Raw genomic sequence first — 60,948 nt, 5'->3', positions numbered from 1 at the left:
CAGTAAAATAATAGTTTCTCTGTTGCTTTTGATCTTTCCCCCAAGCTTTTCTTTGATCTTTCCCCCAGTTTTTCTCATCATTACTTTCACCCATTTCCTCCCATGTTGACTGTATGACTGTAACTTGTTGCTTGTATCCTAAGATTTTTATTAATATTGCTTCTTCATTGCTTATTTGACCCCTATGACAATAATTAAGTGTTGTACCACATGATTCTTGACAAATGTATATTTTATTTTATATACGCTGAGAGCATATGCACCAAGACAAATTCCTTGTGTATCCAATCACACTTGGGCAATAAAAAAATTCTATTCTATTCTATTCATTGTATAGGATATTCATTTGAAACAATATATAAAGCATTTAATATGAATTGATATTTTACTGTAAATATAGGTGAATGTGGAATTTAAGGGGGCATTTAGTTATGAGAAACATAGGGATTGGAGTAGCAAGAGGGAAGGAAAGGTGACCGCAACTTCCTCCTCCTCCTCCTCCTTGTAGAGTTCATTGAGTTCATTTTTCAAGCTCATGATGTGAACCGGTGACCAAGTGGAACCCACCCCTGCTATGTTCATGTGCACAACACAGAAATCAACCGTTCCAGCTGGTGTAACCCTTAAACCATGACAACTCCAAATCTCAACCAGCAAATGCTCTGTCCTACACATTGGGAAAAAGAATTTGAACTCCAAATACGAACTGAATAATCAAATTATCACAGATAACCCCCACTCGGTTAAAGACCTTGGTATACTAATAACAAAAGATTTAACTGCCAAAGCCCACTGCAACAATATAGCCAAGAAGGCTTCAAGAGTTGTAAACCTAATCCTACCTAGCTTCTGCTCTGGCAATCTCACACTACTTACCAGAGCTTACAAAACGTTTGCCAGACCAATCCTCGAATACAACTCATCTGTTTGGAATCCATATCGCTGCTCCGAGTCTTCGGAGAGGGGCGGCATACAAATCTAATAAATAATAATAAATATAACAAAATAATCTCAGACATTGACACCCTTGAAAATGTCCAAAGATACTTCACCAGAAGAGCCCTTCACTCCTCCACAAGAATAGATGGAAGCAGAATACCCTACAAGACTATACTTTCAATCCTGGGCCTAGAAAGCCGAGAACTAAGATGCCTTAAACATGATCTAAGTATTGCCCACAAGATCATATGCTGCAACATCCTGCCTGTCGGCAACTACTTCAGCTTCAACCACAATTACGCAAGAGCACACAACAGATTTAAATGTAGTATTAATTGCTCCAAACTTGACTGTAAAAAACACGACTTCAGTAACCGAGTTGTCAAAGCATGGAACTCATTACCGGACTCCATAGTGTCATCCCCAAACCCCCAACATTTTACCCTTAGATTATCCATGGTTGACCTATCCAGATTCCTAAGAGGTCAGTAAGGGGTGAGTACAAGTGCACTAATGTGCCTTCCGTTTCCTATCCTATTGCTCTCCTATATCTCCTATACCTTTCTTCTATTCCTCTATCTCTTATTCTATTCTTTCATTGATATGTTCTATTACTATATCTTCTCTTCTATTCTTTCTTAGATATATTTTACTATGAGTATCTCGCTATAATCTTCATCATGTATTTTACCCTCATTGTGTATTGGACAAAACCAATCAGCCAATCAATAAATAAATATCATGAATTCAGCATTGAGTTTCAGGAGAATTAAAACTCTTAAGGAGCAATGGATTTTTGAACAGAGCTAGGAGTCAACTTGCTTCTTTCATCACCCCTAATGGATTTTTATTATTAATTAGATTAGTATGCTGCCCCTCTCCGCAGACTCGGAGCAGCTCACTACAACAACAAAACAATATATAACAAATCTAATAATTAAAAATCACTAAAAACCCCTTATTAAAAAGAAAACATACACACAAACATACCATACATAAACTGTATAGGCCCAGGGGAGATGTCTCAAGTCCCCCATGCCTGGCGGCAGAGGTGGGTCTTCAACATTTTACGGAAGGCGAGGAGGGTGGGGGCTGTTCGAATCTCTGGAGGGAGTTGATTCCAGAGTGCTGGGGCTGCCACAGAGAAGGCTCTTCCCCTGGGTCCCACCAAACGACATTGCAAACGACGGGACCCGGAGAAGGCCAACTCTGTGGGACCTAACCGGTTGCTGGGATTCGTGCGGCAGAAGGCAGTCCCGGAGTAATTCTGGTCCGATGCCATGAAGGGCTTTATAGATCATAAATATAAGTATAGAAATATAGAAACATAGAAGACTGACGGCAGAAAAAGACCTCATGGTCCATCCAGTCTGCCTCTATACTACTTCCTGTATTTTATCTTACCATGGATATATGTTTATCCCAGGCATGTTTAAATTCAGTTACTGTGGATTTACCAACCACGTCTGCTGGAAGTTTGTTCCAAGGATCTACCACTCTTTCAGTAAAATAATATTTTCTCATGTTGCGTTTGATCTTTCCCCCATCTAACTTTAGATTGTGTCCCCTTGTTCTTGTGTTCACTTTCCTATTAAAAACACTTCCCTCCTGAACCTTATTTAACCCCTTAACATATTGAAATGTTTCGATCATGTTCCCCCCTTTTCCTTCTGTCCTCCAGACTATACAGATTGAGTTCATTAAGTCTTTCCTGATACGTTTTATGCTTAAGACCTTCCACCATTCTTGTAGTATACATTAAGAGCAAGTCAATGGGAAAAAATTTGGAACACAAACGACAAATGAACGCTAACAACATCATACAAAGAAAACTTATATAAAATGTTTTACCATTGGCACTCACACACACACCCCTGCACGACTCAACAAACTATATCCAAACGTTTCACCACTATGTTGGAAATGCAAAAGGGAAATAGGGACCTACTACCACTTACAGTGCGACGTTTCGGTGAAATCACATTCACCATCATCAGGCTGAAGTTATAAGCTTCGTGCTGCTGTAAATATAGTTTATTTGCAACTGCCATTTGTTCCTTATATATAGTGGTGGGGGTGGAGATTTGGTTTGAATGTAGCAAATAGATTGGGTGGCTATGTTTTAATGATTTGATTGGTTGGTGGAATCACATTTAGTTAAAGGATTGACATGGTGATGATTAGGATATGTTTTTGTGTTTTAGGCTGGTTTTCAAATCTCTGGTAGGCGGGACGTGTCATCTCGTTTGTTCATGCTTAGGGGGTGTTTTTCTATCTCTATGGCCTCCATGATTATTCTTTTGTACACATTTTCTGTTTTGGAAAGTAATTTAGTTTTTCAAAGTCAATTTCATGCCCTGTTTTTTTAATGTGCTGGACGAGGGAGGAAGTTTATATATAAATATATATATCCACTAAAACTCTCATTGTATATTGGACAATATAAATAAATAAATATTATCTAATGTCTAGGGTTCCAACTCCTTGAAGGCATTGATTCTGGCTCCTGAGAAGTTATTTAAGAGATAAATATCAAGAATCCCAAGTACATATTATGGAGAGAATTGTCCAGGCAGAATTTTACATTTGACTCGGGAGGGTCTGAGATGCTGGTGAAAGGCCATTTGTCTTCAAGATGTTAAACTGTGACCAAGTGACAGCTCACCAAGCAAACTCATCTCACAGATGAGAAAAATCATTCCATTTATTCAATATTTCTGTGCATTGAAACAATATCTAACAAATGTGAGAGACATTTTCAGGCTCTTTTTGGTGGAAAGGTTTTGTACATTTAAGATGCCAAATTAGAACCAAAGAATTACCAAATAAATTCATATATCTCGTAGATAGGAGAGGTGCATTGAATAAACCAAAGTGCCATCAATTGAGGCAGATAAAATCAAGGTTTTACTTGATGTCCCTGTCCTTGTCATATCTCTTAATTGAAAAGCAGCAAACTAATACAAACAATGACATAGGGACATAATATTGGAAAGGAAAAAGCAACTGAAAGAAGAAAACCCCCCACATCTGCATTACCGTATTTCTCGGTGTATAAAACGCACCTCAAGAAAGTGTGTCAAAAACGGAGTGCATCTTATACACTGAATGCTGCATGGGGGGAGTTGGGTGGTGGCAGCAGTCTTCCTGTAGTCCTGTGGTGGTAGCTTTTCATGCAGTTTGGCGGCTGGCTGCCCCTGCAGCATAGTTCCCTCTAAGCTGAGCAGTGAGCCATGGCTCACTTAAAAATCATCATCAACTCAGAGTTTTCCAAACCTGCCCAGAAGCCGAGAGGGAAAGAGTGAGAGGGAAGGAGAGAGAGAGGAAGAGAGGAAGAGAGCGAAACAGTTAGAAAAAAGAGAGGAAGGAAAAGAGAAAGAAAAAGAATGGGAGTAAGGAAGAGAGAAAGAAAATCAAAATCTAGTTTGAAACTAGCTCAACTATTTAAGTGGCATTTTGATATTGATAGAGTTGCCCTATTATGAGCTCACTGTTATAGACACACAGTACAGTATTTTATTTTGAAATTCTCTGAGGCAAAACAGGGTGGGTTTTTTATTTGTTTGTTTGTTTGTTTGTTTGTTTGTTCGTTCGTTCATTCATTCATTCATTCATTCAATCATTTAATCATTTAATCATTTAATCATTTATTTATTTATTATTTCTGTGCCGCCCATGTTTGTCTGTCTGTCTGTCTGTCTGTCTGTCTGTCTGTCTGTCTGTCTGTCTGTCTGTCTGTCTGTCTGTCTGTCTGTCTGTCTATCTATCTATCTATCTATCTATCTATCTATCTATCTATCTATCTATCTATTATTTCTGTGCCGCCCAGTCCTGAAGGGACTGCCGCTCAGACACTATACTTTTCCGGCCACCCACTGCCCTGCAGCCGCCAAAAGATGAGAATGCTGCGGAGAAAGAGGCCAGCTTTTGCTTGGAACTCTCCTCTGCCTTGACAATTACAGCACAAAAAACCATCCCGTCCTTCCCACACTTGGTATTTTCTGCACTGGGCCAGCTTGGTAGCCCGGAAGGAAGCACAACTCGGGCTCTTTTCTTTGGGGTTCAGAAACCAGGAGAGGCGAGTTGCTAACAAGCAGCTCTTTTGCTCAGTCGGCGAGGGTTTCCTGGTAATTCCAGACCAACTTTTTTTCATCTTCCTCTTCATCGCCACTTAGTGACGCTGCATTGCTAATATTTTGTTGCAACACGGCTTCCTCTTGTGGCTTTTTCTTTCAGTTTTTTTTTCATTTTATCGCTCGCCTGTTTTCAACTAATTTCTGGTTGCACTGTGAGGAAGGGAGGGAAGTACTGAGAAAGAGAAAGAGGAAATGGGAGATGGAGAGGGGAGAGAAAGAGAGGAAAAGGAGAGATGAGAGAGAAAAGAGAGAGAAAAAGAGAAAGAAAGGGGAGGGGAAAAAGAGAGAGATGGGAGAGAGAAATAGAGAGAGAGAGAAAGAGGAAAGGGGAGATGGAGAGGGGAGAGAAAGAGAAAGAGAGGAAAAGGAGAGATGAGAGAGAAAAGAGAGAGAAAAGGAGAAAGAAAGGGGAGGGGAGGGGGGAAAGAGAGAGATGGGAGAGAGAAATAGGGAGAGAGAGAAAGAGGAGAGTGTCTGGAGGGGAGAGAGAGTAAGTCTGTGGAGGAGAGAGCCAATCTATCTGCTGCCACCGACTAACCAGCGACTCATCTCGGGATGCCTGCATGATGGATGGGGAAAAGGAAGATTTGCCTGGGAGGATTTGCAGGTTGGAAGAAGTCCTCACAAGGGTTCCTGGTTGTCAGCGACTTTGCTGCTGCTGTTCTAAAATGATCTAGTATTTTTTCAAAAAAAGGTTTACAGTTGCATCTTTCTCCTCCTCTTCTTCTTCTGCCTTGTGTGGGCAGAGTTTGCCTCCCTCTGCTTTGTGTGAACAGCCAATCCTGTGTCTATGTGGCAAGCAGGCTGAACTCCCTTGCTTTACATTTGAGTGGAACAGGCGAGATAAAGGCGTGGGGTTTGGATCTACTCGCCATGGGTTTAAGGCTAGTGGACTTCAACTCCCATTTTTGAGCTAGCGTGACTGGTGGAGGAATTCTGGGAGTTGAAGTCCACAAGTCTTGAAGCTTCCAGATTTGAAGTTTGTAAAAACTGTACACGGTTTTTAAAAGTGTGCATGGTTGTAAAAGGTATTCTGCTACACTGGCATTTTATTAAACAGTATAATACTATGCCATTTGGTTCAGAATACTTTTTTCCTTGTGTTCCTCCTCTAAAATCTAGGTGCGTCTTATACACTGGTGCGCCTTATACAGTGAAAAATACGGTATAGAGCTTTTTCCAACAAGATACAAATTGATCTCATATAAACATATAAACATAGAAGACTGATGGCAGAAAAAGACCTCATGATCCATCTAGTCTGCCCTTATACTATTTTCTGTATTTTATATTAGGATGGAGCTATGTTTATCCCAGGCATGTTTAAATTCAGTTACTGTGGATTTATCTACCACGTCTGTTGGAAATTTGTTCCAAGGATCTACTACTCTTTCTGTAAAATAATATTTTTCCACATTGCTTTTGATCTTTCCCCCAACTAACTTCAGATTGTGTCCCCTTGTTCTTGTGTTCACTTTCCTATTAAAAACACTTCCCTCCTGAACCTTATTTAACCCTTTAACATATTTAAATGTTTCGATCATGTCCCCCCTTTTCCTTCTGTCCTCCAGACTCTACAGATTGAGTTCATGAAGTCTTTCCTGATACGTTTTATGCTTAAGATCTTCCGCCATTCTTGTAGCCCGTCTTTGGACCGGTTCAATTTTGTCAATATCTTTTTGTAGGTGAGGTCTCCAGAATCTCAAATTACGATGGCAGTTTAGGCAGCAATTTATTTTTAATCAGTAAGCTATGGGGTTTTAAATGGGGCTACATTGCTCAGTGATGATAGTCTCTGCACTCCCACTTTCTATCATTAACCGGATGTCACAGTTGCTAAACATGGCAACTCTTCAACTTCTTTCTGATGTCCTTCCCTTTTCCCTCCATACCCATTACTCAAAATCTTATTCAAAGATTTAAACAAATGAACAGGATTTTGGGTCAGGTTATAGAACTTTGATTTACCTGGAGTTATATTGTGTTGTTTAAGTTTTCCCTTTTTTTTTGAGCAATGTGTGCAAGCATACATCTACATCTACATCTACATGTAGGAGCGTACATAAGTGCACTGGTGTGCCTTTCGTCCCGTGTCCAATTGTCTTTCCTTTCTCTCACTTATCATATATATTTTCTTTCTTTCATATATCCTCTCCTCTAAGTTCACTGCTTTTGAAAGAGAAGGGAAAACGTCCTCAGCCAAGCACAGGTCTGGTAGAAAGTCGAAGTTGTCTGAGAGAGACCGTCGGACTCTAAAGCGAATGGTTAGAGTGGATCGCAAACCACAGCTCCTAAAATCACCACAGAGCTCAATAGACACGTACAGAATCCAGTTTCCACAAAAACTGTTCGAAGGGAGCTTCACAAATCTGGATTCAAAATCTGGATTTTCAAGGTGTTTCCATTTTTCTGTCCACCCCCTGTGTCTTAGATGAGACTGCTCTTGAAGAGTAATTGAAAGCGTCAACTGGGCCATGACACTGATGAGCCAATAGTCAGCCATTTTGTACTTTTCAGCCATTGTTATATTTCGAATGGTCTTCCGTGCTCCTTCTGAGAAAAATGTTTACATACAAAGCTGAAGTGACAGGTTGGGCGTGTAAAGCTCTCCTGTTGCTCTGCCATTTAACAAGCTGCAGTTGTGGTGCTGCAGGAAGCATAGGCAATGGATAGAAGAAATTAATCACTGATCTATGTTATCTTTTCCTGCCTTCACGAGATATACCAGAACTCAAAAATGCAGGATGAACTGATAAGAAATGCCTGCTAGATGTCTTTTCTTTGATAGTCACTAAATTGAAATGACTTTTTTTTTTTGCGAGTTTAGGAAAGATTATCTGGTCCTTTTATTTGGGATTCCCAAAGTGAAAAAATAAAATGGATTTGAACAACACTAAGGGCAATTTAGGAAATAACTTGTTTTATATTTATATTTATAGAAACATAGAAGACTGACGGCAGAAAAAGACCTCATGGTCCATCTAGTCTGCCATTATACTATTTTCTGATTTTATCTTAAGATGGATCTATGTTTATCCCAGGCATGTTTAAATTCAGTTACCGTGGATTTACCAACCTTGGAAGTTTGTTCCAAGGATCTGCTACTCTTTCAGTAAAATAATATTTTCTCACGTTGCTTTTGATCTTTCCGCCAACTAACTTTAGATTGTGTACCCTTGTTCTTGTGTTCACTTTCCTATTAAAAACACTTCCCCCCTTTTCCTTCTGTCCTCCAGACTATACAGATTGAGTTCATTAAGTCTTTCCTGATAAGTTTTATTCTTAAGACCTTCCACCATTCTTGTAGCCCGTCTTTGGACCCGTTCAATTTTGTCAATATCTTTTTGTAGGTGAGGTTTCCAGAACTGAACACAGTACTCCAAATGTGGTCTCACCAGTGCTCTATATAAGGGGATCACAATCTCCCTCTTCCTGCTTGTTATACCTATAGCTATGAAGCCAAGCATCCTACTTGCTTTTCCTACTGCCAAACTTTAATTCCAAACTTTAAACTTTATTCCAAATTTTAAGCATAGCACATCTAATAAAAAGATTTTTAAACTGTACATTACCCTGTGAACCAAATCTCAATTCACGACCTTAAAACTCCTATCGTTTTTGGTATTATGGAATCTTCAAGTACTTCCTCATCCTGTGTGTGTGATTATACTTTAAATTGCAAAAATCAGATATGCATTTGACGCAAGTTGTTTTTTTGCTGCTAAGAAAGCTTGCAGCTAGGATGTTCATCTCAATTCCTCTTTCTCTGAAGAAGGGACCTACTGCATCAAGTGGAGGCCAAGGGGAGTGATTGAAAAAGATCTCATCCTTATATTCCAAAAAAGACCTGCTGGTCCTGTTTGGAGATTCTTAGCATCATTAGGGAGCGCTTTGTTTTTTGTAACTGTTATTTTCAAAGGACACCTTTTGAGACGATTGGCCATTGGCTTATGCATTTTGTATCAACATCTTTCAGTGCAAATTGGATGCTCTGGGGTGGAGCTCCAAATTTTGCTACCGGAACTGCATTCCTGACTGTTCCCGAAGGAGCTCATCACTGATTCAAGGGCACCTATTACTTCTGGTAATATTTTTTTTATTTTATTCCTTTCTTTTATGTCATTTCTTCAATTAGTCCTGCAGTACATGACTGCTTAGCCAACAGTTTTGAGTCCTCTAATCTTCTTGGCACCAGATGTCGAGAAACTACAACATTCTACTTGATGTGAGTGACAGCTTGTCTGTTATGGGTTTCCGTAAGTTATGCATTACTTTATTGTTTATAGAAGAGACCCTCTTCTTATAATCGTTGTTGTTGTTGTTATAGGACCTAGTCCTGATAATATGATAATTATGGAGGAATGATTGAATCTGCACTTCTTTCTTTTCTTCTAATAGGAACTTCCATTAGAAAATCAGAGATTATTGCTGCATTACAAAAACCTCTTGGTGGATTTCAGTGTGAAGTACTAGAGCAAAGTATTCTGAGCATCCAGCACTTCTATCAATTATTTAGATTGCGCACAAAAATATGTATACTCTTGTTATAACACTCTTAATCATCTGCTGTATTGGAATCCCATTAAATGGAATTGTGATCTGGCTACTTGGCTTCCAGATTAAGAGGAACCCTTTCACTGTGTTGATTCTTAATTTGGCTATTGCTGACTATGGACTTCTTTCATTTTTGGCTATATATTGTATTTGTCATTTTATACCTTTAGTGCTAACAAGTTTTAACTATTCTGTCGTATCTACTTTCTTCGGCATCACAAATTGGCTCATTCACATAATGTATATCAATGGTATCTTTCTTCTGACAGCCATCAGCATTGATCGGTGTGTGTGTGTCCTTTTCCCAATCTGGCATCGCTGTTCCCGGCCAAAATGTTTGTCCTCTGCTGTCTGTGCTTTCTTCTGGATCGTCTCTTTCCTCCTGGAAGGAATTCCAAACATTCTGAATTATGTATTTGTTTATGGTTACTCCTTCCGTCTCTCTTTAATTGTGACTTCTGTTCTTTGCCTCCCACTGATCACAGCCTCTACTGTGATCCTATTCATCAAAATTTGTCTGAAACCTAGACAGATGAAACGTGGACGACTGTTAGTGATGATCTTAATTACTCTTCTCTGTTTCTTTATTTTTAATCTGCCATTAAATATTTACGGCTTCTATGCTTCTTATTTTTACGGAGGCTATTATTTCCAACATTGCATACTTCTGGGGGCTTCCCTAAACAGCAGTGTTAACCCAATAATCTATTATCTGGTGGGGAGAAAGAAACGAGCTCAGACCAGACAGAGCATCAAGGTCATTTTTCAAAGAGTCTTCCGGGAAGATGAAGCTCCTGAAAGCCCAGAGAATGCTACAAACAGAGTTTCAACCTCTCTGTAAAAGCATAATTTTAACTTGTCTCCAATGCTGGATGTCACTCGGCTGCAAAAATGTCTTTCTTGATACAAAAATAAAATATAAACATTTTTTGTGTGCCTCAAAAGTATGTTTTCAGGATAATCAATATAGAAAATGAACAAGCTTTTATTTAAAGATCTTAAACATTTAAATATAACTATTTATATAAATAGATAGTAATGTTGGGAAATCACAATTATGTTACAGAATGGTATAAACTGGACTTGATGAATTAAATTTAAAATTGGTAAATATATATTTGTACCACCAGAGAGAAAGAGAAATCTCAATGAAAAATGAATGAAATGAATTAGTGTGTGGAAATTTTGGAATTTGAATAAGTACTATTACCTTCTTCATGCCATCACTCTACTAAACAAATAATTCCCTCAACACTGTCAGACTTTCTACTAAATTTGCACTTCTGTTCTACTAGTTTTTCTCATCATTCCTTTCACCCATTTCCTCCCATGTTGACTGTATGACTGTAACTTGTTGCTTATATCCTAAGATTTTTATTAATATTGCTTCTTCATTGCTTATTTGACCCCTATGACGATCATTAAGTGTTGTACCACATGATTCTTGACAAATGTATATTTTATTTTATGTACGCTGAGAGCATATGCACCAAGACAAATTCCTTGTGTGTCCAATCACGCTTGGCTAATAAAAAAAATTCTTTTCTATTCTATTCTATTCTATTCTATTCACTGTATAGGATATTCATTTGAAACAATATATAAAGCATTTAATATGAAATGATATTTTACTGTAAATATAGGTAAATGTGGAATTTAAGGGGGCATTTAGTTATGAGAAACATAGGGATGGGAGAAGCAAGAGAAAAGGAAAGGTGATTACAACTTTCTCCTCCTCCTCCTCCTTGTAGTGTTCATTGAGTTCATTTTTCAAGCTCATGATGTGAACCGGTGACCAAGTGGAACCCACCCCTGCTCTGTTCCTGTGCACAACACAGAAATCAACCGTTCCAGCTGGTGTAACCCTTAAACCATGGCAACTCCAAATCTCAACCAGCAAATGCTCTGTCCTACACTTTGGGAAAAAGAATTTGAACTCCAAATACGAACTGAATAATCAAATTATCACAGATAACCCCCACTCGGTTAAAGACCTTGGTATACTAATAACAAAAGATTTAAGTGTCAAAGCCCACTGCAACAATATAGTCAAGAAGGCTTCAAGAGTTGTAAACCTAATCCTACGTAGCTTCTGCTCTGGCAATCTCACACTGCTTACCAGAGCTTACAAAACGTTTGCCAGACCAATCCTCGAATACAACTCATCTTTTTGGAACCCATATCGCCGCTCCGTGTCTTCGGGGAGGGGCGGCATGCAAATCTAATAAATAATAATAAATATAACAAAATAATCTCAGACATTGACACCCTTGAAAATGTCCAAAGATACTTCACCAGAAGAGCCCTTCACTCCTCCACTCGAAATAGAAGACCCTACGAGACTAGACTTTCAATCCTGGGTCTAGAAAGCTTAGAACTAAGATGCTTTAAACATGATCTACGTATTGCCCACAAGATCATATGCTGCAACATCCTGCCTGTCGGCGACTACTTCAGCTTCAGCCAAAACTGCACAAGAGCACACAACAGATTTAAATTTAGTATTAACAAATCCAAACTTGACTGTAAAAAATACTACTTCAGTAACTGTGTTGTCAAAGCGTGGAACTCATTACCAGACTCCATAGTGTCATCCCCAAACCCCCAACACTTTACACTCAGATTATCCATGGTTAACCTATCCAGATTCCTAAGGGGTCAGTAAGGGGCGAGTACAAGTGCACTAGCGTGAGTTCCGTCCGCTGTCCTATTGCTCTCCTACATCTCCTATACCTTTCTTCTATTCCTATAGCTCTTCTTCTATTCTTTCATTGATATGTTCTATTCCTATATCTTCTCTTCTATTCTTTCTTAGATATATTTTACTATGAGTATCTCCTCTATAACCTTCATCATGTATTTTACTATGTGTATACCCAGTAAAACCCTCATTGTGTATTGGACAAAACCAACCAACCAATCAATCAATCAATAAATAAATAAATATCATGAATTCAGCATTGAGTTTCAGGAGAATTAAAACTCTTAAGGAGCAATGGATTTTTGAACAGAGCTAGGAGTCAACTTGCTTCGTTCATAAAACCCCTAATGGATCATGTAAGGATTTTGTTTTAATCTACAAATATGCTTCAAAAATTAGCAAGTCTGCTAATAATAATAATAATAATAATAATAATAATAATAATAATAATTATTATTATTATTATTATTATTATTAATATTAATATTATTAATATTATTATTATTATTATTATTAATATTATTATTTAGATTTGTATGCTGCCCCTCTCCGCGATCTAATAATTAAAAATCACTAAAAACCCCTTATTAGAAAGAAAATATACACACAAACATACTATACATAAACTGTAGAGGCCGGGGGAGACGTCTCAGGCTCCTAAGCCTGGTGGCAGAGGTGGGTTTTAAGTAGTTTACAAAAGACAGGGAGGGTGGGGGCAATTCTAATCTCCGGGGGGAGTTGGTTCCAGAGGGTCGGGGCCGCCACAGAGAAGGCTCTTCCCCTGGGTCCCGCCAGACGACATTGCTTCGTCGACGGGTCCCGGAGAAGGCCAACTCTATGGGACCTAATCAGTCACTGGGATTCGTATGGTAGAAGGCGGTTCCGGAGGTATTCTGGTCCGATGCCATGAAGGACTTTATAGGTCACAAATATATGTATAAATTAGGAGCAAGTCCATGGGAAAAAATTTGGAACACAAACTACAAATTAACGCTAGCAACATCATACAAAGAAAACTTATATAAAACGTTTTACCACTGGCACACACACACCTAGCACGACTCAACAAACTATATCCAAAAGTTTCACCACTATGTTGGAAATGCAAAAGGGAAATAGGGACCTACTACCACTTACAGTGGACTTGCCCACTTGCTAAAAAAAATTGGCGCAAAATGAAAAGCTATCTAGAGCACATTGTGGCACAGACATTCCTTTTAAAACCTGAACATTTGCTTCTTGGAATTGCAAGGCAGAAATTTAAAAATGAAGATAATATTGTAAAGGCAGCAAGATACCTATATGCACAAAATTGGAAAACAGAAAGAGACCCCACAACTTCGGAGAGGGGCGGCATACAAATCCAAGTAATAAATAAATAATAAAAGCAACACTAATTCAAAATACTGTACATGTAAAGAGCTGGAGACTCTATGGGTTTGCATGCAAACTACAGAGGGTTCTGTCATTAGATTTGGGGTGATCTATAGGCCTCCAGGGCAATCTGAGGATTATGACAAAAAGATGGTGGATGAAATTACCCAAATGGCAGTAAAGGGAGATATTGTGGTTATGGGTGATTTCAACATGCCTGTTGTTGACTGGAATATCCCCAGTGCCCTTACATGAAAAAGTAAGAATATAGTAGAGGCCCTTACAGGAGCAGCTCTGGCACAGCTGGTTAAGACACCAACTAGAGGGGAGAATATTCTAGATTTAGTTTTTACGAATGGGAACCAGGTTTCAGAGGTTAAGGTGGGAGAAAACTTAGGTTGTAGTGACCACCTAAGTTTGTGGTTTGATGTAAAAACTAATTGTGAGCAATCCTATACTACAACCAAAGTATTGGATTTCAGAAAAACAAATTTCAATAAAATGGGTGAATATTTAAATAATGAATTAAAGGGCAGGGATAAAATGGCAGGAGCAAGTGCCCAGTGGACTGTATTAAAGAAGGCCATCTTAAAACCCTGTGGACTGTATGTAAGGCAAATAACTAAGGGTAAAAGGAAGAAGAAACCGCTATGGTTTAGCAATGATGTAAGGGCTATAGTCAATGAAAAAAAGGCTGCCTATAGGAGATATAAAGAGTCTGGAAGTATAGCTGACAGAGAGGTATATAAATGAGACAGAAGGAGGCGAAACAGATAATATATGCTGCTAAAGCCTCAAAAGAGGAAGAAATTGCCAAATCTGTGAAGAAAGTGAATAAAACCTTTTTCAGATATATATTAGTGATAGGAAGAAGAAAAACTGCAGCATCACAAAGCTTAGTACTGGAGATAATACATACATTGATGGGAATAAGGAGGTCGCTGACCATTTGAATAGCTACTTCTCTTCAGTTTTCTCAGAAGTCAGCTTACAATATAATACTATGGGTGGATGTAGCATTGCTTCCAGCTGTAGGGATTCAGCTCCAGTGATCTTAGAAGCCGATGTCTTAGAAGAACTTGAACGATAAAAGACAAATAAGGTATTGGGTCCTGATGGCATCCACCCCAGAATTCTTAAAGAACTCAGATCTGTCATTGCTACCCCCCTGACTGATTTGTTTAACCAATCCCTGTTAACAGGAGATGTTCCTGAGGATTGGAGAATGGCCAGTGTTGTGCCTATCCACAAGAAGGGCAGTAGAGAAGAAGCTGGTAACTACAGGCCAATTAGCTTGACATCAGTTATAGTTAAAATGATGGAGACTCTACTCAAAAAGAGGAAAAATCAGCACCTAAAAACAATAACTTATTGGACCCAAACCAGAATGGCTTTACTGAAGGCAAATCATGTCAGACTAATCTCATTGATTTCTTTGACTATGTCACAAAGGTGTTGGATGAAGGTGGTGCCATGGATATTGCCTATCTGGACTTCAGCAAAGCCTTTGATACTGTTCCACATAAAGAGCTGATAGATAAATTAGTGAAGATTGGACTTAATCCCTGGATAGTTCAGTGGATTTTCAGTTGGCTGAAGCGTAGATATCAGAGGGTTGTTATTAATGGCGAGTATTCTAAGCAGAGCCTTGTTACAAGCGGTGTGCCAAAAGGGTCTGTTTTGGGTCCTATTCTTTTTAATATGTTTGTGAGTGACATAGGAGAAGGTTTGGTAGGGAAGGTTTGCCTATTTGCCAATGACTCTAAAGTGTGCAATAGGGTTGATATTCCTGGAGGCGTCTATAATATGGCAAATGATTTAGCTTTACTAGATAAGTGGTCAAAGCAATGGAAACCGCAGTTTAATGTTTCCAAATGTAAAATAACATTTGGAATACTGTGTTCAGTTGCGGAGACCTCATCTACAAAAAGATAGTGATAAAATTGAACAGGTCCAAAGATGGGCTACAAAAATGGTGGAAGGTCTTAATCATAAAACTTATCAGGAAAGATTTCATGAATTCAATCTGTATAGTCTGGAGGACAGAAGGAAAAGGGGGGACATGATCGAAACATTTCAATGCGTTAAAGGGTTAAATAAGGTTCAGGAGGGAAGTGTTTTTAATAGGAAAGTGAACACAAGAACAAGGGGGCACAATCTGAGGTTAGTTGGGGGAAAGATTAGAAGTATTGTGAGAAAATATTATTTTACTGAAAGAGTAGTAGATGCTTGGAACAAACTTCCAGCAGACGTGGTTGGTAAATCCCCATAACTGAATTTAAACATGCCTGGGATAAACATAGATCCATCCTAAAATAAAATACAAGAAATGGTATAAGGGCAGACTAGATGGACCATGCGATCTTTTTCTGCCGTCAATCTTCTATGTTTCTATGTTTCTATTATTGTTGCTGTTGTTAAATGAGCTACATATGACAATATAATTATGGAGGAATGATTGAATTTGCTCTTCTTTCTTTTCTTCTAATAGGAACATCCATTCAAGAAGCAGAGATTATTGCTGCATTACAAAAGTCCCTTTGTGGATTCCAGTGTGAAGTATGAGAGCAGAGTATTCTGAATATACATCACTTCTACCAATTATGGAGATTGAGGTCAAACCTGTGCCTTTTTTTATTATATTTATATTAATCTCAATCATCTGCTGTATTGACGTCCCACTAAATGGAATTGTAATCTGGCTACTTGGCTTCCGGATTAAGAGGAACCCTTTCACTGTGTTGATTCTTAATTTGGCTATTGCTGACTTTGGTTTTCTTTTATTTTTGGCTATATCTTGCATATATTATTTTATAGTCCGTATGTCACAAGGAATTACTTTGTTTACCAATTTTTGGATTCACATAGGTTGGCTCACTCGCATCATGTATATCAATAGTCTCTTTCTTCTGACAGCCATCAGCATTGACCGGTGTGTGTGTGTCCTCTTCCCAATCTGGCATCGCTGTTCCCGGCCAAAACGTTTGTCCTCTGCTGTCTGTGCCTTCCTCTGGATCCTCTCTGTCCTCCTGGAAGGAATTCAAAACATTCTGAATTATGTATTTTATTACGATGACTTTTTAAATATCTCTTTAATTGTGACTTACGTGCTTTGCCTTCCATTGATCACAGCTTCTACTGTAATCCTATTCGTCAAAATTTGTATTAAACCTAAACAGATGAAACGTGGACGATTGTTAGTGATGATCTTAATTATTCTTCTCTGTTTCCTTATTTTTAATCTTCCATTAAATATTTACGGGTTCTCTATTGCTTATGATAGATATTTTTACCGAAGTTTTTCCTTCAATTGGTACATGAATTTGGGTGCTTCCCTAAACAGCAGTGTTAACCCAATAATCTATTATTTGGTTGGGAGAAAGAAACAAGCTCAGACAAGAGAGAGCATCAAGGTCGTTTTTCAAAGAGTCTTCAGGGAAGATGAAGCTCCTGAAAGCACAGAGAATGCTACAAACAGAGTTTCAACCTCTCTGTAAAAGCATAATTTTAACTTGTCTCCAATGCTGGATGTTGCTCGGCTGCAAAAATGTCTTTCCTGATCCAAAAATAAAATATAAACATATTTTGTGTGCCTCAAAAAAAGTATGTCTTCATGATAATCAATATAGAAAATGAACAAACTTTTATTTAAAGATATTAAACATTTAAATATAACTATTTATACAAATAGATAGTAATTTTGGGAAATCACAATTATGTTGCAGAATAAACTGGACTTGTTGAATTAATATTAAAATTGGTAAACATATATTGTACCACCAGAGAGAAAGATAAATCGCAACCAAAAAATGGAAATAAATGAGTTAGTGTGTGGACATTTTGGAATTTGAATAATTACTATTACCTTCTTCCCTATATAGGATATTAATTTGAAACAATATATAAAGCACTTAATATGAATTGATATTTTACTGTAAATACAGGTAAATGTGGAATTTAAGGGGGCATTTAGTTATGAGAAACATAGGGATAGGAGTAGCTTACCAGAGGTTACAAAACGTTTGCCAGACCAATCCTCAAATACAATTCATCTGTTTGAAACCCATATTGCCACTCCAAGTCTTCGGAGAGGGGCGGCATACAAATCTAATAAATATTAATATATATAACAAAATAATCTCAGACATTGACACCCTTGAAAATGTCCAAAGATACTTCACCAGAAGAGCCCTTCACTCCTCCACTCGAAACAGAATACCCTACAAGACTAGACTTTCAATCCTGGGCCTAGAAAGCTTAGAACTAAGACGCCTTAAATATGATCTAAGTATTGCCCACAAGATCATATGCTGCAACATCCTGCCTGTCGGCGACTACTTCCGCTTCAACCACAATTACGCAAGAGCATACAACAGATTTAAATTTAGTATTAACTGCTCCAAACTTGACTGTAAAAAATACAACTTCAGTAACCGAGTTGTCAAAGCGTGGAACTCATTACCGGACTCCATAGTGTCATCCCCAAAGCCCCAACACTTTACCCTTACATTATCCATGATTGACCTATCCAGATTCCTAAGAGGTCAGTAAGGGGCGAATACAAGTGCACTAGCGTGCCTTCCGTTCCCTTGCTTCTATTGCTCTCCTATATCTCCTATACCTTTCTTCTATTCCTCTATCTCTTCTTCTATTCTTTCATTGATATGTTCTATTCCTATATCTTCTCTTCTATTCTTTCTTAGATATATTTTACTATGAGTATCTCCTCTATAACCTTCATTATGTATTTTACCCTCATTGTGTATTGGACAAAACCAATCAATCAATCAATAAATAAATAAATATCGTAAATTCAGCATTGAGTTTCAGGAGAATTAATGGATTTTTGAACAGGAGTCAACTTGCTTCTTTCATAAAACCCCTAATGGATCATGTCAGGATTTTATCTTAATCTACAAATATGCTTCAAAAATTAGCAAGTCTGCTAATTATTATTATTATTATTATTATTATTATTATTATTATTATTATTATTTTTAATTAGATTAGTATGCCGCCCCTCTCCGTAGACTCGGGGCGGCTCACTACAACAACAAAACAATATATAACAAATGTAATAATTAAAAATCACTAAAAAACCCTTATTAAAAAGAAAACATACACACAAATATACCATACATAAACTGTATAGGCCCGGGCGAGACTTCTCAGGTCCCCCATGCCTGGCGATACAGGTGGGTCTTAAGCAATTTATGAAAGACAGGGAGGGTGGGGGCAATTCTAATCTCCAGGGGGAGTTGGTTCTAGAGGGTCAGGGCCTCCACAGAGAAGGCTCTTCCCCTGGGTCCCGCCAGACGACATTGCTTTGTCGACGGGACCCGGAGAAGGCCAACTCTGTGAGACCTAACCGGTCGCTGGGATTCGTGCGGCAGAAGGCGGTCCCGGAGTAATTCTGGTCCGATGCCATGAAGGGCTTTATAGATCATAAATATAAGTATAGAAATATAGAAACATAGAAGACTGATGGCAGAAAAAGACCTCATGGTCCATCCAGTCTGCCCCTATACTACTTCCTGTATTTTATCTTACCATGGATATATGTTTATCCCAGGCATGTTTAAATTCAGTTACTGTGGGTTTACCAACCACGTCTGCTGGAAGTTTGTTCCAAGGATCTACTACTCTTTCAGTAAAATAATATTTTCTCATGTTGCCTTTGATCTTTCCCCCATCTAACTTTAGATTGTGTCCCCTTGTTCTTGTGTTCACTTTCCTATTAAAAACATTTCCCTCCTGAACCTTATTTAACCCTTTAACATATTTAAATGTTTCGATCATGTCCCCCCTTTTCCTTCTGTCCTCCAGACTATACAGATTGAGTTCATCAAGTCTTTCCTGATACGTTTTATGCTTAAGACCTTCCACCATTCTTGTAGTATACATTAAGAGCAAGTCCATGGGAAAAAATATGGAACACAAACGACAAATTAACACTAGCAACATCATACAAAGAAAACCTATATAAAATGTTTTACCATTGGCACACACACATCCCCCGGCACGACTCAACAAACTGTATCCAAATGTTTCACCACTATGTAGGAAATGCAAAAGGGAAATAGGGACCTACTACCACTTACAGTGGACTTGCCCACTTGCTAAAAAAATTGTGGCGCAAAATGAAAAGCTATCTAGAGCAAATTGTGGCACAGACATTCCTTTTAAAACCTGAACATTTGCTTCTTGGAATTGCAAGGCAGAAATTTAAAAATGAAGACAATATTGTAAAGGCAGCAAGATTCCTATATGCGCAAAAGTGGAAAACAGAAACAGGCCCCACAACTTTAAACTTCATAATTAAGGTCCTTGAGTGCACGGAAATAACCAAAATAACTTTGGAATTACAGGATAAAGATAAATCTGAATTTTACAAAATATGGGAAAATTGGTAAAATGGCTCAAACAGAAAAAATATATAAAAAACCTAAAAGGAAAATAAAACTAGACACTCCCGCCGTACCCAAATAAAATGAAAATATAGAAACATTGCACCATAAATCAATGTAACATAAGCCCCCCCAAAATGATTTGTACCTTCCTCAGAAATAACCAAATATCCAATATAGTATACAGAACTAAAGAAAATAAATACACATTTCCACATACTAGATAAAAAAATACATAATATTAGGTCGCTTAATAGAGATAGTCAACAATATGGTTGACAAATTATGTCTTTTATACAACAAATAAATATAAGAAAACTATCTATCTATCTGCATATATCGAACATCATTGAAATTGAACGCTCTATATGTTCTATATATTTATCTAGTTTCCTTCATTTTTCTTCCTTTTTTTCTCTGTATGTTTTGTTTAGATTGATTTTACATGTAGAAACTTAGTGAAGATTATTATTATTATTTTTTTTAAAAGAGCAAGTCCATGAAACTTGCAAATTTCGCTGCAGAAACTATTGAACAAGTTCACCCTTGTTTTAGATATCAGCAGAACGGATTGCCTTAGTTTAGGACAATGAAAATATTATCTAAATAATAGTTTAGTTAGTTTAGTTTTATTGGATTTATATGCCGCCCCTCTCCGAAAACTCGGTGCGGCTAACAACAATCATGAAAATATACATTAAAATCCAATACTAAAAACAAATTAAAACCCCTTAATATATAAAAACCAAACATACATACAAACATACCATGTATACAGTTGTAATAATAATAAACTTCACATCCAAACTGAGCTGCTTTTCAGCCAGATTTTGTTTTTTAGGTTGTTCCTTCTTCCAAATTAAGTTCCCATATTTAAGGGGACACAATCTGAAGTTAGTTGGGGGAAAGATCAAAGGCAACATGAGAAAGTATTATTTTACTGAAAGAGTAGTAGATCCTTGGAACAAACTTCCAGCAGACGTGGTTGGTAAATCCACAGTAACCGAATTTAAACATGCCTGGGATAAACATATATCCATTGTAAGATAAAATACAGGAAATAGTAAAAGGGCAGACTAGATGGACCATGGGGTCTTTTTCTGCCGTCAGTCTTCTATGTTTCTATGTTTCTAAGTACTTTTTCCGGAAATCAGGCGTGTGAAAATTTTAATTTGTAAAATCCAGCAAGTCCTCTGAGGTTGTTTTTCTACATAACTTTGTGGCTTGGGCCACATAAATTCTCTATTCCAATTGCTTCAATTGACAGACAACAGTAACCTCATCTCAGAACTGCTTGTCTCTCCTGGAGATTCTTCCTATCTTCAACAGGTACGTCTTGAGTAAAGGTAGCACTTGAATGGTGATAATTGTTATTTTCAAATACCTTTTCAGTTCTTTAGTTCAGAATAGGATTTGTGGGATTATTAAGATGGTATAGTTAACACCACAGAACTCTATGGCTAAATGTAAAATCTCACTCCCAGCTTTTCATTTAATTTATTTAGTTATTTGGGTTGTGAGTATTTATTTATTTATTGTTAGAGTTGAAAGGGACTATGCAGGTCATCAAGTCCATTATACCCTCTAAACAGAAGAGGTGTGCAAATCATGAAAGGGCTTCTCAATTGCTAAGAAGCTTTGAACAAAGCATGTCCTGAAAGCTGAACAGTGCAATTAAGCTTCTATCACATGATTTAAAAAATAGACACATTTTGTGGATAGTGGAAGCAGCTATCCTGCTAAGGGGATATATATTTTTTGATTGATTTTATTGTATTTTAAAATGTTTCATTGTTCTGAATTGTCAGCTAGATCCTAGTTTAATAAATTATAATTTATTGACCAGATATTCAGATTGGATTTGGTGAGTTTAGATATCTATCCTGTTCTTCCCAAGAATCTGGGACGGAGAGATGTGATAGTTTGATGGTGTTAAAGGAATTGTCACAATGTGCAGGTTTTCCTAAGTAAATCTGCCTTTTGCAATTGACTGATGGTGATTTTGTCAATGCCAATGTTGTTTTAAGGAAAGCTTCAAATGTTTTGGGATTGCATTGAAGGGCACCTATTACTTCTGGTAATAACTTTTTAATTTTATTACTTTTTTTCTGTCATTTTTTCCGTTAGTTCTGCAGTTGCTGGACATTATTGCTTAGACAACATTTTTGAGTCATATAATCTATTTGGCTCCAGATGTCGAGAAACTCCAACATTCTACTTGATGGGAGTGACAACTTGTCCGTTATGGGTTTCTGTAAGTTATGCATCACTTTATTGTTTATAGAACAATTGATGTTCTATTGATGGTATTATTGTTGTTTGTTTGTTTGTTTAACTTTTATGCTGCCCCTACTTCGTTGTTGTTATTATTAAATGAGCTATGCATGATTATATGATAATTAAAGAGGAATGATTAAATGCATTCTTCTTTCTTTTCTTCTTATAGGAACTTCCATTCAAAAATCAGAGATTATTGCTGCATTACAAAAGTATCTTGGTGGATTTCAGTGTGAAGTACTAGAGCAGAGTATTCAGAACTTCTATCAATTATTTACATTGAGCAAAAATATGATTGATCTTCTTACCATATTATCAATCATCTGCTGTATTGGAGTCCCATTAAATGGAATTGTTATCTGGCTACTTGGCTTCCAGATTAAGAGGACCCCTTTCACTGTGTTGATTCTTAATTTGGCTATTGCTGACTTTGGATTTCTTTTATTTTTGGCTATAGTTTGCATTCATCAATTTATAGCCTATATGTTACAGATAAATATCCCTTTTACCTTTGTATTCATTAATGTCATAAGTGGGCTCATGGGCTTCACGTATATCAATAGTCTATTTCTTCTGACAGCCATCAGCATTGACCGGTGTGTGTGTGTCTTCTTTCCAATCTGGCATCGCTGTTCCCGGCCAAAACCTCTGTCCTCTGCTGTCTGTACCTTCCTCTGGATCAGCTCTTTCCTCCTGGAAGGAATTGCAAGCATTCTGAATTATGCTTATTATAATAATCACTCCTTCCATGTCTCTTTAATTGTGGCTTCTATTCTTTGCCTTCCATTGATCACAGCCTCTACTGTGATCCTATTCATAAAACTTTGTCTTAAACCTAAACAGATGAAACGTAGACGAATGTTAGTGATGATCTTAATTACTCTTCTCTGTTTCCTTATTTTTAATCTTCCATTAAATATTTACGGGTTCTATGTTTCTTATCTTTATAATGATCATTCTAAGCAAAGTACTTCCTTCGCTTTGTATATAGTTTTGGGTGGTTCCCTAAACAGCAGTGTTAACCCAATAATCTATTATCTGGTTGGGAGAAAGAAACGAGCTCAGACCAGACAGAGCATCAAGGTCGTTTTTCAAAGAGTCTTCAGGGAAGATGAAGCTCCTGAAAGCACAGAGAATGCTACAAACAGAGTTTCAACCTCTCTGTAAAAGCATAATTTTAACTTGTCTCCAATGCTGGATGTTGCTTGGCTTCAAAAATGTTTTTACTGCTCCAAAAATAAAATATAAACATTTTTTGTGTGCCTCAAAAGTCTGTTTTCATGATAATCAATATAGAAAATGAACAAGCTTTTGATATTAAACATTTAAATATAACTATTTATACAAATAGACAGTAATTTTGGGAAATCACAATTATATTACAGAATGGTATAAACTGGACTTGTTGAATTAATATTAAAATGGGTAAACATACATTGTACCACCAGAGGGAAAGATAAATTGCAACAAAAAAATGAGTTAGTGTGTGGAAATTTTGGAATTTTAATAATTACTATTACCTTCTTCACTATATAGGATATTAATTTGAAACAATATATAAAGCAGTTCATATGAATTGATATTTTTCTGTAGATATGGGTAAATATGGAATTTTAGGATAGCATTTAGCTATGAAAAAAAAAAGGATCGGAGTAGTGAGAGGGAAGGAATGGAGACCACAACTTTCTTCTCCTCCTCTTCCTCCTCCTTCCGGGGTGCTGTGAACCGGTGATGAAGTGGAATCCACCCCTGCTATGTTCCTGTGCACAACAAAGAAATCGACTATGCCAGCTGGTGTAACCAGGGGTGGGCTGAGCCCGGACAGGGTGGAACACAATGGTTACCGAAAATGGAGCTCCATCCCAGAGCACCCAATTTGCACTGAAAGATGAAAGAAAATGCAGGGTATCCTGCATAAGCCACACCCACAGTGTGGTAGTAAAAACGTTGGTAGCTCTTCATTGGGTGTAAACCTTAAGCCATAAAAGATCATAAATTCGGGAACATCATAAATGGATCATTCAGTTTCAGGAAAATCAAAACAGTTTAAAGGAGCTAGGAGTTGTTGTGGTTGGCTCTGGCCCAGCTCCTGCCCCAAGGACTGTGGATGTGGGGGAGACATCCACATACCGCAGGCCTGTTTTGCTCCTGGTGGAATCTGCTGATGAAGGCTCCTCTGACCAAGAAGACATGAGTGACAGGAAGGAGGAGAGTGTGGCAGACAGCTCAGAAGGAGATCAATTATCTAGCTCCTCCTTGGATTCGGAACAAGAGTTAATGATACAGCCACGCATGCGGAGATTGATGCATAGGCAGCAACAACTGAGAGATTATTATCAAAGAAAATGAGGCCACCTGTGGTTGGGTGGGGCTGTGGTCATTAGTGAGGCTGCTATAAATAGCAGCCTGTGGGTTTGGCCATTGTGGAGGATTATCTGATCCTTGTGTTTCCTGCCTGTCTTGCTGACTTTGACCTTAGTGTGCTGATTTTTCCCTGCTTTGAAACTAAACCAGAGCAAAGTGTGTTTCACTTTGTGAAAGAAGAAGGACTGTGAATTGCCTCACAGCTGCAAGCTAAGTATCACAGAACTGATAAGGGACTTGTACAAATTACCAGTTTGTTTGGAGACGAGTGCTCTTTGCTATACAAAAAGAGGGCGTAGTTTAAATGAATTTTCATTATAAAGAACATTGTTTTGAATTCTCAAACGTGTCTGAAATTTGTACCTGTGAATTTTGGGGAGGATTCTACCAGAGAGCCCAACAGAACAGGAGTCAACTTGCTTCTTTCATACGACCCCTGTTGGATCAAGTCAGGATTTTATCTCAATCTACAAATAGGTTTCAAGAATTAGCAAATCAGATGCTGCTGTTTCTTTCTTTCTTTTTTCTTTTTTATATCAGCATATCTTGTCTTTAATGTTATTTTTAAATACAATTCAGAGCTAAAGAGAGGGAAAAAACAAACAAACTACGAGGCCCAGTTAAATTTTACATAACATCTAGAACGAAAAAGGAATGCATTCTACAAACACGGAATGTACAATGAAAAATTGTATATACAAGTCCGTTTCAATATTCTGTCAATTGTGACAGGAAATTAGGAAACAGTTTGGATATCGGAGGCTTCCAAAGTACACGGAAATGTGTACCTTCTTAATTAATAATGCTTGAGACACCTCCTAATCTTCTTTCTTTTAAAATATTTTTATTAATTTTCCAATTTTAAAAAGAAATATATATAGACATCTCCCTATTTTCTTGTTGCTATGGTTGATTTTTTGTTCCTTAGCCATGCCATCATGTTGCCTTACAGTCTTCTCCTCCCTTATATAGTTTAGTTTAGTTATAGTTTATTAGATTTATTAGTCTCAAAATGGGTGAACAGTGCAGTCAGGCGGTAGGGAAAGCAAGTAGGATGCTTGGCTGCATAGCTAGAGGTATAACAAGCAGGAAGAGGGAGATTATGATCCCGCTATATAGAATGCTGGTGAGACCACAATTGGAATACTGTGTTCAGTTCTGGAGACCTCACCTACAAAAAGATATTGACAAAATTGAAAGGGGCCAAAGACGGGCTACAAGAATGGTGGAAGGTCTTAAGCATAAAACGTATCAGGAAAGACTTAATGAACTCAATCTGTATAGTCTGGAGGACAGAAGGAAAAGGGGGGTATTCTGTTTCGAGTGGAGGAGTGAAGGGCTCTTCTGGTGAAGTATCTTTGGACATTTTCAAGGGTGTTAATGTCTGAGATGCGATATGGGTTCCAAACAGATGAGCTGTATTCGAGGATGGCTCTGGCGAAGGTTTTGTAAGCTCTGGTGAGTAATGAGAGATTGCCAGCTTCCTTCCCATTACCAGCTACCTTCCCAAGCTGCAGTGAGGACTAAGCGCATGTGTGGGGATGAGGAGATTGTGCACAAGTGCAAGAACCACATCGGTGGGGGTGCACTTTTGTAGGGGGAGGAAATGGGTGTGGGCATGTGTCTGCCTGCTAGCACATGCACCCACACCCTTTTGGCATGTGAACCAAAAAAGGTTAGCCATCACTGCCCTATATGTTATGTGATAAAGACAGCAACTAAGTTTTTCCCATTCTGCTTTCTTCCTGCAGTTCTTCAACAGGACAGAAAATATCTCTCTCTCTCCTTCCTTCCCTCCCTCCCCCTCTCCAGTCTCTTTGTCTCTCACAAGCAACGGACGGACGACGGACGGATGGACGGACGGACGGACGGACGGACGGACAGACAGACAGACAGACAGACAGACAGACAGACAGTCTTCTTTTGAAAATCAAGTGTGTGAACAGTTCAACTCAGTCAATTCTTAGAAGACTATTAAGCAAGTTCTCCGAGGTTGTTTTTCTACATAACTTTGTGGCTTGGGCTGTATAAATTCTGTGCTCCAGTTGTCATTGCTTCAATTGACAGGACAACAGGAACCTCATCTGATTCTTAGATTTTGATAGAGAGCTGCTTGTGTCCCCTGGAGATTCTTCCTATCCTCAACAGTTATGTCAAGAGTAAAGGTAGCCCTTGAATGGTGATAACTTTTATTTTCAAATACATTTTCAGTTCTTTATTTATTATATTTATTTATTTATTTATTATTATTTTTATTTATTTATTTTGTCCAATACAGAATGAGGGTTTTAGTGGGTATATATCTATATACACATAGTAAAATACATGATGAAGGTTATAGAGGAGATACTCATAGTAAAATATACCGTATTTTCCGGCGTATAAGACGACTGGGCGTATAAGACGACCCCCTAACTTTTCCAGTTAAAATATAGAATTTGAGATATACTCGCCGTATAAGGCTACCCCTCTTCTGTACATCATAGACCTGACTGAGTCTAGGTCTATGATGTACTTGCATTGAGAAAAAAATCATTTCTGAACATGATAACACAATATTTTAATTACTAATGATGAAGATCTTATTGTTAAAATTATGAATGAATTATTTAGAGAGAGAGAGCCAAGTGGGAGCACTCTTCTGTCTATCTCTCCATATGTCTCTGTCTATCTGTCTTGTCTGCCTCTCATATTTCTCCTCACCACAATTAAGTTTATTATTATAACTCATCATAATTTGTCAACACAAAAAGGTGAACCTGGCTATTTTCCTTTCTCCTACCATCTATTCTGCAGGTATCTTTCAGTCTAACATGCAGCATGCTGACACCTATGTGAGAATCTATTATGGAATGAGAATCTGTATGTGATATCATGATATCGCAATCCAAACAGCCCATCCATTTTTTCCTCTTTCCGCACTTGTCTTTATCCTCTTGCAATGTCACTTAAACAGATTTTAACTTGTCGGGTTTACCATTAGTGACCCTGCCAATTTTCAGTACTGTGCAGTGTGCTATGATACAGAGCAGGGTGAATAATATGACCTCAGCTTTTAAAGTTATTTTAAAATGTTGCCTAAGAAATATGAAAAGATGATTCTTTTTGGAGGAAAAGTACATTTTCAATGGTTAAACATAAGAACAAATACAAACAGGCAGAAATAAATGCATCCAGTTTAACATTCAATCATTTCCCTGGCTCTTTTTATTGAAATGAACAAGTTCATACATTCAATTTTGCAACCACTAATAATGTTGGTCAAGTAGGTACAAAAATACCTGGGGAAAAGATCAAAGTCTTTCTCTCTCCCCCTCTCTCTCCCTCTCTTTCTTTCTTGCTATCTCTCTTTCTCTCTTTTTTTTTTGCTTTCTCTCTTTCTCTCCCCCCCTCTCTCCTTCTCTTACTATCTCTTTCTCTCTCTTTCTGTCTCCCCTCTCTCCCTCTCTCTCTCCCTCTCTTGCCATCTCTTTCTCTCCCTCTCTCTTTCTCTCTCCCCCTCTTTTGCTCTCTCTTTCTTTCTTTCCCCCCTCTCTCCCTCTCTCTTTCTCTCTCCCTCTGTTGCTATCTCCCCTCTATCTTTCTCTCCCTCTCTTGCCATCTCTTTCTCTCCCTCTCTCTTTCTCTCTCTCCCTCTCTTGCTATCTCTTTCTCTCTTTCTTTCCCCCCTCTCTCCCTCTCTCTTTCTCTCTCTCCCTCTGTTGCTTTCCCCCCTCTTTCTCCCTCTCCCTCTCTTGCTATCTCTTTCTTTCTCTTTCTGCCCCCTCTCCCTCTCTCTTTCTCCTTCTCTTTCTCCCTCTGTTGCTATCCCCCCTCTCTCTTTCTCTCTGTCCCTCTGTTGCTAACCCCCCCTCTCTCTCCCTCTCTTGCTATCTCTTTCTTTCTCTTTCTGCCCCCTCTCCCTCTCTCTTTCTCCTTCTCTTTCTCCCTCTGTTGCTATCCCCCCTCTCTCTTTCTCTCTGTCCCTCTGTTGCTAACCCCCCTCTCTCTCCCTCTCTTGCTATCTCTTTCTTTCTCTTTCTGCCCCCTCTCCCTCTCTCTTTCTCCTTCTCTTTCTCCCTCTGTTGCTATCCCCCCTCTCTCTTTCTCTCTGTCCCTCTGTTGCTAACCCCCCCTCTCTCTCCCTCTCTTGCTATCTCTTTCTCTCCCCCCCTCTCTCACGGAACTGAGGCACGGACGGCGGCGTGTGGGCGAGCCTGCGCTTTGCGCAGGCTCGCCCAGCTGGGAGGCGGTGTTCGCGCCCCCCCAGCTGAAACTGACGTCCGGCCGGAGCGATTCTTCCCCGGCCGGACAGGCAGCGTTTGAGCGAGCCTGTGCTCCGTTCAGGCTCGCCCAGCTGGGAGGCGGTGTTCGCGCCCCCCCAGCTGAAACTGACGTCCGGTCGGGGCGATTCTTCCCCGGCCGGACAGGCAGTGTGTGAGCGAGCCTGCGCTCCGTTCAGGCTCGCCCAGCTGGGAGGCGGTGTTCGCGCCCCCCCCAGCTGAAACTGACGTCCGGCCGGGGCGATTCTTCCCCGGCCGGACAGGCACGCTTGTGCTGCCGAAGGCAGCGTGTGGGCGAGTCTGAGCGGAGCGCAGGCTCGCCCAGCTGGGAGGCGGTGTTCTCGCCCCCCCCCCAGGCTGAAACTGACGTCCGGCCAGGGCGATTCTTCCCCGGCCAGACAGGCACGCTTGTGCTGCCGAAGGCAGCGTGTGGGCGAGTCTGAGCGGAGCGCAGGCTCGCCCAGCTGGAAGGCGGTGTTCTGGCCCCCCCCAGCTGAAACTGACGTCCGGCTGGGGCGATTCTTCCCCGGCCGGACAGGCACGCTTGTGCTGCCGAAGGCAGCGTGTGGGCGAGTCTGAGCGGAGCGCAGGCTCGCCCAGCTGGGAGGCGGTGTTCTGGCCCCCCCCCCAGCTGAAACTGATGTCCGGCCGGGGCGATTCTTCCCCGGCCGGACAGGCACGCTTGTGCTGCCGAAGGCAGCGTGTGGGCAAGTCTGAGCAGAGCGCAGGCTCGCCCAGCTGGGAGGCGGTGTTCTCGGCCCCCCCCCAGCTGAAACTGACGTCCGGCAGGGGCGATTCTTCCCCGGCCGGACAGGCACGCTTGTGCTGCCAAAGGCAGCGTGTGGGCGAGTCTGAGCGGAGCGCAGGCTCGCCCAGCTGGGAGGCGGTGTTCTGCCCCCCCCCCCCAGCTGAAACTGACGTCCGGCTGGGGCGATTCTTCCCCGGCCGGACAGGCACGCTTGTGCTGCCAAAGGCAGCGTGTGGGCGAGCCTGAGCGCAGCGCAGGCTCGCCCAGCTGGGAGGCGGTGTTCTTGCCCCTCCCAGCGATCGCAAATATCGGCGCCACTGTCCTATATCCGGCGTACAAGACGACCCCCCACTTTGGAAAAGATTTTCAGGGGTTAAAAAGTCGTCTTATACGCCGGAAAATACGGTATTTAAGAAATAATAGAAAAGAAGGTATAGTAATAGAACATATCAATGAAAGAATAGAAGAAGAGATATAGGAATAGAAGAAAGGTATAGGAGATATAGGAGAGCAATAGGACAGGGGACAGAAGGCACTCTAGTGCACTTGTAATCGCCCCTTACCTCTTAGGAATCTGGATAGGTCAACCGTAGATAATCTAAGGGTAAAATGTTGGGGGTTTGGGGATGACACTATGGAGTCCAGTAATGAGTTCCATGCTTTGACAACTCGGTTACTTAGTCATATTTTTTACAGTCAAGTTTGGAGCAGTTAATATTAAGTTTAAATCTGTTGTGTGGTCTTGTGTTGTTGTGGTTGAAGCTGAAGTAGTCGCCGACAGGCAGGACGTTGCAGCATATGATCTTGTTCAGAATAGGACTTGGGTGATTATTAAGAGGGTCTCAGTTAACACCCCAGACCTCTGTGGCTAAAGGTAAAATCTCACTCCCATTTGGTATTCATTTTTTAATTTAATCTATATAGTTATTTGGGCTGGGTTGCAAGAAGGTGATTGATGCAAAGTCACCATCTGATTTTGGTGTATGAGGTGGACAAAGTATTGAGTGATAAAATGGGCTGAACTGGACAAATTGACAACAGAATTGAAAGGACAAAATGAGTCCAATTATTATAAAGTTTGGATGAACTGGATGAGAAAAATAAGAGAAAAACAGTGTGACAGTGTGGAAAAGACTAAGAATCAGGACAATGGAAAGATATGATATATTGTAAATAGATATGTGAATTGCAAAGTATAAAATCTGGATGTAGATTTGTGAAAAAAATGTGATGATGTCTTTTATTTTCGGCTATAATTTGCATTTGTCTCTTTATACCCTCTATATTACTATTTGTCTCTTTATACACGCTATATTACTAATAAAAACCCCTTTTACCTTTGTATTCATTAGCGTCATACGTGGGCTCATTGGCATCATGTATATAACTAGTCTCTTTCTTCTGACAGCCATCTCTCACAAACAATGGACAGACGGACAGACAGACTGACTGACAGACAGATAGACAGACAGACAGTCTTCTTTTGAAAATCAAGTATGTGAACTGTTCAACTTCTACAATTCTTAGAAGACTATTAAGCAAGTTCTCCAAGGTTGTTTTTCTACATAACTTTGTGGCTTGGGCTGTATAAACTCTGTGCTCCCGTTGTCATTGCTTCAATTGACAGAACAACAGGAACCTCATCTGATTCTTTGATTTTGATAGAGAGCTGCTTGTCCCCCCTGGAAATTCTTCCTATTCTCAACAGGTATGTCAAGAGTAAAGGTAGCCCTTGAATGGTGATAAATTTTATTTTCAAATACATTTTCAGTTCTTTCTTTCTTTATTTATTTTGTCCAATACACAATGAGGGTTTTAGTGGGTATATATCTATATACACATAGTAAAATACATGATGAAGTTTATAGAGGAGATACTCATAGTAAAATATATCTAAGAAATAATAGAAAAGAAGGTATAGTAATAGAACATATCAATGAAAGAATAGAAGAAGAGATATAGGAATAGAAGAAAGGTATAGGAGATATAGGAGAGCAATAGGACAGGGGACGGAAGGCACTCTAGTGCACTTGTACTCGCCCCTTACTGACCTCTTAGGAATCTGGATAGGTCAACCGTAGATAATCTAAGGGTAAAGTGTTGGGGGTTTGTGGATGACACTATGGAGTCCAGTAATGAGTTCCACGCTTTGACAACTTGGTTACTGAAGTCACATTTTTTACAGTCAAGTTTGTAGCGGTTAATATTAAGTTTAAATCTGTTGTGTGCTCTTGTGTTGTTGTCATTGAAGCTGAAGTAGTTGCCGACAGGCAGGACGTTGCAGCATATGATCTTGTTCAGAATAGGACTTGGGGTATTATTAAGAGGGTCTCAAAGAACACCCCAGACCTCTGTGGCTAAAGGTAAAATCTCACTCCCAGTTTGTTATTCATTTTTTAATTTAATCTATATAGTTATTTGGGTTGGGTTGCAAGAAGGTGACTGGTACAATGTCACCATCTGATTTGGTGTCTGAGGTGTAAAATGTATTGAGTGATAAAATGTGCTGAAATGGACAAATTGACAACAGAATTGAAAGGACAAAATGACTCCAATTATTATAAAGTTTGGATGAACTGGATGAGAAAAATAAGAGAAAAACAGTGTGACAGTGTGGAAAAGACTAAGAATCAGGACAATGGAAAGATATGATATATTGTAAATAGATATGTGAATTGCAAAGTATAAAATCTGGATGTAGATTTGTGAAAAAATGTGATGATGTCTAAAGATAAAAAACAATAACACAATAACACAATAAAAAGAACTCCCAGTCCCCAGTTTCTAGGCAATACCTTAACTGACCATCAAACCAAACTGGTTATCTCTAGCTCTCACACAATTAGAATTAGTCATTATTTTATTTATTAATTTATTTATTGGATTTGTATGCCGCCCCTCTACGCAGACTCGGGGCAGCTAACAACAGTAATAAAACAGCATATAATAATAATCCAATACTAAAAACAGTTAAAAACCCATTATTATAAAAACCAAACATGCATACAAACATACCATGCATAAAATTGTACATGCCTAGGGGGAAAGAGGATCTCAATTCCCCCATGCCTGGCGGCAGACATGGGTTTCAAGCAGTTTACAAAAGGCAAGTTGGGTGGGGGCAATTCTAATCTCTGGGGGGAGTTGGTTCGAGAGGGCCGGGGCCGCCACAGAGAATGCTCTTCTCCTGGGTCCCGCCAAGTGACATTGTTTAGTTGACGGGACCCGGAGAAGGCCCACTCTGTGGGACCTAACTGGTTGTTGGGATTCATGCAGCAGAAGGCGGTCCCTGAGATAATCTGGTCCGGTGCCATGAAGGGCTTTATAGGTCATAACCAACACTTTGAATTGTGACCGGAAACTGATCGGCAACTAATGCAGACTGCGTAGTATTGGTGTAAAATGGGCATATTTGGGAAAGCCCATGATTGCTCTCGCAGCAATCTCTTCGGATTTTGATTAAGAGTTTATTACCAAAATTCTTGCAAGAAGCAAGAATTCAATCCTGCAAGTCTAACGAAGCTCATTTGCTAGATCGTTTCTCAACAGATTAGAGTAGACTAATTCTCCATCCCCTTCACCACAAATGCATTCTTATTGTGCATAAAATCCATTTTCACCTCAGAAACAATGTAAATAAATGGAGGCCTCCACAGATTTAGGCAGGAAGAGCTTCAGTTAGCAGTGAACGTTCATCCAGTTTTTGATGTGTTTCCTCTACAGATTCTGTCATCATTTATATTCCTCTGTGCTTCAGCTGAGACAAAATGACTGGAATGTCCCACAGAGTAGCCTAATACCCTCTGGAATCAGGCTGCTTGAGTCGTTGCTATAAACTGAATGGAAAAGGAGTGAACATCTTGAAAGGGCTTCTCAGTTGCTAAGAAGCTTTGAAGAAATCGTTTATTTATTTATTTACTTATTTATTTATTCATTCATTCATTCATTCGATTGATTGATTGATTGATTGATTTGTATGCCGCCCCTCTCCACAGACTCGGGGCGGCTAAATCATGTCCTGAAAGCTGAACGGTGCAATTAAGCTTCTCCCACACAATTTTTAAAAAAATAGACACATTTTGTAGATAGTGGAAGCAACTATACTTCTAAGGGGATATATATATATATGGGTGTGGCCAGCTGATGAGGCCTAATAAGGCCGAAATAGATCTATCCTGGTCTCCCTTAATTTTAGCCAGCTAGAATTCTAATTTAATAAATTATAGTTATAATCATTTGCCCAGATGTTCAGATTGGATTTGGTGAGTTTAGATATCTATCCAGTTCTTCCCAAGAACCTGGGACAGACAGATGTGATGGTTTGATGGTGTTAAAGGAATTGTCACAATGTGCAGGTTTTCCTAAGTAAACTTGTCTTTTGCAATTGACTGTTGGTGAGCTTGTCAATGCTGATGGTGATAAAATGAAGCTTTAAATGTTTTGGAACTACATTCAAGGGCACTTATTACTTCTGGTAAGAACTTCACTATATAATTACTTTCTTTTCTGTCATTTCTTCCATTAGTCCTGCAATTGCTGGACATGATTGCTTAGCCAACAGTTTTGAGACCTCTAATCTACTTGGTGCCAGATGTTGAGAAACTCCAACATTCTACTTGATGCGAGTGACAACTTGTCCATTATGAGTTTCTGTAAGTTATGCCTGACTTTATTGTTTATAGAAGAGACCCTCTTCATCTATTGATGTTATTATTGTTGTTGTTTGTTTGTTTCCTTATTTATTTATTTATTTATTTGTTTGTTTGTTTGTTTGATTGATTGATTGTTTGATTGACTTTTGTGCCACCCCTCTTCATTGTTGTTGTTATTAAATGAGCTAGGCATGATAATATAATTATGGAGGAATGATTAAGTGCATTCTTCTTTCTTTTCTTCTTATAGGAACTTCGATTCAAATATCAGAGATTATTGCTGCATTACAAAAGTCTCTTGGTGGATTTCAGTGTGAAGTACTAGAGCAGAGTATTCAGCACTTCTATCAATTATTTAGATTTAGCAAAAGTATGATTGTTCTTTTTATCACAATCTTTATCAGCTGCTGCATTGGAATTCCATTAAATGGAATTGTTATCTGGCTACTTGGCTTCCAGATTAAGAGGAACCCTTTCACTGTATTGATTCTTAATTTAGCTATTGCTGACTTTGGATTTCTTTTAATTTTGGCTATAGTTTGCATTTGTTTCTTTATACCCTCTATGTTAATAGTAAAATCCCTTTTTACCTTTGTATTAATGAACATCATGGGTGGGCTCATTGGCTTCACGTATATCAATAGTCTCTTTCTTCTGACAGCCATCAGCATTGACCGGTGTGTGTGTGTCCTCTTCCCAATCTGGCATCGCTGTTCCCGGCCAAAACATTTGTCCTCTGCTGTCTGTACCTTCCTCTGGATCTGCTCTTTCCTCCTGGAAGGAATTGCAAACATTCTGAAATATGTATTTGATTATAGTTACTTCTTCCATGTCTCTTTAATTGTGGCTTCTGTTCTTTGCCTTCCATTGATCACAGCCTCTACTGTGATCCTATTCATCAAAATTTGTCTGAAACCTAAACAGATGAAACGTCGACGACTGTTAGTGATGATCTTAATTACTCTTCTCTGTTTCCTTATTTTTAATCTGCCATTAAATATTTACGGCTTCTATGCTTCTTATTTTTACGAAAGCTTTTCTTTCCAAAGTGTGTACTTAAATGTGTGCATGAATTTGGGTGCTTCCCTAAATAGCAGTGTTAACCCAATAATCTATTATCTGGTTGGGAGAAAGAAACAAGTTCAGACCAGACAGAGCATCAAGGTCGTTTTTCAAAGAGTCTTCAGGGAAGATGAACCTCCTGAAAGCACAGATAATGCTACAAACAGAGTTTCAACCCCTCTGTAAAAGCATAATTTTAACTTGTCTCCAATGCTGGATGTTGCTTGGCTTCAAAAATGTTTTTTACTGATCCAAAAATAAAATATAAACATCTTTTGTGTGCCTCAAAAAAGTATGTTTTCCTGATAATCAATATAGAAAATGAACAAGCTTTTATTTTAAAGATCTTAACCATTAAAATTTAACTATTTATAGATATGCACACAAATCTAATAAATAATATTTATACAAATGGATGGTAATTTTGGGAAATCACAATTATATTATAGAATGGTATAAACTGGACTTGTTGAATTAATATTAAAATTGGCAAGCATATATTGTACCACCAGAGGGAAAGATAAATCGCAAAAAAAATAATAATGAATGAAATGAGTTAGTGTGTTGAAATTTTGGAATTTGAATAATTACAAGTACTCAGAACCATTCCAGAAAGAAATTATAATGATGGGACCATAACTAAAACTATGGAGATTCTTAATAATTCAGGTCAAAGATGTCCTAAAACTGCTTTTTTTTCCCCCAAGAGGCAACTGACCTTTTGTTTTTTCTTTGAGCATGTTTCGCTTCTCACCCCAAAAAGCTTCTTTTGCTCTGAAAAAGCACTTTTGGGGCATGACTAAAACTGTTTTTCAATTAAAGTCCCCTATACAGACTAATGTATGTAGCCCCCATTTACTATTAAACTTTTATATACTGCCAGGGGAATAACTGCTACTAGAACAACAGTATATAGTGTTCTGTCGGGCTCTCTAATAGACTCCTCCCAAAAATTCACAGGTACAAATTTCAGACACACACACACGTTTGGAAATTCAAAACAATGTTCGTTATAATGAAAATTCACTTAAACCAAGCCCTCTTTTGGTATAGCAAAGAGCCCTCGTCTCCAAACAAACTGGTAATTTGTACAAGTCCTTTATCAGTTCTGTGATACTTAGCTTGCAGCTGTGAGGCAATTCACAGTCCTTCTTCTTTCACAAAGTGAAACACACTTTGCCCTGGTTTAGTTTCAAAGCGGGGAAAAATCAGCACACAAAAGGTCAAAGTCAGTAAAGCAGTCACGAAACACAACGATCAGATAATCCTCCACAATGGCCAAACCCACAGGCTGCTATTTATAGCAGCCTCACTAATCACCACAGTCCCACCCAACCACAGGTGGCCTCATTTTCTTTGATAATAATCTCTCAGTTGTTGTTGCCTATGCATCGCTCTCCTCATGCATGGCTATATCATTAACTCTTGTTCTGAATCCAAGGAGGAGCTAGATAATTGATCTCCTTCTGAGCTGTCTGCCACACTCTCCTCCTCCCTGTCACTCATGTCTTCTTGGTCAGAGGAGCCTTCATCATCAGATTCCACCGGGGGGGCAAAACAGGCCTGCAGCATGTGGATGTCTCCAGAGCTAACCACAACATATAGGGGTATTTATTTGTGTCTACCCTTTTTTGTTAGATAAGAATTCTTTGTTAGATAAGAAAATTTTATAGATGTATATTGTTAGGCATTGATGTTGTGTGTTTATTGATGTATGTTTTATTTTAAGGTGGAGAAAAATATATACCCCTAAAAAACTCGTGGCCGACTGTTATTTATTATCTTAATTACTCTTCTCTCTTTTTTCTTTCCTTATTCTTACTCTACTGTTACATATCTATGTGTTCATTATTTTCTTTTCTGAATTTTTTTCTTTGACACAACTTCCTGGATTGGACAACTACTTAATTCTGGTACTTCTCTAAATAGCAGTGTTAACCCAATAATATATTATCTGGTTAGGAGAAAGAAATTGATTGGAGATTATGACTCAGGGAAGTTTCAAACTTTACTTTATATTGGGTGTAATTCCAGATCCTGGTGAGAGTTGGAATTGCATCAAATCCTTGCCAATTTGATATGTTCCTAATAAACAGACTTTAATGGTCTTTATTTCTGGTGACATATTACGTGAAAGCTTGACAAACTAGCACTCAACACTTGTATAACTCTTCAGTGTCAGAGTTATTTTTGAACTTGTGTTGGAAACATGGAGGGATACCAGCCACTGGACAGCTTTCTTAATAAAGACATTACAGCAGGAGTTCTTTCTTCAGAAGATTCTTTTACTCTTCAGTAGTGTCAAAAACTATTAACTCTATACTATACTAAACACCTAACCGAATTATCAGATGACACTTTCACACACCAACCAACCAACCAACCAACCAACCAACCAACCAGGAGGAGGAGAAGCCGCAGCCGCTACAGTGACCACTGCAGGAGAATCACGCCCCAAGGCAGGAGGTGGAGGAGGAGAGGGGGCAGATCGGGCAGGCGGGGGGCAGCACCATGAGGCCAGGGATGTGAGGGGGCCAGAAACACCGTGGGGAGGCAGGGGCAGCTACGGCTCCCTTTCCTTCCACCCATGTCTACTGCCGGTACCTCCCCACCCCTCCACGTGCTGGAAGGGGGATGGGGAGTGCGTGCCCATGGAAAAGGGTGCACGGGGGAGAATTTTGGGGAGCAGTGAACAGTGCTTGAAAGCTTCAACTGGACCAGCTAGACTCCCTAGGGCAGTGATAGTGAACCTTTTTTTCCTTGGGTGCCAAAAGAGTGTGTATGCATGCTATTGTGCATGCATGAGTGCCCACAGACATTCAATGCCTGCAGAGGGTGAAAACAGCTTCCCCCACCCCCCAGAGGTCCTCTGGAGGCCAGAAATGGCCTGTTTCCCAACTTCTGTTGGGCCCAGTAGGCTCGTGTTTTGCCCTCCCCAGGCTCCAAAGGCTTCTCTGGAGGTGGGGAAGTGTAAAAGTGCCATCCCCCATCCTCCCCGGAGGCTCTCTAGAAGCCAAAAACACCCTCCCAGAGTCTCTGTGCGAGCCAAAAATCAGCAGGCCAACACACACATAAAACATTACAGCAGGAGTTCTTTCTTCAGAAGATTCTTTTACTCTTCAGTAGTGTCAAAAACTATTAACTCTATACTATACTAAACAACAAACTATCAGATGACAGTTTCACACACCAACTAACCAAGCAACCACTAGACCACTAAACCACAATAAACCAAAAACCAGACAGTTGGAGCTGAGCTAGGGCAATGGCTCGCGTGCCAGCAGATATGACTCCATGTGCCACCTGTGGCATCTGTGCCATAGGTTTGCCATCACTGCCCCAGGGAGTTGGGTGGCATAAAAATTAAACAAACAAACAAACAAATGATAATGATGAGTCAGAATAGTCAGCCATTTTGTACTTTTCAGCCAGTATAATATTTCAGCAGTGGAAGTGAAGTGCCGGTGCGTGGAGGCTCTTAGGGCCTGGATGGGTGTCAACAAACTCAAACTCAACCCAGACAAGATGGAGTGGCTGTGGGTTTTGCCTCCCAAGGACAATCCCATCTGACCGTCCATTACCCTGGGGGGCAATCACTAACCCCCTCAGAGAGGGTCCGCAACTTGGGCATCCTCCTCGATCCACAGCTCACATTAGAGAAACATCTTTCAGCTGTGGCGAGGGGGGCGTTCGCCCAGGTTCGCCTGGTGCACCAGTTGCGACCCTATTTGGACCGGGAGTCACTGCTCACAGTCACTCATGCCATCATCACCTCGAGGGTCGACTACTGTAACTCTCTCTACATGGGGCTACCTTTGAAAAGTGTTCGGAAACTTCAGATCGTGCAGAATGCAGCTGTGAGAGCAATCATGGGCTTTCCCAAATATGCCCATGTCACACCAACACTCCGCAGTCTGCATTGGTTGCCAATCAGTTTCCGGTCACAATTCAAAGTGTTGGTTATGACCTATAAAGCCCTTCATGGCATCGGACCAGATTATCTCAGGGACCGCCTTCTGCTGCACGAATCCCAGCGACCAGTTAGGTCCCACAGAGTGGGTTTTCTCCGGGTGACGTCAACTAAACAATGCTGCTTGGCAGGACCCAGGGGAAGAGCCTTCTCTGTGGCGGCCCCGGCCCTCTGGAACCAACTCCCCCCAGAGATTAGAATTGCCCCCACCCTCCTTGCCTTTCGTAAGCTACTTTAAACCCACCTCTGCCGTCAGGCATGGGGGAATTGAGATACTCTTTCCCCCTAGGCCTTTACAATTTTATGCATGGTATGTTTTGTATGTATGTTTGGTTTTTATTTTAATGGGTTTTTGATTGTTTTTAGTATTGGATTATTTTGTATACTGTTTTATTATTGTTGTTAGCCGCCCCGAGTCTCCAGAGAGGGGCGGCATACAAATCCAATAAATCAAATCAATCAAATCAAATGAAATCAAATCAAATGGCCTTCCGTGCTCCTTCTGAGCAAAAAGTTCACATACAAAGCTGAAGTGACAGGTTGGGCTTCTAAAGCCATCCTGTCACTCTGCCATTTAAGGGGCTGCAGCTGTGGTGCTGCAGGAAAGACAGGCAATTGATAGATGATAGACATAACTCATCTAAGTTTGCTTTTCCTGCTTTCATGAGATATGCCATATCTCAAAAATGCTGGCTGTGTTGATAAGAAATGCCTGCTAGATGTATTTTCTATGATAGCCACTAAATTCACATGATGCTTTTTTTGCAAGCATAGGGATAAAAATACTGGGGGGGGGGTGTTATGTGGTCCTTTTATTTGGGATTCCCCAAGTAATCAGGTCTGGAAAGAATAAAATGGATTTGAACAACACCCTTGGTGTGATTTATTTAGCTACCACCTGGGAGGCAATAGACCATGCACTTTGAGGGAACACCAACCAAAACATGTGGTAAAACTGCTGTGGCACAGATGATCCACTGGAACTTGTGCCGGAACTACCATTTACCAGTGGCAAAGAACTGGTGGGATCATAAGCCCGAAAAAGTGGTCGAAAATGAGCAAGCAAAACTACTGTGGGACTTCCGACTTCAGACTGACCGAATTCTGAAGCATAACACACCAGACATTGTGATTGTGGAGAAAAAGAAAGTATGGATCATCGACATCGCAATCCCAGGAGACGGCAGAATTGAGGAGAAGCAGCTAGAGAAATTAGTGAAATACGAAGATCTAAAAATCGAGCTGCAACGACTCTGGCATAAGCCCGTGAAAGTGGTCCCAGTGGTACTTGGCACGCTGGGCGCAGGGCCAAAGGATCTCAGTGGACATTTGAAAACCATCAGAATTGACAAAATCTCCATCTGTCAAGTGCAAAAGCCGCTTTACTGGGATCGGCAAACATAATTCGCCGCTACATCACGCAGTCCTAGGTGCTTGGGAAGCGCCCGACTGGTGATGAAATACGAAATCCAGCATTGTGATCTCGTTTGCTGTGTTGTATTGAAATAATAATAATAATAATAATAATAATAATAATAATAATAATAATAATAATATCTCCAAAACCACCATAAGAGAGTTCACACAGAGTGCTAAGCCAGAGTTGATGACATTAATCTCAGTTTTCTGGTTTCACATAATATGCTGTTCTAATAATCATGGCTTGTATATGCTGTTCTAATAAGCATGTCTGGTATACATATCACAGTTACACTTTGGTTTAGTATAATATATGAACTCAGATAAGATATAACTGCTCTTCCTTTCCTTTTTATTTTTGTAACATAATAAAAACTATTTTTTGTAAAAAAAAAAGTGATCTCGAAGACACAAGAAATGTGTTCAAATTATTGTCTTTAAGTGGAACAATCAATTTCATCATCATCTTACTTTCAAATGTCATTCTCCCATCGTGGAATATATACAATTCCTTCCCTTTTTGCACAAATAAACAAATTGGCAAACTCTAGGTAAGGCACTTCTAATAATAATTATGTATGAAGAATTATGCATGAATTATGTATGAAGGTGTTGGATAACCATCCATCTGAAGTAGTGTAGGGTTTCCTGCCTAAGAAGTGGGTTGGACTAGAAGACCTCCAAGGTCCCTCCCAAGTCTGTTGTTATTGTTCTTGTTATTGTTGTCTTCTTCTTCTTCTTCTTCTTCTTCTTCTTCTTCTTCTTCTTCTTCTTCTTCTTCTTCTTCTTCTCATTATCATTATCATTAGATTCTTAAATGCTACTTTTCATTTATCATACCATAAATCACTATATGAACCAAAACTCAGTTCTTGACCTTGAAACGCCTACCGCCTTGTGATATGACAGTATCTTCAAGCACTTCCTTTGATCTGGTGTCCAATTACATTTTAAATTGCAAAATTCAACACAAGTTGTTTTTTCCCCTCGCTAAGAAGGTTTGCAGCTTTATCCATCTCAATTTCTTTTTCTCTGAAGTAGGAACCTACTGCATCAAGTGGAGACCAAGGGGAGTCATTGTAAAAGATCTCATCCTTAGATTGCAAAAAAAGATCTGCTGGTCCTGTTTGAAGATTCTTAGCATCATCAGGTAATGCTTTGGGTTTTGTAACTGTTATTTGAGGTGAGGGTTGGACTTGGGGACTATCAGGATGGGATCAACTAATTGTGAAGGATCCTATGATCAACAATGGAACTCAGTTTAGAAGCAATTATTTATCCAACCTGGTATGACACCAGTCTTCTCATGCCTAACTCCAATTAATCTTCATATGTGTATTTTAATTTAATTTAATTTAATTAAAGGACTCAGGGCAGCATACAACAATAAATTTTATGAGTTTTATTATTGTGCTATTAATTGTATTCTTCTTTTTATGCCATATCCATCATTGGATGCTAGTGATCATGTTGGTAACCCTATTTTTTTTAATCAAAGTTTACAAGAAAAAGTGTTGTTTGTAAATAATAGTTGGTACTGTTTTAAAGATCTTCGCTACATTTAAAAAATTCTTTTGTTATAGTCTTCGGAGAGGGGCGGCATACAAATCTAAGTAATAAATTTTGGTCTTTTGAGCTAAGCAAATTCACATCAGATATTTGCACAATTAGCACAGGGGTCCCCCAAGGCTGTGTACTCTCATCACTTCTCTTCTCTCTATATACCAATGACTGCATCTCAAATGACCCATCTGTTAAACTATTGAGGTTTGCAGATGATACAACAGTGATTGGTCTCATTCAAGACCACAATGGGACTGCATACAGACGGGAGGTTGAACAACTAGCCTCGTGGTGCGACTGGAACAATCTGGAACTGAACACACTCAAAATTGTAGAAATGGTGGTAGACATTAGAAGAAATCTACCCATCCTACTACCTTTCACAATATTAGACAATACAGTATCAACAGTAGAGACTTTCAAATTTCTAGGTTCTATCATATCTCAAGACCTAAAATGGTCACCTAACAGCGGGAATCAGCTCCCCCCAGAGACTTGTACTGCCCCCACCCACCTTGCCTTTTGTAAGAACCTGAAAGCTTATTTATGCTGCCAGGCTTGGGGGCATTAGATCCCATTGATATGCTGTGAGACGCCCTGAGTCCATGGAGAAGGGCAGCATACAACTTCAATAAATAAATAATAAAGAAAAAATTCATCACAAAAGCAAAACAAAGATTGTTTTTCCTACGCCGACTGTGGAAGCTCAAACTGCCCAAGGAGCTACTGATACATTTACTGACCCCTCATTTCCTGGATATAAACTGTTTCAACTCCTATCTGCAAAACAATGCTATAGAGCACTGCAAAGCAAGACAACTAGACACAAGAAGAGTTTTCCCCCAAACACCATCACTCTGCTAAACAAATAATTCCCTCAATACTGTCAAACTATTTACTAAGTCTGCACTACTATTACTACTAGTTTTTTCTCATCATTCCTATCACCTATTTCCTCCCACCTATAACTATAGCACTGTAACTTGTTGCTTGTATCCAAATTTATTTGTTTGTTTGTTTGTTTGTTTGTTTGACCCAGATTGTGGGGGCAATATGCTGGCTCTGTTAAAAAGTGCTATTGCTAACATGTTGTAAGCCGTCCTGAATCTAAGGACAAATACATTTTGTCAATGCCGATGGTGTTTTAAGGAAAGCTTCAAATGTTTTGGGACTGGACTACATTCAAGGCCCCCTATTACTTCTGGTAATAACATTTTTTTTTAATTTTATTACTTTCTGTTCTGTTATTTTTTTTTCCGTTAGTCTTACAGTTGCTGGACATGATTGCTTTGCCAACAGTTTTGAGTCCTATAAACTACTCGGCACCAGATGTCGAAAAACTCCAACATTCTTTGTGATGCGAGTGACAACTTGTCCATTATGGGTTTCTATAAATTAAGCCTCACTTTATTGTTTATAGAAGATAACCTCTCACTCCACTGATATTGTGGTTGTTGTTGCTATTAAATGAGATAGACATATAATAATTATGAAGGAATGATTGAATCCATTCTTCTTTCTTTTCTTCTAATAGGAACTTCCATTCGAAAATCAGAGATTATTGCTGCATTGCAAAGACTCTTGGTGGATTCCAGTGTGAAGTACTGCATTCTGAGTATCTAGCACTTCTATCAATTATTTAGATTGAGCACAAAAAGATGTTTCTTCTTGCTATCATATGCTCAATCATCTGCTGTATTGGAGTCCCATTAAATGGAATTGTGATCTGGCTCCTTGGCTTCCAGATTAAGAGGAACCCTTTCACCGTGTTGATTCTAAATTTAGCTATTGCTGACTTTGGATTACTTATATTTTTGGCTATAATTTTCATTTATGATTGTATAATCTTTACACAACCAGGAATTCCCCTTTCTGTCATAGTTTGTCTTGCTTCTATCATGTATATCAATGGTTTCTTTCTTCTGACAGTCATCAGCATTGACCGGTGTGTGTGTGTCCTTTTCCCAATCTGGCATCGCTGTTCCCGGCCAAAACGTTTGTCCTCTGCCGTCTGTGCTTTCCTCTGGATCTGCTCTGTCCTCCTGCAAGGAATTCCAAGCATTCTGAAATATGCATTTGATTATGATATCTCCTTAAGTGTCTGTTTAATTGTGCCTTCTGTGCTTTGCCTTCCATTGATCACAGCCTCTACTGTGGTCCTATTCGTCAAAATCTGTCTTAAACCTAAACAGATGAAACGTGGACGACTGTTAGTGATGATCTTAATTACTCTTCTCTGTTTCCTTATTCTTACTCTGCCATTGCATATCTATGTGTTCATTCACTTTTCTGGCTCAATTTCTTGGAGGCAATTTCATGGATTGAACAACTACTTAATTTTGGGTGCTTCCTTAAACAGCAGTGTTAACCCAATAATCTATTATCTGGTTGGGAGAAAGAACCAAGCTCAAACAAGAGAAAGCATCAAGGTCATTTTTCAAAGAGTCTTCGGGGAAGGTGTAGCTCCTGAAAGCACAGAGAAAGCCACAAACAGAGTTTCAACCCCTCTGTAAAATGTAGTTTTAACTTGTCTCCAATGCAGGATGTTGCTCAGCTGCAAAAATGTCTTTCTTGATACAAAAATAAAGTATAAACATCTTTTGTTTCCCTCAAAAAGGGATATTGTCAGAGTTCATTTCAAAGATTGGGGAAAGATGCAAAATGCAAGAATTTTCCCTCCACTGCTATAAATCATGGAAGAAAGTTATCAGAATAATGGTACCATAACTAAAACTGTTTTGCAGTTGAGGTCCCTTATACAGAGCTATAGCTCAGGGGTAATACAGAGAGTTGGAACCCACCTTTGCTACTAAATCAGAGGTGGGTTTCAGCAGCTTCTGATCAGTCCTGGAGAACCAGTAGGGGAATTTTTTTAATCATATTTTTAATTTTTTTTCTCCAACACAAAGTTGAAAACAATACATAGTTTCCAACACGAAATCAAGCTTATTGTCAAAGATATACAATCTTTTTCTTTTAACTTTGTAATCATTCAATGGAAGCTCTTATGTCTCTTTCTTTCACAAAGTGACTGTAAAAACATATATCTTATATATTCAAAAACCTCTTAAAAATATAGCTTTTCTCTATTCCATATTAAAATAAGACAGAGTGGCTGTGTGGTCTGCCTCCCAAGGACAATTCCATCTGTCCGTCCATAACCCTGGGGGCGGGAATTATTGACCCCCTCAGAGAGGGTCCGCAACTTGGGTGTCCTCCTCGATCCACAGCTCACATTAGAGAAACATCTTTCAGCTGTGGCGAGGGGGGCGTTTGCCCAGGTTCGCCTGGTGTACCAGTTGCGGCCCTATCTGGACTGGGACTCACTGCTCACAGTCACTCATGCCCTCATCACCTCGAGGTTCAACTACTGTAATGCTCTCTACATGGGGCTACCTTTGAAAAGTGTTTGGAAACTTCAGATCGTGCAGAATGCAGTTGCGAGAGCAATCATGGGCTTCCCAAGGCAGGCCCATGTTACACCAACACTCCGCAGACTGCATTGGTTGCCGATCAATTTCCGGTCACAATTCAAAGTGTTGGTTATGACCTATAAAGCCCTTCATGGCATCGGACCATAATATCTCCGGGACTGCCTTCTGCCGCATGAATCCCAGCGACCGGTTAGGTCCTACAGAGTTGGCCTTCTCTGGGTCCCATCGACTAAACAATGTCATTTGGTGGGACCCAGGAGAAGAGCCTTCTCTGTGGTGACCCCTACCCTCTGGAACCAGCTCCCCCCAGACATCAGAGTTGCCCCCACCCTCCTTGCCTTTCGCAAGCTCCTTAAAACCCACCTCTGTCGTCAGGCATGGGGGAATTGAAACATTCCCTTCCCCATGGCTTATAGAATTTATACATGATATGCTTGTTTGTATGATTGGTTTCTTAAATTGGGGTTTTTAAAGATTATTTTTAATATTAGATTTGTTTACATTGTCTTCTTTATTGTTGTTAGCCGCCCCGAGTCTTCGGAGAGGGGCGGCATACAAATCTAATAAATGAATGAATGAATGAATGAATGAATGAATGAATGAATGAATAAATAAATAAATAAATAAATAAAACATTACAATAACCTTTACATTAATCACTGGTCATAAAATTCACTTCTTATTTGAGTCTTACAAATCTGTTGGAGTCATTATTCCAAAAGGCAATTTTCTTATAATCCTTTAAGCCAAGTAGATTATATATAAAATAATTCTGCATATTGCAACAAAAAAATCCAATAAACCATAATTCTATATGTCTAATAAAATAGTTATTCCAATAAGAAAGTATATCATATTATATAATAATGGAATAGATTATATATAAAGTAAATTTGAATATCACAACTGTTGTGTGTACTCTCTTGCAGCGTGAGGAGGTTTCAGACTCGAAGGATGACTTAGATTTAGAGATCTCCCTGCTCTACCGACAGTTAGTAATATTAGGGTAGACCACAGAGCTAATGTCATAGAGAGTGACTCAAATGGGGGAGACCACAGATGGAGAGACGCTCGTTTTATCTTCCCTGTCACTCATGCTTCCTTGGTCAGAGGAGGCTTCATCGGCAGATTCCATCGGGAGCAAAACAGGCCTGCGGCATGTGGATGTCTCCCCCACATCCACCTCCACATTCCTTGCAACAGGAGCTGGGCCAGAGCTAACCACAACACTCTTCTTTGCTAAGTTAATTAAAATTAACCACACATGAGATATATTTCATGTACATATAACAATATTATAAAATCTAGTCCCTTACATTCCCTTTTTCTATGTATAATACAACATAAACATCTTAACATCTTAACTCAATATCTAATTTGATCCTTTCATCTCTGTGTTAAACTCCTTATCCAATGCTGCCACCAGTCCTTATTTTGTCATCTGGGTCTTTAATAGATTAAAATTAAATCATTGTGTATTTCTTCCAAAGTAAGTAAAAGAAAATACTTCTCAATTATTTTTAGTTTCCAACCATTCATAAAACTTTCCCCAAATCTTATACTAATCCCACTCCTCTTTATCTTTAAGTTTTAAAGTAAGCCTATTCATTTCAGCACAATCTAAAATCTTACATAATATTTCTCTTTCGTCTGGAATTTTAATCAGCTTCCAATTTTGTGCATATGCTATTCTAGCTGCTGTTAAATTATGTATAATCAAATATGTTTCTTCTTTATTAAAATTTTCTGGTAAAATACCTAATAAGAATATTAGCTATTATCTAATGTCTAGGGTTCCATCTCCTTGAAGACATTGATTCTGGTTCCTGAGTAGTAGTTTAAGAGACATAGATCACGAATTCGAAATTATGGAGAGCTTTTAATCTGACTTGGGAGGGTCTGAGATGCTGATGAAAGGCCATTTGTCTTCAGGATGTAAAACTGTAACTAACAGACATCTAACCAAGCAAAGTCACCTCACAGATGTTCTGTCGGGCTCTCTGGTAGAATCCTCCCAACAATTCACAGGTACAAATTTCAGACACACACAGGTTTGAAAATTCAAAACAATGTTCTTTATAATGAAAATTCACTTAAACTAAGCCCTCTTTTGGTATAGCAAAGAGCACTCATCTCCAAACAAACTGGTCATTTATACAAGTCCCTTATCAGTCCTGTGATACTTAGCTTGCAGCTGTGAGGCAATTCACAGTCCTTCTTCTTTCACAAAGTGAAACACACTTTGCCCTGGTTTAGTTTCAAAGCGGGGGAAAATCAGCACACAAAGGGTCAAAGTCAGTAAAGCAGTCACGAAACACAACGATCAGATAATCCTCCACAATGGCCAAACCCACAGGCTGCTATTTATAGCAGCCTCACTAATGACCACAGCCCCACCCAACCACAGGTGGCCTCATTTTCTTTGATAATAATCTCTCAGTTGTTGCTGCCTATGCATCGCTCTCTGCATGTGTGGCTGTATCATTAACTCTTGTTCTGAATCCAAGGAGGAGCTAGATAATTGATCTCCTTCTGAGCTGTCTGCCACACTCTCCTCCTCCCTGTCACTCATGTCTTCTTGGTCAGAGGAGCCTTCATCAGCAGATTCCACCAGGGGCAAAACAGGCTTGCAGCATGTGGATGTCCCTACCACATCCACAGTCCTTGGGGGCAGGAGCTGGGCCAGAGCTAACCACAACAAAACTGGAAAAAAATTCAATTTATTCAATATTTCTGTGCGTTGAATTGATATCTAACAATTGTGAGAGAGATTTTCAGGGTTTTATTTAATGGAAAGGTCTTGTACATTTAATATGCTCAACTAGAGATAAGGGATTCACATATAAAGCAACAATTACTGACATTCCCCAGGCCAATAAAAAAGGATGGAAAGAGAAACAGCTACAGGTGGGTACAAACAGTCCTTAGCAAATATACATTGGAGTAGCAGGTAACAAGAAGCAGAAATGCCACAGGAAAAAACATTCTGTTCTGATGTCTCAAGACAATGTGATATGTTTTTTTATCTTGCACAATCAATGTGAGCATCAAGTGACAAGACAATCTGGTTCTTGTTTTTGCAAGATAATCACCAACTGAAGAATAAGGAGACTATAAATAAGGGTCTTTAGTTGTTTTATTAAATTGGATTGTTACATGTTGTTACATGTTGTTAGCTGCCCCGAGTCTGCGGAGAGGGGTGGCATACAAATCCAATTAATAATAATAATAATAATAATAATAATAATAATAATAATAAGCAATATAAAATATGGGAGAGACAGATATTAAATATAGATAAGGAAAATGGCTCTTTGAAAATGGTTGATTATATTAATAATATTTTATAATAGTTTTTTTTTAATTTTAGCAGTTACTTCTTGATTAATTTAGCAGTAGTAGATTTATGAATTTGGATAAAATGTATAAGTAAATAAGTAAATGAAATATATTAAGGCGATTTAAGTAGGTTTAATTTAGACTTCTAGGGATTGTTTAATTTGGACTAGTGTGTTAAATGGGGTTTATAGATTTGAAAATCAAAGTATCTGTTTTTATTGCTTATTTGTAGTTTATCAAGAGGGGGTTGATGAAATATAATAATGGCATAATAATAAGTAATGAATTTAAATGTTTGTATTTGCTTGTTTTTTAACTTGATAATGTATATAATTTTTATACTGATAAAATTAGATATAAGGGTTTTTAGTCTGTTTTGAGATTTTTACTAAGAGGGAAGAAGGCACTACGGCGTTGATATTGAGATTATAAGATCTGAAAGATATTGATTTTACCAGTAGTTTTAAGGAATATTAATGATGGATTTAATTAGACATTAATGGAGATTTATCTGGATGATGAAATTAGAAAGAAAGGAATATCTCCGGGACCGCCTCCTGCCGCACGAATCCCAGCGACCGGTTAGGTCCCACAGAGTTGGCCTTCCTCGGGTCCCGTCGACTAAACAATGTCATTTGGCGGGACCCAGGAGAAGAGCCTTCTCTGTGGTGGCCCCGACCTTCTGGAACCAGCTCCCCCCAGATATCAGAGTTGCCCCCACCCTCATTGCCTTTCGCAAGCTCCTTAAAACCCACCTCTGTTGTCAGGCATGGGGGAATTGAAAAATTTTTCTCCCTTCCCCCTAGGCTTATAGAATTTATACATGGTATGTTTGTTGGTATGATTGGTCTCTTAAATTGGGGTTTTTTAGATTACTTTTTAATATTAGATTTGTTACATTGTTTTTTATTGTTGTTAGCTGCCCCGAGTCTTTGGAGAGGGGCGGCATACAAATCTAAATAAACTAAACTAAACTAAACTAAACTAAAGGGTTTGTGACGATAACCAAAATTAAATAGATGGGATTTAAGAATATATTATTTGATTATATAAGATGTACTAATCCAAAACCATTTTATTGTAACAAAAGAGAAGGTATATGGCTTTTTGTATTATATGATGTGGAAGAAAAAATTTAAAAAATTACTCCGGAAAAAAAAGAATGAGACTATTCAAGACCCTTGGTTGTAAAGTTCAGTTTCAGAAAATGTTTTCAAAGAAAAAAGAAAAGAATTTCCAGTTGCATTTGGAAAAGCACCTTTGGGCAATGGTCAAAAAAGCATCAACCAGGGAGAGAGGTTAAGCTTCATTATGTTGTGGTTGGCTCTGGCCCAGCTCCTGCCCCAGGGAATGGGGAGCTGGATGCAGGGGCCTGTCACAGGCCTGTGTTATTGCTGACTGAATCAGTTCAGAGTTTAGTTTCCTCGGACGAAGAAGAAGGGGGGAGTGACTCAGCAGAGGAGGGCTTGGCACACAGCCCAGGTAGTCAATCTCCCTTATCTTCCATTGATTCACGTTTTGGAACCACGCAAGTGCAGAATTATGCGTAGAAGAGACCAAGTAAGGAAATAAGGGAGGCCACCTGTGTTTGGGTGGGGCTCCAGTAATTAGGGCTGCTGCTATAAATAGCAGCATGTGGGTTTGGCCGTTGTGGAAGAATATCTGTTCGCAGTTCGTCAGGAATCCTGTGTGCTGGACTTTGTTTATTTATTTTATTTTATTTATTACTTAGATTTGTATGCCGCCCCTCTCCAAAGACCCGGGGCGGCTCACAACACGCGGAAACAAATCACAAATAATCTAACAAATTTAAAATATTAAAGATTTTTTAAAAAGACCCCATATACTAATAGACATACACACAAGCATACCATATATAAATTGTTGCTTTTTCACGTCTTTGAAACCAAAGCAGAGCAACGTGTGTGTGTGTGTGTGTCTCACTTCGTTGGAAGAAGAAGCAACGTGTGTGTGTGTGTGTGTGTCTCACTTCGTTGGAAGAAGAAGCAACGTGTGTGTGTCTCACTTCGTTGGAAGAAGAAAGGGTGTGAAGTTTCTTCACAGCTGCTGGCTAAGTACTTAATGACTGCTTAAGGGAAACTGTACAGACTACCCGGTTGTTTTGGGAAGAGTGCTCTTTGCAATAAAAATAAAAGAGTGCTTTGTTTATTTTGAATTTTGTGATAAAGAACATTGTTTTGAATTTTCAAACATGTGTGTGTCTGAAATTTGTACCCTTGAATTTTCAGGAGGCTCCTATCAGAGAGCCCGGCAGAACACATTATTTCCATCCTCATATTTTTAAGATAGGAAATCAACCTAGGAGAAGATAGTATCAAAACCAAAGTAGAGAATGCACTGTTGAACGACTGTGATCAGCTGGGTTTCTTCTTCAGTGGTCAGAGTCCCATTTATCAGCTGAGAAATTCAACTGTCAGGGAGGTTTTGTTCTTTCATCTTCTAACATCAACAAGCAAAGTCTCCTTAATCAGAGCATTTTAAAAGAAATATAATCTGGAGAACAATTTCTCCTGTTCCCAAAAAAGCCTTTTTTCAAAGCATGTTTCTTCAAATTTAACTCTGTCTGCCTTGGCTTTGGGTTTCATTGCCTTAGCAGGCTCAAACCATCTCTCTCTCTCTTCTATACTGATAGTTGGCAATTATCTTAAGACAGACAAGGATCACATCTTCCATCACATGGTGCTGGGTTATGATTAAACAGGATACCAAGTCTTTGTGCATCTTTTAGAGTTTCTTTCTCAAGCCAGAAGCAAAAGCTCTCCAACTTTTCTATAGGAGACCAGTCCTCACCTGCTAGGCTGGCACTGAACCTGTGCTTTATATAAAAAACACCTTGGAAGATTTCGGATCAAGATCTAATTCCAGGTCTACCCAAATCTTCAGAAAGTTCTTTGAGCCTTGTGACTCAAGATCGGGTGGATGGACTTCCCTTCTGTTGATGAACTACATATGAATTGGACTTAAGGACATTTTGCCTTCAGATCCTGCCATCTCCAGTTACTTCATCGCCAAAAGTGACACAATAATCTTCAACTCACCACATTTGAAGGCTCCTTTGATAGCTTTGGTGTTCAGGTATGTTACCATTTGGGAAGGTTTAATTGACACCCTCAGAGAGGGTCCGCAACTTGGGCGTCCTCCTCGATCCACAGCTTAAATTAGGGAAACATCTTTCAGGTGTGGCGAAGGGGGTGATTGCCCAGGTTCGCCTGGTGCACCAGTTGCAACCCTACTTGGACTGGGACTCACTGCTCACAGTCACTCATGCCCTCATCACCTCGAGGTTCGACTACTGTAACGCTCTCTAAATGGGGCTATCTTTGAAGAGTGTTCTGAAACTCCAGATCGTGCAGAATGCAGCTGCAAGAACAATCATGGGCTTTCTCAGATATGCCCATGTTTCATCAAGACTCCGCAGTCTGCATTGGTTGCCGATCGGTTTCTGGTCACAATTCAAAGTGTTGGTTATGCCTATAAAACGCTTCATGGCATCGGATCAGATTATCTCCAGGACCACCTTCTGCCGCACAAATCCCAGTGACCAGTTAGGTCCCAGAGAGTTGGCCTTCTCCGGGTCCCATCGATGAAACAATGTTGTCTGGCAGGACCCAGGGGAAGAGCCTTCTCTGTGGCGTCCCCGACCCTCTGGAATCAACTGCCCTTGAAGATTAGGACTGCTCCTACCCTCCTTGCCTTTCGCAAACTCCTTAAAACCCACCTCTGCCATCGGGCATGGGGGGATTGAGACATCTCCCCCAAGCCTACGTAGTCTATGTATGGTATGTTTGTGTGTAGGTCTCTTTTTAATTTATGGGTTTTTAGATATTTTTAAATATTAGATTTGTTATTGTACATTGTTTTTATTATTGCTGTGAGCCGCCCCAAGTCTACGGAGAGGGGCGACCTACAAATCTTAATAATAATAATAATAATAATAATAATAATAAGAATAATAATAATTGCACTAAAGTGCAATTTACATCCCCTGTCCTATTGCTCTCCTCTTCTCTTCTATTCTCTATATCTCTTCTTCTCTTCTTCTATTCTTTCATTGATATATTTTATTCCTATATCTTCTATTCTTTCTTAGATATATTTTACTATGAGTATATCCTCTATAACCTTCATTATGTATTTTACTATGTGTATACCCACTAAAACCCTCATTGTGTAATGGTCAAAATCAATCAATCAATAAAAATATGCAAACAGGCCAACAGCCATTCCTTCAGCATCAGTATTTTTAAAATCCCTAATATTTCATAGCAAAATGTTTCTGGTCATATTTATATCCAATACTAGTAGAGTTAGAAGGGACCTTGTAGGTCATATAGTCTGACTCCGCTCACCCCTCACCCCAAGCAGGAGTCTCAATTGTTCAGAAGAGAAGGATTTAGGGTAGTGATTTCTGACAGTCTCAAAATGGGTGAACAGTGCAGTCAGGCAGTAGGGAAAGCAAGTAGGATGCTTGGCTGCAAAGCTATAGGTATAACAAGCAGGAAGAGGGAGATTATGATCCCGCTATATAGAGTGCTTGTGAGACCACATTTGGAATACTGTGTTCAGTTCTGGAGACCTCACCTACAAAAAGATATTGACAAAATTGAACGGGTCCAAAGACGGGCTACAAGAATGGTGGAAGGTCTTAAGCATAAAACGTATCAGGAAAGACTTAATGAACTCAATCTGTATAGTCTGGAGGACAGAAGGAAAAGGGGGGGACATGATTGAAACATATGTTAAAGGGTTAAACACGGTCCAGGAGGGAAGTGTTTTTAATAGGAAAGTGAACACAAGAACAAGGGGACACAATCTGAAGTTAGTTGGGGGAAAGATCAAAAGCAACATGAGAAAATATCATTTCACTGAAAGAGTAGTAGATCCTTGGAACAAACTTCCAGCAGATCTAGTTGGTAAATCCACAGTAACTGAATTTAAACATGCCTGGGACAAACATATATCCATCCTAAGATAAAATACAGAAAATAGTATAAGGGCAGACTAGATGGATCATGAGGTCTTTTTCTGCCGTCAGTCTTCTATGTTTCTATGTTGAAAGTCTCAATTGTTGGAGCTCTTACAAGCTGTTCCACTGGTTGACCGCTCTCACCATCAGAAAGTTCCTGCAGTCCTTTCAGAACTTGGTCAAAGTAATGGGTCAGCAGATGCAACCAGTATGAAGCTGCATTTATCCACAGAATCATCCTTCTCTCTCTCCCCCACTACTTCTGCTGGTCCCCTAAGCCGGAATGATTAGTGACCACCGATTTAGTAGACATGAATGACTGAGTCGACTCTTCTTTCTTTTCCTACAAAAGGGGCTTGCATTCAGAAGATTTTCAGAAGGTTACAAAAGCTTCATCATGAATCCCAGCTCTGGAGATCTGGATTCTACACAAAGCTATTATGAATATAACAATGCCAGTGGCTCGTATGAGAATAAAGAAGAGAACAGCCTTTCGGATTTAGCAGTAATTCTTTGGATACTTGTAATTGTCATTATTTTCATTGCCAGTTGTATTGGACTTGTGGGCAATGGCTACATCATTTGGCTACTTGGCTGCCAGATTAAGAGAAACCGTTTCACCACATTCATCCTTCACTTGGCCATTGCAGACTTTGGCTACCTCGCATCTATATTTATACATTATATCACTATATTTACCAATATTCAAGAAGGCGGAATTTTCTACCACATCTGTGTCTTTTTCTCCCACATGATGTACATCAATTCAAGCTTTCTGCTGACTGCCATCAGCATCGACCGGTGTGTGGCTGTCCTCTTCCCAATCTGGCATCGCTGTTCCCGGCCAAAACATTTGTCCTCCAGGGTGTGTGTCCTCCTGTGGATCTCATCTTTCCTCCTGAGTGGAATTAGGAGGGTTGTAAAAGTCTTTGCAAGCAACAGTGCGTTTAATTTCCACTTCCTCGTGACCGCTACAGTTAGTCTTCCATTGATCTCAATCTCAACTGTGATCCTTTTCATCGCAATGTGTTTGAAAACTAAACGGAAGAACCAGGGCAGGCTTTTGCTGATGATTTTAATTACTCTTCTCTGTTTCCTCATCCTTGCTTTTCCATTAAGTATCCTTGCAGCGATTATCAGTTTTTCTGGTACCAAAGTTGCATATAAATTGAAATATCCAGTCATTTATAGTATGCTGCTTGCCTGTCTAAATAGCAGTATTAACCCAGTGATATATTATCTAGTTGGGAGAAGAAAAGGCTCTAAGTCCAAGGAGAGCGTGAAGGTCATTTTGCAAAAGGTCTTCAAAGAAGGTGAAGCTACAGAAAGCAACTAGGAGAACTCAAACCCATTTGCAATACCTCCGTGCTTCCTTCTGAGTAGCAAACAACCACATTGTTACTGGAGGTTGTAATCTTATAGGTGGGACCAAATTTCTTTCAACTATCCTATTTTTTCAACTTTCCACACAGTTACTATACATTTGTTACCCTCAGGGTCCTTTTAGACCCGGAGTATAAAAAGGTTAGTTCTAACTACTGGAATGGTCTTTTTGAATACTTTTTTGCTAGTATACTAATTTGAACATTTCTAAACACAATGATATGAAAATTGAAATGAAAAAAAAGTTCCTTATTTGTTTGTTTTGCTCAGAAAAGTGCCTCCCCCCCCAGGTCTCTGGGCAATTATTTCACTTTCTATATAGATTAGGCTTATACTTGAGTATAAACTGAGCAAAATGTTGCTACTGGAACCGCAGCTCCAGTATCAAATCTAGGCTTATACTCAAGTAGGCTTATACTATAAGACCATATGGTCTTATACTCGCAAATAAACAAATAAGCATCATTTTTTTCATTTTAATTTTCATTTCATTATGTTCAGAAATGTTCAAATTAGTATGCAAAGGCCAAAGGTATTCAAAATTGGAAGGCTTACATATATAATGTTCTGTCGGGCTCTCTGGTAGAATCCTCCCAAAAATTCATAGGTACAAATTTCAGACACACACGTTTGAAAATTCAAAACAAGGTCCTTTATAATGAAAATTCATTTAAACTAAGCCCTCTTTTGGTATAGCAAAGAGCCCTCATCTCCAAACAAACTGGTAATTTGCACAAGTCCCTTATCAGTTCTGTGATACTTAGCTTGCAGCTGTGAGGCAATTCACAGTCCTTCTTCTTTCACAAAGTGAAACACACTTTGCTCTGGTTTAGTTTCAAAGCAGGGAAAAATCAGCACACAAAAAGTCAAAGTCAGTAAAGCAGTCACGAAACACAACGATCAGATAATCCTTCACAATGGCCAAACCCACAGGCTGCTATTTATAGCAGCCTCACTAATTACCACAGCCCCACCCAACCACAGGTGGCCTCATTTTCTTTGATAATAATCTCTCAGTTTTTGTTGCCTATGCATCACTCTCCTCATGCGTGGCTGTATCATTAACTCTTGTTCTGAATCCAAGGAGGAGCTAGATAATTGATCTCCTTCTGAGCTGTCTGCCATACTCTCCTCCTCCCTGTCTTGGTCAGAGGAGCCTTCATCAGCAGATTCCACCAGGGGCAAAACAGGCCTGCAGCATGTGGATGTCTCCCCCACATCCACAGCCCTTGGGGCAGGAGCTGGGCTAGAGCTAACCACAACATATATAAAGTGAAATAATTGCACACAGCCATGGGGGGGGGGAATTTCTGAACAAAATAAACAAATAAGCATTTTTTTAATTTCAATTTTCATTTCATTATGAACATAATGAAATGAAAATTGAAATGAAAAAATGTTCATTTTTCCCCAATCTGTCATCGCTGTTCCCAGCCAAAACATATTTCCTCAAAGGTTAGCTCCTGTGTATCTCTTCTTTCCTCCTGAGTGGAATTAGCAGTATTCTAAGAGTCTTTGGAAACTACGGTGTGCTCAATTTCCATTTCCTTGTGACTGCTACAATGTGCCTTCCATTGATCACATTCTTTACTGCAATCCTTCTCTTCAAAGTGTGTCTTAAATTCAATCACAAGAATCAGGGTCGGCTTTTATTGATGATTTTAATTACTCTTCTCTGTTTCCTCATCCTTGCTTTTCCATTAAGGGCCACTGCAGTCATTGTTAGTTTTTCTAGTAGCGAAGTTGTGGATAAATTAGTATATCCAGTTATTTATAGCATGCCGCTTGCCTGTCTAACGTTGCAGACAAATTAGAACATCCAGTTGCTATTAGTGTGCTGTTCTCCTGTCTAAACAGCAGTATCAATCCAGAGATTTATGATCTAGTTGGGAGAAAAAAAGGGGCTCAGTCCAAGGAGAGCGTGAAGGTCATATTGCAAAAGGATCTTCAAAGAAGGTGAAGCAACTGGAGGGAGAAAGAAGAGCCCACACAACTTGCAAGACTTCTGTGCTTCTTTTTGAGTAGTAATGGTGTATCACTACTCAGGGTTGTGTAACCTTAAGACTCACTTATGCCGCCAGCCTTGGGGCTATTAGATCTGGACCCCCTGGCCAGTAACTGTGATGTATGGCTGTGATTTGAATTTGTTTGATTGATTTTTAATATATTCATTTTTTTTAGCTTACATAGTTTTTTAATTAATTAGATTTGTCTCTGTATTCACTGTTTTATATTGTATGCTGTGAGCCCTCCCAAGTCTTCAGAGAGGGGTGGCATACAAATCTAATTAATAATAATAATAATAATAATAATAATAATAATAATAATAATAATAATAATAATAATAATAATAATCTTGTATCACATGGTACTAGATTTTGATTAGATAGGACAATAGAGTATGCATGGATCAGAATATCTCCGGGACCGCCTTCTGCCACACGAATCCCAGCGACTGGTTAGGTCCCACAGAGTTGGCCTTCTCCGGGTCCCGTCAACTAAACAATGTCATTTGGCGGGACCCAGGAGAAGAGCCTTCTCTCTGGCAGCCCCGACCCTCTGGAACCAGCTTCCCCCAGATATCAGAACTGCCCCCACCCTCCTTGCCTTTCGTAAAGTTCTTAAGACCCATCTCTGCCGTCAGGCATGGGGGAACTGAGACATCTCCCCCGGACCTATGCAGTTTATACATGGTATGTTTGTGTGTATGCTTGCTTTTAATAATGGGGTTTGTAGTGTTTTTTAAATTATTAGATTTGTTCTTACATTATCTTTGTTATTGTTGTGAGCCGCCTCGAGTCTACGGCATACAAATCTAATAAATAATAATAAATAATAAATAATAATAATTTAGAGTTTCTTCTTCATGCTAGAAGCAAAAGGTCAACTATTGGTGATTATCTTAGACAGACAAGGATCACATCATGAAGTTCACATGGTGGTGGTTACTGATTAGGAAATCCACAACGAATGTGTGTATATTTCAACTTTTTCATGCCAGAAGCAAACACTCTTCAGGTTTTCTGCAGCAGATTGATCCTCACCTGCTATGTTGAACCCTGTTCCTTTTATAAAAAAAACACCTATGAAGATTTCTTCTCAGGCTCTACTTCCGGGTGTGTCCAAGTCTGCAGACAATTCTTTGAAACTTCTAACTCAAGATCCGGTGGATGGATTTCCCTGCTGTCAATGAACTACATCTGAATTGGATTTAAAGTCATTTTGCCTTTGCAGATCCTGCCATCCGTGGTCACTTCCATTTTGTGACACAATAATCTTCCCTTCATCAACTTTGAAGAGTTTGGACCATCACTTTCAGGTAACTTACAATTTGGAAAGATTTAATTAGACCCAGGGATATTTATTTTATTATTTATTTATTTATTTATTTATTTATTTATTTATTTATTTATTTATTTATTTATTTATTTATTTTATTTATTGGATTTGTATGCCGCCCCTCTCCAGAGACTTGGGGGGGCTAACAGCAATAATAAGACAGCGTATAACAATAATCCAATACTAAAAAACAATTAAAACCCATTATAATAAAAAACCAAACATACAGACAGACATACCATGCATTAAGTTGTAAAGGCCAATTCCCCCATGCCTGGCGGCAGAGGTGGGTTTTAAGTAGCTTACGAAAGGCAAGGAGGGTGGGGGCAATTCTAATCTCTGGGGGGAGTTGATTCCAGAGGGCCAGGGCCGCCACAGAGAAGGCTCTTCCCCTGGGTCCTGCCAAGCGACATTGTTTAGTTGACGGGACCTGGAGAAGACCCACTCTGTGGGATCGAACTAGTCGCTGGGATTCGTGCAAACAGATCAATAGGCATTCCTTCAGTAGCTGCATATTTCTACACCTGATATTTCTATGTTAACAGTCATAAAAGTCTCAGCTGAGGTTTCCTGATTTTCACTCATCCAAGGTCAAGGGAGTAAGAAATTAGCTGACCTGTGATTGTTTTTCATCAGTTTTGGGACTCTGATTCTGTATGAAAATTCATTCCATTTGTTTGTGTATTATCTGGGAAAGTTCCAGTTAATCAGAGAAAGTTTAAACAGATACTTACAAGAAATCTTCCATTCTTAAAGAATAGAGGGAACCAATCTAGAACTAAGGAGAGTGAAAAGAAGCCTTGGTGTGAAATGATAGCTGGTTTCATTATTTGAGAGGATGCCCCAAAAAAGAAGGTGTCGAAATATTTTCAAAATTTCTTTATCATTTTTTGTCTTTTTATCAATTATTCCTAATAGAAATAATTCTTGTATGAATTCTATTGGTTCACCTATTATTCCTGGCATCCCTATTATAATCTGTTCCCAATACTTTTTTACCTTAGGACATTGCCACCACATGTGATAATAGGTTCCTTCCTACCTTCTGCACTTCCAACAATTTGAATTTATTTATTTATTTATTTATGTATTCCTTCCTTCCTTCCTTCCTTTATATGCCGCCCTTCTCCGAGAATTCGGGGCTGCTTAAAATTAAATTAATTTTAAACTAATTGCTTCCTTTCTTACTTCTGCCTATATACTCTTTTGCTAGTCTTGGCAGTGTGTTGTGCCATCTTTACAGTGTTTTAAATTGATTTTCTTTAAATGCAGTCAACACTGTTAATTTACAGTTCGTGTTCCATATCCTTACCCATTCCTCCAAATTTATATTGTGTCTGATATCCCTGACAAGACGGAGTGGCTGTGGGTTTTGCCTCCCAAGGACAATTCCATCTTTCCGTCCATTACCCTGGGAGGGGAATTATTGCCCCCCTCGGAGAGGGTCCGCAACTTGGGCATCCTCCTCGATCCACAGCTAACATTGGAACATCATCTTTCGGCTGTGGCGAGGAGGGTGTTTGCACAGGTTCGCCTGGTGCACCAGCTGCAGCCCTATTTGGACAGGGAGTCATTGTTCACAGTCGCTCATACCCTCACCATCTCAAGGTTCGACTACTGCAATGCTCTATACATGGGGCTACCTTTGAAAAGTGTTCGGAAACTTCAGATCGTACAGAATGCGGCCGTGAGAGCTATCATGGGGTTACCTAGATTCTCCTACATCTCTCCAAAACTCCGTGGCTTGCATTGGCTGCCGATCAGTTTCCGGTCGCAATTCAAAGTGTTGGTAATGACTTATAAAGCCCTACATGGCATTGAACCAGATTACCTCCGGAACTGTCTTCTGCTGCACAAATCCCAGCGGCCTATAATGTCCCTCAGAGTTGGCCTTCTCCGGATCCCATTGACTAAACAAATGTCGTCTGGCGGGCCCCAGGGGAAGAGCCTTCTCTGTGGCAGCCCCGGCCCTCTGGAATCAACTCCCCTCAGAGATCATAACTGCCCCGACTCTCCTTGTCTTTCGTAAATTGCTTAA

The 60,948-nt window shown here is 39.4% G+C and overlaps 6 protein-coding genes across 6 annotated transcripts; all 6 read left to right on the top strand.

Moving 5' to 3' along the window:
- The first annotated feature begins 9,606 nt into the window (after nt 1-9,606).
- On the top strand, nt 9,607-10,470 carry LOC139165512 (mas-related G-protein coupled receptor member H-like). The gene has a single exon (XM_070748690.1). The coding sequence runs from the start codon at nt 9,607-9,609 to the stop codon at nt 10,468-10,470; it is 864 nt and encodes a 287-aa protein (XP_070604791.1).
- A 5,795-nt stretch (nt 10,471-16,265) lies between these two features.
- LOC139165511 (mas-related G-protein coupled receptor member H-like) lies at nt 16,266-17,201 on the top strand. The gene has a single exon (XM_070748689.1). It carries the CDS (start codon nt 16,266-16,268, stop codon nt 17,199-17,201), a length of 936 nt encoding a protein of 311 aa, XP_070604790.1.
- A 5,362-nt stretch (nt 17,202-22,563) lies between these two features.
- Nucleotides 22,564-23,658, top strand: LOC139166019 (mas-related G-protein coupled receptor member H-like). Its single transcript, XM_070749279.1, has one exon. It carries the CDS (start codon nt 22,680-22,682, stop codon nt 23,553-23,555), a length of 876 nt encoding a protein of 291 aa, XP_070605380.1. The 5' UTR covers nt 22,564-22,679; the 3' UTR covers nt 23,556-23,658.
- Nucleotides 23,659-26,217: 2,559 nt separating this feature from the next.
- LOC139165510 (mas-related G-protein coupled receptor member H-like) lies at nt 26,218-35,662 on the top strand. Its single transcript, XM_070748688.1, has 2 exons — nt 26,218-26,329; nt 34,665-35,662. Exons 1-2 carry the CDS (start codon nt 26,218-26,220, stop codon nt 35,660-35,662), a joined length of 1,110 nt encoding a protein of 369 aa, XP_070604789.1.
- Nucleotides 35,663-44,086: 8,424 nt separating this feature from the next.
- Nucleotides 44,087-44,941, top strand: LOC139165509 (mas-related G-protein coupled receptor member H-like). The gene has a single exon (XM_070748687.1). It carries the CDS (start codon nt 44,087-44,089, stop codon nt 44,939-44,941), a length of 855 nt encoding a protein of 284 aa, XP_070604788.1.
- A 9,644-nt stretch (nt 44,942-54,585) lies between these two features.
- LOC139165508 (mas-related G-protein coupled receptor member H-like) lies at nt 54,586-55,524 on the top strand. The gene has a single exon (XM_070748686.1). It carries the CDS (start codon nt 54,586-54,588, stop codon nt 55,522-55,524), a length of 939 nt encoding a protein of 312 aa, XP_070604787.1.
- Nucleotides 55,525-60,948: the final 5,424 nt, after the last annotated feature.

Source organism: Erythrolamprus reginae, chromosome 3 (assembly GCF_031021105.1).
Source record: "Erythrolamprus reginae isolate rEryReg1 chromosome 3, rEryReg1.hap1, whole genome shotgun sequence".
In the NCBI taxonomy this organism is placed as follows: domain Eukaryota; kingdom Metazoa; phylum Chordata; class Lepidosauria; order Squamata; family Dipsadidae; genus Erythrolamprus; species Erythrolamprus reginae.
This window is presented reverse-complemented; position numbering and strand designations above follow the sequence as displayed.

What these genes read in the sequence shown, in the direction of transcription:
- LOC139166019 (XM_070749279.1), top strand. Translation starts at nt 22,680, where the DNA reads ATGATTGATCTTCTTACCATATTATCAATCATCTGCTGTATTGGAGTC.
- LOC139165509 (XM_070748687.1), top strand. Translation starts at nt 44,087, where the DNA reads ATGTTTCTTCTTGCTATCATATGCTCAATCATCTGCTGTATTGGAGTC.
- LOC139165510 (XM_070748688.1), top strand. Translation starts at nt 26,218, where the DNA reads ATGAGAGATTGCCAGCTTCCTTCCCATTACCAGCTACCTTCCCAAGCT. An exon ending in CAAGTGCAAGAACCACATCG is followed by an intron (nt 26,330 to 34,664) that starts GTGGGGGTGCAC and finishes TTCTTCTTATAG; the next exon opens with GAACTTCGATTCAAATATCA.
- LOC139165508 (XM_070748686.1), top strand. Translation starts at nt 54,586, where the DNA reads ATGAATCCCAGCTCTGGAGATCTGGATTCTACACAAAGCTATTATGAA.
- LOC139165512 (XM_070748690.1), top strand. Translation starts at nt 9,607, where the DNA reads ATGTATACTCTTGTTATAACACTCTTAATCATCTGCTGTATTGGAATC.
- LOC139165511 (XM_070748689.1), top strand. Translation starts at nt 16,266, where the DNA reads ATGAGAGCAGAGTATTCTGAATATACATCACTTCTACCAATTATGGAG.